The sequence below is a fragment of the Triticum urartu genome, chromosome 2 (genome assembly GCF_003073215.2).
Source record: "Triticum urartu cultivar G1812 chromosome 2, Tu2.1, whole genome shotgun sequence".
NCBI classification, from domain to species: domain Eukaryota; kingdom Viridiplantae; phylum Streptophyta; class Magnoliopsida; order Poales; family Poaceae; genus Triticum; species Triticum urartu.
Genome location: NC_053023.1, coordinates 647,780,614 through 647,852,269, shown reverse-complemented (window position 1 = coordinate 647,852,269; position 71,656 = coordinate 647,780,614). Strand labels below are relative to the sequence as shown.

The 71,656-nt window shown below is 45.8% G+C and overlaps 3 protein-coding genes across 6 annotated transcripts; 2 read left to right on the top strand and 1 right to left on the bottom strand.

The window, feature by feature from the left end:
- Nucleotides 1-26,914: 26,914 nt before the first annotated feature.
- LOC125539427 (acetylglutamate kinase-like) lies at nt 26,915-31,370 on the top strand. Of its 4 annotated transcripts, XR_007296859.1 has the most exons (3): nt 26,915-28,087; nt 30,485-30,594; nt 30,815-31,370. XR_007296859.1 is itself a non-coding variant. In XM_048702878.1 (2 exons), exon 1 carries the CDS (start codon nt 27,073-27,075, stop codon nt 28,084-28,086), a length of 1,014 nt encoding a protein of 337 aa, XP_048558835.1. In that variant the 5' UTR covers nt 26,915-27,072; the 3' UTR covers nt 28,087; nt 30,815-31,370. The 4 variants fall into 4 exon arrangements, 3 of the variants coding, with proteins under 3 accessions (XP_048558835.1, XP_048558834.1, XP_048558836.1); XM_048702878.1 differs by lacking the exon at nt 30,485-30,594; XM_048702877.1 differs by lacking the exon at nt 30,485-30,594 and having other exon boundaries at nt 26,915-28,105.
- Nucleotides 31,371-32,212: 842 nt separating this feature from the next.
- Nucleotides 32,213-34,962, top strand: LOC125539425 (carotenoid cleavage dioxygenase 7, chloroplastic). Its single transcript, XM_048702875.1, has 7 exons — nt 32,213-32,690; nt 32,815-33,182; nt 33,288-33,416; nt 33,489-33,893; nt 34,016-34,098; nt 34,249-34,572; nt 34,700-34,962. The coding sequence occupies exons 1-7, from the start codon at nt 32,308-32,310 to the stop codon at nt 34,841-34,843; spliced, it is 1,836 nt and encodes a 611-aa protein (XP_048558832.1). The 5' UTR covers nt 32,213-32,307; the 3' UTR covers nt 34,844-34,962.
- Nucleotides 34,963-35,087: 125 nt separating this feature from the next.
- Nucleotides 35,088-37,494, bottom strand: LOC125539426. Its single transcript, XM_048702876.1, has 4 exons — nt 36,944-37,494; nt 36,090-36,387; nt 35,861-35,954; nt 35,088-35,547 (listed from the first exon to the last, which is right to left on the bottom strand). Exons 1-4 carry the CDS (start codon nt 37,375-37,377, stop codon nt 35,315-35,317), a joined length of 1,059 nt encoding a protein of 352 aa, XP_048558833.1. The 5' UTR covers nt 37,378-37,494; the 3' UTR covers nt 35,088-35,314.
- Nucleotides 37,495-71,656: the final 34,162 nt, after the last annotated feature.

The following is a 71,656-nucleotide window of genomic DNA, read 5'->3' as shown; positions in this document are numbered from 1 at the left end:
AGAGGTAGCACTATCCAGCATGCTTCTAGAGTATTAAGTTAAAAACAGAGTAACGCCTTAAGCAAGATGACATGATGTAGAGGGATAGACTCATGCAATATGACGAAAACCCCATCTTGTTACCCTCGATGGAAATAATACAATACGTGCCTTGCTGTCCCTACTGTCACTGGGAAAGGACACCGCAAGATTGAACCCAAAGGTAAGCACTTCTCCCATTGCAAGAAAGATCAATCTAGTAGGCCAAACCAAACTGATAATTCGAAGTGACTTGCAAAGATAACCAATCATACATAAAAGAATTCAGAGAAGATTCAAATATTGTTCATAGATAGACTTGATCATAAACCCACAATTCATCGGTCTCAACAAACACACCGCAAAAAGAAGATTACATCGAATAGTTCTCCACAATAGAGGGGGAGAACGTTGTATTGAGATCCAAAAAGAGAGAAGAAGCCATCTAGCTACTAACTATGGACCCGTAGGTCTGAGGTAAACTACTCACACTTCATCGAAGAGGCTATGGTGTTGACGTAGAAGCCCTCCGTGATCGATGCCCCCTCCGGCGGAGCTCCGGAACAGGCCCCAAGATGGGATCTCGTGGATACAGAAAGTTACGGCGGTGGAATTAGGGTTTTGGCTCCGTATCTGATCGTTTGGGGGTACGTAGGTATATATAGGAGGAAGGAGTACATCGGTGGAGCAACAGGGGGCCCACGAGGGTGGAGGGCGCGCCTGGGGGGGTAGGCGTGCCCCCTACCTCGTGGCCTCCTGTTTCTTTTCTTGACGTAGGGTCCAAGTCTCCCGGATCATAATCTTCCTAAAAATCATGTTCCCAAAGGTTTCATTCCATTTGGACTCCGTTTGATATTCCTTTTCTTCGAAACCCTAAAACATGCAAAAAAACAGCAATTCTGTGCTGGGCCTCCGGTTAATAGGTTAGTCCCAAAAATAATATAAAAGTGGATAATAAAGCCCAATAATGTCCAAAACAGTAGATAATATAGCATGGAGCAATCAAAAATTATAGATACGTTGGAGACGTATCATTTAGCCTCTACGATCTCGTGGTAGATCAACTCTTGTAATATTCATATCATCAAGATCAATCAAGCAGGACGTAGGGTATTACCTCCATCGAGAGGGCCCGAACCTGGGTAAACATTGTGTCCCCTGCCTCCTGTTACCATCTGCTTTAGACGCACAGTTCGGGACCCCCTACCCGAGATCCGCCGGTTTTGACACCGGCATTGGTGCTTTCATTGAGAGTTCCACGGTGTCATCACCGTAAGGCTTGATGGCTCCTTCGATCATCGGCAATGATGCGGTCCAGGGTGAGGTTTTTCTCCCCGGACAGATCTTCATATTCGGCGGCTTCGTACTGCGGGCCAACTCGCTTGGCCATCTGGAGCAGATTGAGAGCTACGCCCCTGGCCATCAGGTTAAGTTTGGAAGCTTGAACTATACCGCCGACATCCGCGGAGACTTGATCTTCGACGGATTCGAGCCCATGTCAGGTGCGCCACACCGTCGTGATGAGCATGACTTAGCTCTGCCGTCGGACGGTGTTTGGGTGATCACCCCTGTGGCTACTCCGGCCTTTAATCCGGAGCAGATTGTGTCGTCCGAGGACGGGTGGATGGACCCCGCCACGGAGGCCACACACTCCACAGCGATAGAGTCGAATACTGACTTCACCCCTATGAGACCTGTGTTGCCGGACCCTTGGATTCGTCCCCGGCCACAGGCTCCGAACCGCCTACTTCCATGCGTATCGAATCCGATTGGGCACCGATCATGGAGTTTACCTCCACGGATATCTTTCAGCACTCGCCCTTGGGCGACATGCTAAATTCATGAGGTCTCTCTCCTTGTCAGGAGACCATTGGCCGAACTATGTCCGGCTCGAGTGGGAAGCGGACGACAAAGAAATTCGTCCCCCACCCACCACCCACTTAATAGCCACTGTCAACGACTTAACCGACATGCTTGATTTCGGCTCTGAAGACATCGAGGGTGTGGATGACGATGTAGGAGAAGAACAGGAACCACCGCCCACAGGGCACTGGACAGCCACCTCATCATACGATATATACATGGTGGACACCCCCAAAGAAAGCAATGGCAATAAGGCAACGGAGGATACTCCCTTCGAGAAGCAATTTAAGCACCAGCGTCATCGGTGCCGCTCTAAGTCCCGCCATAGCAAAAGCAGCAATACCGGCACAAGAGACAATAACGCTGTGGACAGTGCCGAAGACGAAGACAATCACCTCCAACCATACTTCGAGCGGGAGGATGGGCAAGCTAGCCCCAAGGAACAGGCGGCAGACGGAGAATCAGAGGATGGCAATTACATGCCCCTCTCCGATGACAAGGTGAGCCTCGGCGACGGAAAACTTATCATGCCTGAGGATCCTGTCGAACAGGAGCGCTTCAAGCGCCGGCTTATAGCCACAGCAAAAAGCCTGAAGAAAAAGCAACAGCAGCTTCAAGCTGACCAAGATTTGCTAGAGGATTGATGGACCGAGGTACTGGCAGCCGAGGAATATGGACTCGAGCGCCCAACCAAAAGTTACCCAAAGCGCAGGTTGCTACCCCAAGTTGAGGAGGAAGCATTAAAGCCTACACCACCAGTGTATGATGCGGCTGACCGGCCACCTTGTGGCCGAGACAAAGCGGCATATCAGCCCGAAGTCCAGACCGCACCCCGTCGCCAGTCAAACAAAAATACCAAGGCCCGGGGTAACACGCAGGACCTGCGAGAAGTATTGGAAAACAAATCAGAACATAAAAGATCGATCTACGGATCACAGGGGCACGCCCAACGCGTGACGACGACTGTCACGCCGGATACACTAAAAGCAAATCCGGCCGGGCCGAATACAGCAGACAAGACTCATATGAACTGCGTCGTGATATAGACCGGCACAGAGGCGCCGCTCACCCCCTATGCTTCACTGATGAAGTAATGGATCACGAGTTCCCAGAAGGTTTTAAACCCGTGAATATCGAATCATATGATGGCACAACAGACCCCGCGGTATGGATCGAAGATTTCCTCCTCCATATCCACATGACCCGCGGTGACGATCTACATGCCATCAAGTACCTCCCATTAAAACTCAAAGGGCCTGCTCGGCATTGGCTCAATAGCATGTCGGCAAACTCCATTGGTAGTTGGGAGAATTTGGAAGATGCATTCCTTGACAACTTCCAGGGCACTTATGTGCGACCACCATATGCCGATGACTTGAGTCACATAACCCAACAGCCAGGGGAATTAGCCAGGAAATTCTGGACTCGGTTCCTAACTAAAAAGAACCAAATTGTTGTCTGTCTGGATGTCGAGGCCTTAGTGTCATTTAAGCATAATATCCGCGACGAGTGGCTCGCCCGACATCTCGGCCAAGAAAAGCCAAAATCCATGGCAGCCCTCACGACACTCATGACCAGCTTTTGCGCGGGCGAAGATAGCTGGTTGGCTCGTAGCAACAACACAGCAAGCAACCCTGGCACATCAGAAGCCAGAGATAGCAATGGCAAACCCCGACGCAACAAACACAAGCGCCGCAAAAATGGTGAAAACGCCGAAGATACGGCAGTCAATGCCGGATTTAGGGGCTCTAAGTCCAGTCAGCAGAATGGGCCACTGAAAAATGACAATCCGGGTCCGTCCAGCCTGGACCGCATACTCGACCGCCCATGCCAAATTCACGGCACCCCAGGAATACCAGCCAATCATACTAACAGAGAATGCTGGGTCTTCAAACAAGCCGGCAGGTTAGGTGCCAAAAACAAAGATAAGGGGTCTCAAAGCGGCGATGGAGACGAGGAAACCAGCTCGCCGAGTACAGGAGGGCAAAAGAAATTTCCACCGCGAATCCAAACGGTGAACGTGGTAAACAACACCTACACTCCCAACCCGGACTGAATGCACACCCTCAGGGATGTCGACTTAACGGAACCAGTCGTCCCACAATATAAACTGGGGCCAATCCCCTTCAACCACATGGATCGTCTGATTAACACCACTTAGGGCAATCTAGCCTCACTAGTCCTCGACCCAATAATTAACGGGTTCCACCTCACACGAGTCCTTATGGACGGAGGTAGCAGTCTAAACCTGCTCTACCAGGACACAGTGCGCAAGATGGGCAACGATCATTCGGTGATCAAGCCCACTACAACCACCCTCAGAGGTATCATACCAGGTGTGGATGCCAGCTGTAGAGGCTCCATCGCCCTGGAGGCAGTCTTCGGATTACCAGACAATTACCGTGTCAAAGAGTTAATCTTCGATATTGTCCCCTTTCGCAGTGATTATCAGGCACTGCTCGGACAAATCGCGTTCGCTCGATTCAACGCGGTGCCACATTATGCCTACCGTAAGCTCAAGATGCCCGGTCCGTGCGGCATCATCACGGTTAATGGCAAGGCCAAACTTTCCCTTGGCACCGAGGAGTATACCGCTGCCTTAACAGCAGGAGCTACAAGTGGCACCTTCCAACCGAACCTCGAGTCGACGGCCCGATTCTCGGACACCGCCAAAGGACATCGAACTACTTCGCGGTAGGATAGCCTGGCTCGTCTAGAGCTCAATTAAACACTCCGGCGAGGGCCAGGACATGCCACATACCGCGGCTCAACCGCTCTGTGGCACACAAGCATTTCTTACATTTTGTTTGTAGGTTCAACTTTGCGCAAACCAGGACTGGCGATATGGAAGCAGCCCGAACGCACAAGGGAATCCTTATATATTCCCCGCGATGACCATCCGACTATACTCCGGATCCGCACACAGCTTCTTCCCCCCTGGTCTAAGCAGGTTCCACAGTCATATTTCTTTTCCATCACATTACATGTACTCACACGCATCGACGTACTACTCAAATACAACATGTGGATTTATATAACACTTATCTACTGTTATTTCTTGTTGAAACTCTTTTGTCAAGTGGCATCCGCACACCGCGATATGCCTTAAATATGCCAGGGGCTTCATTTTACCCATAATACGGCAATCAAGTCTGAACACCTTCATGGAAGTTCGACACCCCGAACTTATAGCATTATATGCATCAGCTCTGAATCATGTCTTGGGTCAATAGTTGGGTTTGCCTGGCTCCCACGTTTTGGTACCTTACGTTCCGCTATATCGGCTAAGGTAGCACTGGGAGAACTACTGCGATTGTGTCCCGGTTCTTCCGGACGAGCACCTCAGTAGAGAAAGCCGAAAACTGACTGTCATGATGCGGCGAGAGCTGGTCAGTTGTTCGAGAGGTTGTAAAATCTTTAAGGATTTTCCGCATAATGTCATAACCAATGCAGCGTGCAATGGATTGGCTTTCTTCCGATCAGGCGCTTATATAGCCCCTCTTGCGGTCTTCCGAACACCAGGGGCTGCGCCTACCTTACTTTTCTAAAGCTCCTATGGCTAAGTGAGAGTGATAAAGCCCTATAGTCTGATTGCCTGGTTCGTTGTGCTGAACACCTCCTTCGAAGGACCCAAAACTGGGATAAAGAGTGATCAGGTTTATCCCGAACACCCCCGTACTTCCTACGTGGGGGCAGAAGCCGACGACTGGCCAACTCTCAAGATTAATATATAAAACGGCCGGGCAGGAGGATAATTTTTTATATAACAGGCAATAAATAATATCAATGACCTTGTTCAACATTACAAAGGACAACATGATTGTATTCATGGAAATATAATGTCCTTGGTGCATTGCTCCGCCACAAGGCAGGATCCCTTTAGGACACTTTCATAACATAATTCGGGCTTGCGGTGCTCCTTACCCTCTGGCAGTCCCTCGGTCATCAGCTTTTCAGCATCCATCTTCCCCCAGTGCACCTTTGCGCGGGCGAAGGCCATTCGCGCACCCTCTATGCAGACCAACCGCTTGATGACGTCAAGTCAAGGGCAGGCACTCACAAGCCGCTTCACGAGCCTGAAGTACCTGCCTGGAATCGGCTCGGCAGGCCATAGCCGGATAATTAAATCCTTCATGGCTAGTTCGGCTGCCCTATGCAGTTCAATCAGCTGTTTCAGTTGGTCGGCAAAAGGCACCGGATAATTCGGTGCCAGATACTGCGACCAGAAGAGCTTATCTGCAGTGTTCCCTTCTTCGACTCGGTAGAATTGGGCGGCATCCGATATTCTGCGGGGCAGTCCCACAAATACCCCTGGAGAAATCCGAACTCAAAATTAGAAACATCATTTTCTCCTCTTATACTTGCTTTACATGGAAAAAGCCTTACCCGCCGCGATCGTCCTCGCCTCTTGGATCTCCAGCAGGGCGCCTTGGGTTTCCCCCTGGGCATCGCGCGTGGCCTGATGAGCCCTGGCGAGTTCGGATTCTTTCTTCGTTAAACTCTGCTCCAAGGTCTTGCATTTCTTCACGGAATCTTGAAGCTCCTGCTCAGCTTCAATAACCCTGGCCTCGTACTTCTCACAAAGAGCCTGCTCCGCGGCTGCCTTTTCCTCGGCCTCGGCAACAACCTTCCTCAGAACCTCGACTTCGGTCATCGCCCCTGGCGCAAATAATGAAACATATTTTATCATACTGAGAATTTGTTCGCACTAAACACGAACAAGGCTGGCGCATACCTTGTTTATCCTCCAACTGCCTTTTCAACCGGCCAAGTTCTTCTTCGGCCCGCTCCAGACTTTGATTCAGTCCGGAGACCTCCGCAGCATGAGAGGCAGCAGCTGCCACAGACGCCTGCTTATAAAAGAAGAGAGATAGATGTCATCAAGTGAGTCTTCCTGCGAAAATAAAATTGATCCTCTGTCTGGTCCTTCCTTGCACCGAATAGTGTATCAGGGGCTGCTATCCATACTATGACACTCTCTGAAACCTCATAAAACATACCTCAAAGCCTTTTATAAGGCTGATACAGGCTTCATTTAGTCCACTCTCAGCAGACTGAATCTCCTTAATCACCGCACCCATCAGGGCACGGTGCTCATCGACGATGGAGGCGCTCTTCAGCGCCGCCAACAAAACATCCGGCACCTCTGGTTGGACAGAGATTGCCAGTGGAACAGGCACGCCCCCTCCAGCCGAGGGAGGCCGCCTGCTTGATTCTGGAGCCGTATTGGTCTCCGAAATTGCGTCCGGCTGGGAGCCGAATTCAAGATGGCTCCCGCCGTCGACCCCCATGTCTCCGGCCCCTGAAGTTTGACCTCCAGGCGCCACTTCCACGATCCCTTCCCCCTCCTTGGCCGGGGTCCTTCTGGGACGAAGCCTCGGTATTATTCACATATTTGGGGGAAGGGGCCTTCGGGGGCGTCCCGCTCTCCATAGCATCCGAGCTCAGCAAATCCTATGATGAGGATCGTTCGGTGCGGACCTTGCCAGACTACAAAAAATATATAGCTCGGGTTAAAATATTATGCCATGATGAGTCCGGACGCCTAAACGTGTTCAGATTTTACACTCATGAGTTCACCAGGGGCTGGGCCCTGGGATCCCATGCAGGGTTGCTATCGGCGGCGAGAGTGGACTCTTCTGGAAGAGGAGCTTTTCCCCTTTTAGGCGACTCGGCCTCCAAGTGTATGGAGGCCGCCCTCTTCTTTCTTCCCCCTGCCGGGGATTCATCTTCCTCATCCTCCTCGTCCTCTTCGGAGGCAGAACGGATGTTGGAGCCTTCGGGTATTGTGCCCGAAGTGCCGCAGTGGCGAAGGCCGCCCCGGGTCTTTTTGGCCTCCTTCTCGGTCTTCTTCTTCTTCGGCGCCTTGTACGGCGCTGGGCCAACATCTTCGTCAGAAGTGGGCCGACCGGTTCTTCGGGCAACGGGGCTGGACAATGGATCCGCCCCGCCTTCTTCATCCAACACTAGGAGAGTTGAGGAAAACACATTAAGCATTTCCCTTGGGTTATGCGGATAAAACGCATAAAAACTTGTCGAGCTTGCAAGGCGGGACAGTTGATACCCGCGGTCCTCGGCCGAGTCCGACCATGACTTGTCGTACTTGAAAAGCACCTTCCAGATGTCTTCGTGCGAAGAGCCGTAGAGCTTTCGCATGGTCTGGTGCTTGGCCGGATCAAATTCCCATAGATTGCAAGTCCGGTGCTGACAAGGCAGGATCCGGCGAACTAACATCACCTGGATTACATTGACAAGTTCGATGTTCTTGTCTTCCATATCTTTAACTCGCGTCTGGAGCATAGACAGTTCGTCCGACGAAGACCATTTCAGGCCCTTATGGGGCCAGGACGTAAGCCGCAGAGGGGCTCCAGATCGGAACTCTGGAGCAGCGGCCCATTCCGTGCTACGCAGCTCAGTGATGTAAAACCACTGCTGTTGCCACTCTTTGACGAAATCATTAAAAGCACATGTTGGCCATGTAATGTTGGGCATCTTGCTCACCATAGCGCCTCCACACTCGGCGTGCTCGCCGCTCACCACCTTGGGCTTCACATTGAAAATCTTCAGCCACAAGCCGAAGTGTGGCGAGATGCGGAGAAAAGCCTCGCACACGATGATGAATGTCGAGATGTTGAGGAAGGAATTAGGGGATAGATCATGAAAATCGATCCCGTAGTAATACATGATGCCGCGAACAAATGGGTGGAGGGGAAACCCTAGCCCGCGGACAAAATGGGGGAGGAATACAACCCTCTCTTGGGGTTCCGGAGTGGGAACGGTCTGTCCTGCTGTCGGGAGACAGTGGCCGATTTTTTTGGCCAGATACCCGGCCTCCCGAAGCTTTTTGATATGCTTCTCCTGGACGGTAGAGGCCATCCACTTGCCTCCTGCTCCGGATCCGGACATTTTCGGAAGGCCTTTGTGGGCGTAGAAGACGAACGCTCGGGTGCTGGGGCTCGAGCGAGGGGGAATGGATCGGGAAGAATAAGGCGTGGGTGGAAAGGAGGAGTCCTTGTCCCTTTATAAGGGCAGAAGAAACTATGTGTCTCCCCACTTGCCTCGTAAACTCGCTTATTCCCCAAGCACCATAATTGATGGCGCGGTTGGGTTACCCACGCCCGTATTGATGAGAATCCCGTGATAAGGGGACACGATCTCTGCTTCGACAAGACGTGCCCAGAAAACCGCCTCGCAATACGCGTAGTAGCTGGTTGAGAAAAACAGTTCAAATAATGACCGGGCCATGGCGTGATGTCACATTATGAAAAGTTGTCAGCAGATTAGATTTGTGGGAATATTATACTCTCTATGATGGTATGTGGAATTTGTATTGCAGAGTCGGACACCATCCTTGTGTTCAAAATCTTCTATGGAGTATTCGGAGAAGGAACCCGCCTTGCAATGCCGAAGACAATCTGCGCGCCGGACTCATCGTCATTGAAGCCTGGTTCAGGGGCTACTGAGGGAGTCCTGGATTAGGGGGTCCTCGGACAGCCGGACTATATACTTTGGCCGGACTGTTGGACTATCAAGATACAAGATTGAAGACTTCGTCCCGTGTCCGGGTGGGACTCTCCTTTGCGTGGAAGGCAAGCTTGGCAATTCGGATATGTAGATCTCCTCCCTTGTAACCGACTCTGTGTAACCCTAGCATCCTCCAGTGTCTATATAAACTGGAGGGTTTAGTCCGTAGGACAACAACCATCATAATCATAGGCTAGCTTCTAGGGTTTGGCCTCTACGATCTCGTGATAGATCAACTCTTGTAATATTCATATCATCAAGATCAATCAAGCAGGACATAGGGTATTACCTCCATCGAGAGGGCCCGAACCTGGGTAAACATTGTGTCCCCTGCCTCCTACTACCATCCGCCTTAGACACATAGTTCGGGACCCCCTACCCGAGATCCGCCGGTTTTGACACCAACAGTGAGTTCCCAATTCCGCCTCCCAAAACTCCTTATCTGGAAAATACACAGCTTTTAGTATTCTTGCGCTGAGTGATCCCTGCTCCTGTAAAACGTGCCATGATGGTTTTGCCAACACGGCCAAATTAAACATTTGGGTATCTCTGAACCACAATCCTCCAAGATATTTTGGCATGGTCAAAATTTCCCATGAGACTCATGCGGTTTTTCTTGCCCCGTTTTTGTTGCCCCAAAAGATTGGGATTGCTTATGCCACGAACTTGATCAACACTTATTTTCCGGCGGCTGCCATGCACTTCTCCACCCACCCCTGAACTTTGAACCATATCTGGTCTTTTATGTACTTAAAGGATACGTTCTTTGATCTTCCAACATCAGACGGTAACCCCAAGTACCGTTTAACCAATGCTTCATTTGAAACATCAAGAACACCTTTAGTCAGATTCCTCCTGCTCTTAGGACACCCTTTGCCAAAAAAGATAATTGACTTCAATAAATTAACTCACTGCCCCAATGCATAACAGTAGTCTTGTATCGCATCTTTGATGATAGTTTCCCCTTCTGAATTTTCTTTAAACATCAAAAGGCATTCATCCGTGAACATGAGATGGTTGACCGTAGGCGCCGTTGGAGCCACCACCACTCCTCTCGCATTCTCTTTAATGCTTCTCGACTTCAGAACACTTGATAAACCCTCGACCGCAAGTAAAAATAGGTAGGGCGATATGGGGTCCCCCTGCTGTATCCCTCTAGTTTGCATGAAATCTTCCTTCTTCACACCATTCACTAACACAACGAACGAAACTATCGTGACACATTGCATCACTTTTGACACCCAGCCCCTATTGAAACCCATATTTAGCATGACAACCTCCAAATAACACCACTCCACCCTATCAAATGCTTTCATCATATCTAGCTTCAGCGCACAATGTGAATTATTTTTGCTTTGAGACCTCTTCATAAAATGTAAACACTCATAGGCAGCAATGATATTATCGGTCATCAATCACCCCAGTACAAATGCCGATTGCTCTGGTGAGATGATCTCTGGTAGCACTCTTTTCAACTGGTTCGCATGCACTTTTGAGATGATCTCATAGATCACATTGCATAAGCTAATTGGTCGAAATTGAGTTAGAGAGGTTGTATTCAATACCTTAGGAATTAACACAATGAACGTCCTATTTATCACCTCCGGAGATTCTTCCTCATTCAGCACTCGCAGCACAACCCGAGTAACTTCATCACCACACACGCTCCAGTTCTTCTGGAAAAAATGGACACAGAAACCGTCTGGACCGGGTGCTTTTTTTGGAAACATCTGAAAAAGTGCTTCCTTCACCTCTTTTTCCGTATAAGCCCCATTTAGCATTGCATTCATATCATCATTCACCTTTCGTGGTATGTGGGATAATACCTCATCCATCCCAATAGTAGGCTCACTATCGTATAAGTTTTCATAGAAATCAGTTGCCATCACACCTATTTCCTCTTCGTGAGAGCAGATTATTATTCCATCTTCTCTCCTAAGCTAAGTGATCTTGTTACGCCTTCTCATATGTGTAGCTTTTTGATGGAAAATTTTGGTATTCCCATCACCCTCCGCTAGCCATTGGATGTGTGATCTTTGGCGCCACATAATCCCTTCCCGAAAATTAAGTTCAATAATCCTCGCCTCAATTTTTATCTCCTCGTGCGTACTCTTCATGCTGCTCCACGAAGGATTTTAAGTTTACCCTTCAAACTTCTGAGTTTGGCACGGACATTATCAAATTCATGGGAACCCCAATCAGCTAAAGTTCTTGCAGGTCTTTTCAACTTCCCTTCCAGACCCATGGTTGTGTAGCACTGACCATCGGCTTGCCATTCAATTTGTAACGGTAACATCCCAAAATTCTAAATTTTGGAATGTTATATTATATAAATTACTATGATTGCTTGTTTGATTGTTGTGTGATTGATTGTGTGAAACTTAGTGGAAATTGAAACTTTTTGAAAGTTGAATGAGAGGGAATAAAAGGACTTTCCCAAAACTTTTCATCTTGCATTTTGATCTCCATGTATTCAAATTCATTTCATTACAAAACCCTAGAGTGAAGATAATATGACTTCTTCCATTTAAAGAAATGAAAAGGGGTTCGAAAATGATTTGAATTCCATTTGAAATATTTCAAATTTAGAAACTTTAAGCAACTCAATGAGTTCATGAGGGAAGATAAAATGACTTCTTCATATTTGAAGAAAGAGAGTTGGAAGTTTCAAAGAAATAAATTGGAAGTCACTTTGAAGTTATTTGAAACTCATTTTCCATTCGAAGTTGTTTGAAATTCCAAATTCAAATCCTCTTGGGAGTTATTTAGTTTTGTATTCAAATTATTTTTCTCCTAAAAATAAATAAATGGAAATAAGGGTAAAATGATTCCCTTCAATAGAAAATTAGGAGAAAATAAATTTGAAATCATTTTGCTATTTTAAAAATGATTTTTTATTGATTTTAAATGCAACAATAGCGCTCTTTGACTTTTAGGAATTTTTATGGGATTTAGTTGAACTTGAAAAATAGTTCATCTTATTGCTGCTATTTTTCTAAGCATTTTGGTATATAATATGCTTATATAGTTTTTTTATTATTACTCAGTTTGTTTGTTTTTCTGACTGTTAAAAAAAAGAGAAAAACCTTTTATTAAAAAAAACTCTGGCCGGCCAGGCCACCGGCCCAGCCAGCCAGACAAGCGCCAGGAGGCCTAGCGGCCGAGCCGGCAATTGGCTCATGGCCGACCTCCCGCGCCCGAGACCCCCAGCGCCCGCAGGCCTCCGCCTCGTCGCCCGCTCCTCGTCTCCCTCTCGCACGTACGCTGCTCCCGCTGCCAGGAGGGCCCCACCCAAGTCGCCCCCAACCTCCCGCTCGCCCTGCATGGGATCAGGAGGCCGCGCCGGCATGCCGAAACCGTCGGGAAAGCTCTCGCGGATAAGCTTATCCTCGCGACTCCGCAGCCTCTGCTCGCGCCTATAAATCCCCCAGGACCCCCTCTCTCCGTTCTGCCAGTCCGTTTCGCCCCACACCAACCATAGCCGAGCCCTACCGCCTTGGATCTCGCCGGAGCCGGAGCATCTCGCCGGAGTTTCCGTCGCCGTAGACTCCCTTACCTTCTTTTTCTTTCTGTCAACCTTTGTAACTCGCCGAGTCTCATCCAGTTGACATCGTTTTTGCCCCTAGGGACCACTGGAACCGCCGCCCCGACGACCTGCATCCTCGCCGGAGCACGGTGCCGTCCTTCCCGCGCAACACAACCCCGACGCCCTCGAGGACACCCGCCTCCACCACCGGACTGCCCACGCCGCGCTCGACCTCCCTGACTCCTTCCCTGCCGCTGAAAAGCACCGCAGGCGCCGCCCCGTCCATCGCCCGAGCCAGCGCCGCCGTCCCTGTTCGTCGTCGTCGCCACCGTAAGCGAACCTCCTGTTTGTTTCGTTTATTTTTTTTATTTAGTATTAGATCGGTTAACCGCGGTTCGTTTAAACCGAACGGTTTTGATTAAAATCGGTTGTTGGATTTCTTTAGTTTAGCCGCGGTAGTTGTTTTCCTTTATTTAGTGGCCGTTCGCCGTTTAGCCTAAGCTGCGAACGCTGCTCAGCTACCCAGAAGCCGCCACGTGGCTAGGGACCTTGGCGCGAATAAAATTTTCATAGTCAAGTCCCTGAGTTTTTAGATTAGTCCCTGAACTTCGGATAGCCATATCTTTTTAACCGTAGATCCAAATTCGATGAAACCAGCGGCAAATTCTTCGTCATGATTAGATCTATCTAGTAGCATCATGTTTGTAAACTTTTCCAGATTCAAATTTGAACTTTATTCAGATTTGAATTCAAACTTCAAATGGCCATATCTCCTAAACCGTAGCTCTGATTGATGTGATTCTTTTTGCACCGTGTCACCGTAGCCAAACCCTACCACCTGGACCATTGTCACTATACTTCTCATAGGATTAGTATCTGTCCATGATAGTTTTATTACTATACCAAGTATGCACGATAGATCACATCACGGTTTTGCACCTTATGTCACTTATTATTAGCACCTAGGATTATTTGCATGCAAGTTATGTGTGCTGGATTTCCATTTGGTTTTACGAGTCTTTTATGTTGCATGTTATTGCTCTCTGGAATGATTGCTTATTTATGTTATTTTACTTTGACGATAGATTGTCCGAAGTGCGAAGCCGAGTACTATCGATCTCTAGAATTCAACTGCCAGTATCAAGGCAAGTTCACATTTGATCATTCCTTCAATTACCTATGTTTTATATTATGCACTTAGTCCTTTTGTGGTAGGATTGCGTGGTAGGATTTATTGTTGCCAGATGGCTATGCCATTACCTAGTAGTACATTTGAGGTAGGTCTGATCTATACATCCTTGTCACCACCGTGTAAGTTTATTTTTGCCTTGCTAATTGTAGACATGGTTTAGGAAGCGAACATGGCGAGACATGAGTGACAAAGTAGTAATTAGGACCAAGACATGTAAATGAACTTACTAGGCGGTATTTGGTTAGAATGGTGGCGAAGTACAGTGGGAGCATGCATGGTTATTCCATGGTGGTGCACCACTAGTGGTCGGCCGCCCAGGCTCAAAGAGATCAATCGTATTCTCATGTCTAGAAGCTTACGTGTGCAGCCAGAAGCCAATATGGGCTCTGGCTTAGTTGAGTAGTTAGTGTGACCCCTTCCGAGATGGGCTAGCAGATGTAGAATGATGTAGGTGTACCATCCTATCCGTGGGTTAAGGGGGAACATTTCCGAAAGACTATGTCTCGGTCATCCTGTTCTCAAATGCCAGGCAGTGCGAGAACTTCAAGGGAGGTGATCGAGTCTTGTGGGGAAAAGTGCGCAAACCTCTACAGAGTGTTAAAACCTAATCAATTAGCCGTGTCCCCGGTTACGGACAACTTGAGCATCTAGTAGTGGAAATGCTGGGAGATCTCATCACTCTTAATTAAACAGTTGGGTTTTAAATGAAACTTTGGGAATGGATTGAGTTGGGTTTACCAACTCATCCTATGCTATACAATAGTGGTAGAATAATATCTTTTATTCTAGGGGGAAAAACTAGCTTTATGCAAAAAACTAAACTTTGAGCTTTCCACCAGCCAAATTGCATGTACAAATAGGTTTTTTATTCTTATGATGTGACTTGCCAGTACATTCAATGTACTGACCTACAGGGCTGCAACATCTCATGTTGCAGGAATTTCTACGACGAGTAAGAGTTACATTGTAGGGTTACGGTCTACACTCAACTTGCCGTTGGCGTTGATGGGACTCCACACCCGTTCGATTGTTTCCGCTAAGACTTATGAGGTATATATCAGTTTCACATTATTTATACATGTGATTGCACTTTGATATATACATTGATGTATTGTGTGTGCCAGCATACCGATCCAGGGATGGCATAGATACACAGAGGCTTGACCGTTTGAGGTCGGGTCGCTACAAAGATGGTATCAGAGCACATGTTGACTGTAGGACGTGACCCTAGAAACTAGAAAGCCCTTAGGAAAGGATTTCTCTTAAACTTTATTTTCAAAAAGGTCCTTTACCTCACTACTTTTCTAAACTTCATCAAATATCCACTCTTACCTCAAATAGTTAGAGAATACCCCTTTTCCCTTTGACCACACGGAGGATCAATTGATGAGACCACTCCGAGAAGGACAAGATATCAGACTTCACCATACACTAGAAGAGTTGAAGCTACAATAGTCAAAGCCTCTGAAGAATTAAAGAATTTGAAGACACTGACGAATTTCAAGATGTATATGACCTTTAGAAGACCAAACCCTTGTTGTATACTCACGTTAGATGCGATGATTTGTGAGCTGTCATATTTTGTGTGCGTTTTCTGACAGCAACAAATAAAAATTATTTTCAAAACTGTATTGTTTGTATTGTGTGTATCTCTTTCTATCCCTCTTATCTCATCCCCAAAACCCTTGGACCGATTAGATGATGAATGAAGATGGACTTGTATTCTCTGGGCCGACTATGGATTCAAAACATGGAGAATCACTTCAGGATCAATTTCGTTGCAAGGAAGTATGAGGTTCAATACGCTCTTCGGTACTTTACAAAAAGTGCTGCAACCTGGTGGAAAATGCATCAAGCCATACAAGTATGTAATGGAGCAAAAACATGGGAGGAATTGAAGAAGACTCTGTTGGGATCCCGTCTTATCCGGAAGCACGGTGATAACCCGATGAAGAAACCTTGTGCCTGCAAGATATGTGGAGAAATAGGACACACCCATGAAGAACACAAGGATGGATGCCCTCATTGTGAAGGAAATCACCAAGTTGAAGAATGTCCAACCATGAAGATCACTTGTTTCTTGTGTGAAGGAACTACGCACTACCCTGCCAAGTGTCATATTTATCCCAAGGTACAAGAAATTACCAAGCAGCAAAAGGAAGCAGTGAAAGAAGCCCTCAGGGAAAGTTTAAGAAAACCGGTGATGAAAGAAGATGTTGACGACCCTGATGGAGAAAGCGTAAACAGATTTTACTCCAATGCTTGCTATTCATGTGGAGAAGAAGGACATTTTCACAATATTGCATGAAGGAAAACCAAGAGTATCTGGGAGACTTCCCGATAGAAGAAGTGGAGTTTGATCCACATGAGATAGAAGAATTGGTCGGAACAAAGAAGTCTAGGAAGAGAAAGCACACGTGTCCCCAGAACAACCCAGTTTCTGCAGAAAAGGACCTGAAGTCATATCACTTGTTACAGGTGTAAGGATTTAGGCCATTATGCTAGCAAATTCCCAGCAAGGAAGCCAAGAACCCAAGGAGCCAAGATAACCACCAGGAAGCCCCTGGATTTGTCTGACGCCATTTGTTTACGCTGCAAAGGAGTAGGACATTTTGTCAGAGAATGCTCAGACCCGAGGAAAGCTTGAGCAGGGTAGTTGAGATCTTGATACTGGAATAAAGCATGTAATAAATGTGGAATACACTTTTATTTTTGGGGATGTTGAGTTGAGTTATGAAATGGGAATTGTAATAGTTCGTAAAGCAATAAAAGTTGAGGTGTTTGGAATATCATATGAAATGTTATGAGTTGTTTGTTGATTGTGAGTGCCTCCCTCACTATGTCACCCAGACTTAAACCTTGAACCCATGTACAAGCTGACCCAAACCTTTCCCCAAAAATAACCACATTTCACCCAAGGAAATAGATACATTATCCTGAGTACCCCTTCTATCTTATTCCTGCAGATGACAACCCTTTACGACTCTTTTCTCAAGGGCCCGGAAACGATCATGACCCTGACTAGTGATCTGGATTACCCAAAAATCCTGAAGGACATGATGAAGCATATTCATCTTGAAGGAGATGCAGTCTACAAGGGTTAGCCTTTCATGGAGAAGGGAGTTGAACTTTGGTGTGTGGAGGCACACCTTCACCACGTGAAGGGAGTTTGCCCAAAGACTATGGGTCAATACTTTGTCATTTCTCGAGTACCACGAGCAACATTCTTTGACTCTGTTTGTGAAGCTGCTATGGAAGCCATACGTCAGGTTGGGGAAATACTAGAAGCAAGACTCCGTCACACTCAGGAATACCCGAGGGAGGTGCATGCAGAGATGATGGAGATGAAGCTCATGGCCACCATGATGAAGCAAAAGGTCGATGATTTGAAGGACCACATAGCACAATTCTAGTGGGACTGAAGCATCTTCAAGAAGGGCAAATGAATAAAGATGGAAGTAATGCTTGACCATACCAAACTATGTGGATGGCAGCTTTTGTAATAGAGTGCTTTTGAAATTTGAGTTTTGAGTAGTGGTTAAGGATGTAATAAAGGATTTGATATGAAGAGAATATGAATTATGGATGAACAAGTGCATTTTTTGGCGATACTTGTCTGTGTGAACACTTGACCAATGGAAAAGAAAATGTATTCTATAGAGTGGAGTTTGGACAAATGAGTTGGAGTTTGGTTTTAGTTATGATGGTTACCCCAAGAGTATGAAGGAATGAAGTACTGTTGGATTTAAAGGAGATGTAGTGTTGGAATATGGAACAATAGTAACTCCAAGGATGAGTTAAAGATATACAAGTTTGAAGTGGGCCCATAACCCACAGGACCCAGGATTTGATCAGGAAACAAGCACAATCTTGTTGAAGAAAAGAATTCTAGAAGAAGCTATGATTTCATCAGCAGACGTTTCCTAGGAGGTTACGTAAACCCGAGAGTTGTGAAGAAACGATAGAGGTTTTGCTGGCTTGCAGGACCAATGGATTTATCCGAACCCAGTTCATGGAGAAGAGAAGTTCTGCAATGCTTGTGAGGATGACCAAGTGTTAGGAAACGTGATTCACTATCTGCGTATGTAGTAATGATTCAAGTACGAGATGGATTGGCCCCCATACCAGAGACTTCTATCATGAGCTATCAGATGTTGATGGAAAATCAGAGAGCTTTAAAACCCTAGAAGAGTGTCGACACGATAAGCCAAAAACCTTAGAATGGCAGGACGATGGAAACCCTGTACAGGCACCTATTGCCAATCGTAGGTTATGCGGTGAGGTTTAACCCAGACCCATTTCCTGCAAGAGAAACCAAAAATTGTCGACCACCATGAGGTTTTCGATAGTTGTTTAGCATTGGCGCTAGACCTATCAATTCTCAGAAGGATCCTATTTTGATGCAAGGACTCCTGATTTTGAGGAAAAGGCCATGCCCTTACCAGAAGAGCAAAAGTGAAGGAGTTATCTCGGAGAATATGAGAAGACCGACACCGTCAACGCAAAGGATGGAGTACATGAGTTTTGTTGGAACCGTGACCATGCTTCTAAGGGTGGTAGCACCCCATACCTTGTGTTGATGAATGGATTTTCAAGGAGACCCCCAAACCTAACCTTCTTTCTAGCCTCTCCGAATCTCGAGGACGAGATTCATTTAAAGGGTGGTAGTTTGTAACATCCAAATTTTGGAATGTTATATTATATAAAATATTATGATTGTTTGTTTGATTGTTGTGTGATTGATTGTGTGAAACTGAGTGGAAATTGAAACTTTTGAAAGTTGAATGAGAGGGAATAAAAGGACTTTCCCAAAACTTTTCATCTTGCATTTTGATCTCCATGTATTCAAATTCATTTCATTAGAAAACCCTAGAGTGAAGATAATATGACTTCTTCCATTTAAAGAAATGAAAAGGGGTTCAAAAATGATTTGAATTCCATTTGAAACATTTCAAATTTAGAAACTTTAAGCAACTCAATGAGTTCATGAGGGAAGATAAAATGACTTCTTCATATTTGAAGAAAGAGAGTTGGAAGTTTCAAAGAAATAAATTTGAAGTCACTTTGAAGTTATTTGAAACTCATTTTCCATTTGAAGTTGTTTGAAATTCCAAATTCAAATCCTCTTGGGAGTTATTTAGTTTTGTATTCAAATTATTTTTCTCCTAAAAATAAATAAATGGAAATAAGGGTAAAACGATTCCCTTCAATAGAAAATTAGGAGAAAATAAATTTGAAATCATTTTGCTATTTTAAAAATGATTTTTATTGATTTAAAATGCAACAGTAGCGCTCTTTGACTTTTAGGAATTTTTATGGGATTTAGTTGAACTTGAAAAATAGTTCATCTTATTGCTGCTATTTTTCTGAGCATTTTGGTATATAATATGCTTATATAGTTTTTTTATTATTACTCAGTTTGTTTGTTTTTCTGGCTGTTAAAAAAAAGAGAAAAACCTTTTATTTTAAAAAAACTCTGGCTGGCCAGGCCACCGGCCCAGCCAGCCAGACAAACGCCAGGAGGCCTAGCGGCCCAGCCAGCAATTGGCCCACGGCCGACCTCCCGCGCCCGAGACCCCCAGCGCCCGCAGGCCTCCGCCTCGTCACCCGCTCCTCGTCTCCCTCTCGCACGTACGCTGCTCCCGCTGCCAGGAGGGCCCCACCCAAGTCGCCCCCAACCTCTCGCTTGCCCTGCACGGGATCAGGACGCCGCGCCCGCATGCCGAAACCGCCGGGCAAAGCCCTCACGGATAAGCTTATCCTCGCGACTCCGCAGCCTCTGCTTGCGCCTATAAATCCCCCAAGACCCCCTCTCTCCGTTCTGCCAGTCCGTTTTGCCCCACACCAACCATAGACAACGCCCTACCGCGTTGGATCTCGCCGGAGCCGGAGCATCTCGCCGGAGTTTCCGTCGCCGTAGACTCCCTTACCTTCTTTTCTTTCTGTCAACCTTTGTAACTTGCCGAGTCTCATCCGGTTGACATCGTTTTTGCCCCTAGGGACCACCGGAACCGCCGCGCCGACGACATGCGTCCTCGCCAGAGCACGGAACCATCGTCCCCGCGTAGCACAACCCCGACGCCCTCGAGGACACCCGCCTCCACCACCGGACTGCCCACGCCGCGCCCGACCTCCCTGACTCCTTCCTCGCCACTGAAAAGCACCGCAGGCGCCGCCCCGTCCATCGCCCGAGCCAGCGCCGTCATCCCTGTTCGTCGTCGTTGCCACCATAAGCGAACCTCCTGTTTGTTTCGTATAGTTTTTTTATTTAGTATTAGATCGGTTAACCGCGGTTCATTTAAACCGAACGGTTTTGATTAAAACCGGTTGTTGGTTTTTTAGTTTAGCCACGATAGTTGTTTTCCTTTATTTAGTGGTCGTTCCCCGTTTAGCCTAAGCCGCGAACACTGCTCAGCCACCCGGAAGCCGCCACATGGCCAGGGACCTGGCCGCGAATAAAATTTTCACAGTCAAATATCTGAGTTTTCAGATTAGTCCCTGAACTTCGGATAGCCGTATCATTTTAACCGTAGATCCAAATTCGATGAAACCAGCGGCAAATTCTTCATCATGATTAGATCTATCTAGTAGCATCATGTTTTAAACGTTTCTAGATTCAAATTTGAACTTTATTCAGATTTGAATTCAAACTTCAAATGGCCATATCTCCTAAACCGTAGCTCCGATTGATGTGATTCTTTTTGCACCATGTCACCGTAGCCAAACCCTACCACCTGGACCATTGCCACTATACTTCTCACAGGGTTAGTATATGTCCATGATAGTTTTATTACTATGCCAAGTATGCACGATAGATCACATGACAGTTTTGCACCTTATGTCACTTATTGTTAGCACCTAGAATTATTTGCATGCAAGTTATGTGTGCTGGATTTCCATTTGGTTTTATGAGTCTTTTGTGTTGCATGTTATTGCTCTCTAGAATGATTGCTTATGTATGTTATTTTACGATGATAGACTGTCCGAAGTGCGAAGCCGAGTATTATCGATCTCTAGAATTCAACTACCAGTATCAAGGCAAGTTCACATTTGATCATTCCTTCAATTACCTATGTTTTATATTATGCACTTAGTCCTTTTGTGGTAGGATTGCATGGTAAGATTTATTGTTGCCAGATGGCTATGCCGTTACCTAGTAGTTCATTTGAGGTAGGTCTGATCTATACATCCTTGTCACCACCGTGTAAGTTTATTTTTGCCTCGCTAATTGTAGACATGGTTTGGGAAGCGAACATGGCGAGACATGAGTGACAAAGTAGTAATCAGGACCAAGACTTGTAAATGAACTTCCTGGGCGGTATTTGGTTTGAATGGTGGCGAAGTACAATGGGAGCATGCATGGTTAATCCATGGTGGTGCACCACTAGTGGTCGGCCACCCAGGCTCAAAGAGATCAATCTTATTCTCATGTCTAGAAGCTTACGTGTGCAGCCACAAGCCAATATGGGCTATGGCTTACTTGAGTAGTTAGTGTGACCCCTTCCGGGATGGGCTAGCAGATGTAGAATGATGTAGGTGTACCGGCCTATCCGTGGGTTAAGTGGGAACATTTTCGAAAGACTATGTCTCGGTCATCCTGTTCTCAAACGCCAGGCAGTGCGAGAACTTCAAGGGAGGCGATCGAGTCTTGTGGGGAAAAGTGCGCAAACCTCTGCAGAGTGTTAAAACCTAATCGATTAGCCGTGTCCCCGGTTACGGACAACTTGAGCATCTAGTAGTGGAAATGATGGGAGATCTCATGACTCTTAATTAAATAGTTGGGTTTTAAATGAAACTTTGGGAATGGATTGAGTTGGGTTTTCCAACTCATCCTATGATATACAATAGTGGTAGAATAATATCTTTTATTCTAGGGAAAAACTAGCTTTATGCAAAAAAACTAAAATTAGAGATTTCCACCAGCCAAATTGCATGTACAAATAGGTTCATTATTCTTATGATGTGACTTGCCAGTACATTCAATGTACTGACCTACAGGGCTGCAACGTCTTATGTTGCAGGAATTTCTACGACGAGTAAGAGTTACGTTGTAGGGTTACGGTCTACACTCAACTTGCCGTTGGCGTTGATGGGACTCCACACCCGTTCGATTGTTTCCGCTGAGACTTATGAGTTATATATCAGTTTCACGTTATTTATACATGTGATTGCACTTTGATATATACATTGATGTACTGTGTGTGCCAGCATACCGATCCAGGGATGGCACAGATACACAGAGGCTTGACTGTTTGAGGTCGGGTCGCTACAGTAACATTGGGAAAAGTTCACATGCTACTCCCACATTTGCTCATATCTAAATATTTTATCAAGTACAATTTTTCTGTTTGCATCTTGGAGATCATTGAACAACACAATTGGTGTGTGATCAGATTTGACAGGGCAAAGCCCTCGCGGATAAGCTTATCCTCGCGACTCCGCAGCCTCTGCTCGCGCCTATAAATCCCCCAAGACCCCCTCTCACTCCACTCTGTCGTTGCCAGAGCCCGATCTAATCGTACTCTACAGAACTGGTATGATTGATCTTTTTTTCGAACATCCAATCAAGGTCGATGTGGTCGAGATCATTCAGACTACACAAATCCATAGCTTCTCTGAACCCTGCCATTTGTGCTGCATCCCTTTCATTTGGTCCAAATTGTTCCTCACTTCGGAGTATCTCGTTGAAGTCACCGATACAAATCCATGGAAGTGTGGACTCACTTCGCAATCTGGCCATTGTCTCCCATGTGTTGTGCCTCAAGCTATGGTTTGCCTCTCCATAGAAGCAAGTCAACCTCCAATCTTCCTTAGCATGTTCTTGTACACACGTATCAATGTGATAACGTGAGTAATGCTTTACTCGAACATTCAGACCATGCCTCTAGAACAGCCCCAATCCACCACTACGACCAGTACTAGAAACAACAAAACCCCCTACAAAGCCTAATGTTGTTGTGCACACATTTTAAATTTGATTGTCCAAGCTGGTCTGAAACTTATTGATAAATCTATTGGGAATCGTTGCATGGAAAAACAAAAAAAATTCTACACACACGCAATGATCTATCCATGGAGATGCATAACAACGAGGGGGAGAGTGTGTCTATGTACCCTCGTAGACCGTAAGCGGAAGCGTTTCTCAACGCGGTTGATGTAGTCGAACTTCTTCGCTCTTCAACCAATCAAGTACCGAACGCACGACACCTTCGCGTTCTACACATGTTCAGCTCGATGACGTCCCTCGCCTTCTTGATCCAGCAAGATGTCGATGTAGTAGATGAGTTCTGTCAGTACGATGGCGTGGTGATGGTGATGGTGAAGTGATCCTTGCAGGGCTTCGCCTAAGCACTACGAAGATATGACCGTGGGAGTAAAAGGTGGAGGGGGGTGCCGCACACGGCTAACAATTGTATGGGGTGTGCTAGCCCCCCCCCCACATATATATAGGTGGGAGGGAGAGGGAAGGCAGCCAGGGCACGCCCCAAGTAGGATCTGAATCCTACTTGGGGTTTCCCCAAGTGGTGCCCCTCTTGCCTTATTTCATCGGAGAAGAAAGGGAAGGGGGAAGATAGAAAGGAAGGGGGGACCGAACCCCGTTTTTCTTTCTCCCAATTCGGCCTCCTGCCATAGGGGGGGCGCCACCCCTTGTGGGGTGGTGTGCTCCCCTCTCATGGCCCATATGGCCCATATATTCCCCCAGGGGTTCCGGTAACCCCTCCGGTACGGCGGTACTTCGATAAATACCCGATACACTCCGAAACACTTCCCGTGTCCGAATACTATCATCCTATATATCAATCTTTACCTCTCGACCATTTAGAGACTCCTTGTCATGTCCGTGATCTCATCCGGGACTCCGAACAACATTCGGTCACCAAATCACACAACTCATATAATACAATAGCGTCATCGAACGTTAAGCGTGCGGACCCTACGGGTTCGAGAACTATGTAGACATGACCGCGACACCTCTCCGGTCAATAACCAATAGCGGAACCTGGATGCCCATATTGGATCCTACATATTCTACGAAGATCTTTATCGGTCGAACCGTTATGACAACATACGTAATTCCCTTTGTCTATCGGTATGTTACCTGCCGCGATTCGATTGTTGGTATCTTCATACCTAGTTCAATCTCGTTACCGGCAAGTATCTTTACTCGTTCTATAATACATCACCTCGTGACTAACTCCTTAGACATTTGCTTGCAAGCTTATGATGTGTATTACCGAGAGGGCCAGAGATACCTCTCCGATACTCGGAGTGACAAATCCTAATCTCAATATATGTCAACTCAACAAACACCTTCGGAGATATCCTATAGATCATCTTTATAATCACCCAGTTACGTTGTGATGTTTGATAGCACACATGCATTCCTCCGGTATTCGGGAGTTGCATAATCTCATAGTCGAAGGAATATGTATTTGACATGAAGAAAACAATAGCAATAAAACTGAACGATCAATATGCTAAGCTAACAGATGGGTCTTGTCCATCACATCATTCTCCTAATGATGTGATCCCATTATCAAATGACAACTCATGTCCATGGTTAGGAAACCTTAACCATCTTTGATCAATGAGCTAGTCAAGTAGAGGCTCACTAGGGACACAGTGTTTGTCTATGTATTCACACATGTATTTAGGTTTCCGATCAATACAATTCTACCATGAACAATAAAAAATTATCGTGAATAAGGAAATATAAAATAACAACTTTATTATTGCCTATAGGGCATATTTCCTTCAAAATCTGTTGACAAGATTAGAGATGGCATTCGGTATATCAAAATTTCTTCCAATTGTATTCACAAGTTCTATGAAACTGGCCAGAACATTTACCATTCGAATGAAGATAGAAAGCTGGGAGTAGATATGCCCGTCCGTTGGAATTCAACATACATAATGCTTGAGAACTCTTTGTATTTCAAAGATGCATTACTGTGGTTTGGTAATAGGGATGGCACATTCAAGTCCAATTTTTCTCTAACTCATGATGAATGGGAAAAAGTTGCTATCATGCATGATTTCTTGAAAACTTTCTATGAAGTGACCAACATAATTTCCGGGACAAAGTATCCTGCATCCAATTTGTATTTCAAGTGTGTGTTCCTGGTGCAATCATGTCTCTTAAAAGCATCTAGTGAAAGAAAGAAGTTGATGGCACCAATGCTAACTCCAATGAAAGAGAAGTTTGATAAGTATTGGGCTGATTATAATGTATTTTTGTCTTGTGCTGCTGTCTTGATCCCCATTGCAAGCTTGCTTTTGTTAGCTACTGTTATGGAAAACTTTATGCCCCCGACGAGGCCGAACGCTGGGTGGATGAAGTTAAGAAAACTTGGTGAATTTGTTTGCCGAATATAGTGCTGCTGCTATTAGTGAAACACCATCAGATGGTGCTACAGACAGTAAGGGAAGTAGGGGAGATGATGCTGATATGTTCAATGACTATGAGAATTACATACAATCTCAACGCACAACTATAGAGAGGTCTCAATTGGATCTTTACTTGGAAGAAACACCTAGAAAATTGAATGACAAGTTGGATGTCTTGGAATTTTGGAGCAAATCATCTATGCGATATCCTCAGCTTGCTTCAATGGCTCGGGATGTTGTTGTTGTCCCCATTTCTAGTTTTGCTATGGAGCAGGACTTTAGCATGAGTCACACAGTTATAACGCCTAACCGAGCTTCACTTAAGCCTAAAACCATCGAGGCTTTAATGTTTCTGCAAGATTGGTATCGTTGGTAGATGTCTCGTAATGAAGGTACAATCGGGTGTGCTTTGTTGTTTCATATTTAACATCATGGTTACTCATGTTATCATTGTTTATTGTGTTGTTTGTTTTGTAGAAATGAGCACTGCGGGAGGTGGACCTTCAAGTTCTCATGCGGAGGAGTTATCTTTAGATTCAGTTTGTGTTCATTCTTTCTTCCTTACTATCTTGTGCACTGATATCATGTTACCATTGATTATATCTTGTTAGTTCATATCATTTCTCTCTTGCTTTGTTCCAGGAAAATGATTAAGTTATTATAGCTTGATGGAACAAGAAAGAGATGAAGTCAAAAGAGTCATCAACTTGTTTCTTCGTTATTTGATATGATGTTCTGTAATGAACTTGTCGGACTATGTTATGGAGTATGGACTTGCTATTATGTATTTTGTAACAGACTAGCTATTTGTTATCTTGTGAGACTATGTATTTATTATGTAGTATGGACTTGCTATTATGAACAAGAAATATGATGCTGTTATGTAATGATGTAACGGACTTGCCTTTTGCTATCTTGTGAAGAATTTATGTTGCTGTTATGTGAAGATTTCATATGTGTATATGCTGATGTTTGCTGGAAGCCTGGAATATATATGATGTTTTGTTCAGATAACATGTCTATAGTGTTGTTTGTTGGAATATACTATATAGTGTTGTGAAGAGTAGTTGTGTATATAGGCTGCTGTATATGTTGCTGACCTGCTGTTTGCTGGAATAGTGGAATGTATGTGCTGTTTTGTAAAGATCATATAGTATTGTTTGCTGAAATATATATGCTGCTGTGAAGATACCATATATATGCTGCTATTTTGTGACATATGATGTTATTATTCTGCTGTTTTGTAAAACGTTGATGTTCTAATGTGCTGTATACCAGGAGCAGCCGGGCTTTGGGCTTTTCATCCGGGCCGGGCTCGGGCTTATAAATCTAAAAAACTCTTGGGGGCTTTTTCCGGGCTCAGGTTGTAGCGTCGGGCTTTTAAGAGCCCGTCCCGAGAGATGCCCAGGTTACTCAACCCCAATTCACCACTTCCCCTGCCCGCCGCACGCACCTGCAGTCAACACCTACTACGCCGCTAACCTGTCCAGCGCCTCCACCTCCCTTCCGGCTAGGCATTCCGTCGAGCACCAGCCCCCGACCAACCGCCGCCGCCGCAGCCATGCTCCCCACGAAGCCCCAGCTATCTTCCTCTCTGCTCGCATCCACGCCGCTCTTTAACCCCGCATCCAATCCCAACCACGCCAAGCCAATCGCCGCCTCCCCCTCCCCCCGCCGCCGCCTCCGCATCTCCGCCGCATCCACGGCGGTTTCGCCGGGGGCGACGGCGCTCAGCCGCGTCGACGTGCTCTCGGAGGCGCTCCCCTTCATCCAGCGCTTCAAGGGCAAGACGGTGGTGGTCAAGTACGGCGGCGCCGCGATGAAGTCCCCCGAGCTGCAGTCCTCCGTGATCCGCGACCTCGTCCTCCTCTCCTGCGTCGGCCTCCGCCCCATCCTCGTCCACGGCGGCGGGCCAGAGATCAACTCCTGGCTGCTCCGCGTCGGCGTCGAGCCGCAGTTCCGCAACGGCCTCCGCGTCACCGACGCGCTCACCATGGAGGTCGTCGAGATGGTGCTCGTTGGCAAGGTCAACAAGAATCTCGTCTCCCTCATCAACCTCGCCGGAGGCACCGCCGTCGGCCTCTGCGGCAAGGACGCGCGCCTCATCACCGCGCGCCCCTCCCCCAACGCCGCAGCCCTTGGCTTCGTTGGCGAAGTCGCGCGGGTGGACGCCACTGTCCTCCACCCCATCATCGCCTCTGGTCACATCCCGGTCATTGCCACCGTTGCTGCCGACGAGACAGGGCAGGCCTACAACATCAACGCGGATACGGCGGCAGGTGAGATTGCCGCTGCGGTGGGCGCCGAGAAATTGCTACTGCTCACAGATGTGTCTGGGATACTGGCGGACCGTAATGACCCTGGCAGCCTGGTGAAGGAGATTGACATCGCTGGGGTGCGGCAGATGGTATCCGGTGGGCAGGTTGCTGGTGGAATGATCCCAAAGGTGGAGTGCTGCGTGAGAGCCCTCGCCCAGGGTGTGCACACTGCAAGCATCATCGATGGGCGTGTCCCGCACTCGCTGTTGCTTGAGATTCTCACAGATGAGGGCACTGGCACAATGATCACCGGCTAAGGTGTAAAATGCCTCCTTGGTACTTCCTTATGCCTTTCTGTTCATACTGCCAATCTGCCATGTAATTTATGCCAATGTAGCCTCACCTCATGATTGCAATAAGAGTACCTTCCTGACATTTGTGAACTGTAGGAGAGTAATGCTGACTGAGGTTGCATTTGATTTTGATAAAGCTTCTTTTGTTGGGCCGTGGTATGAGTTTTTGTCTAGCAAAGCAAGAATAGTAGCATCTGTGCCATTTCTTTTCTTAGTGATAAGCGTAGTTTTGCAATTCTGCATGACTGTAAATTCTTCCTTTTTTAAGCATAGTTCAAAATTTCCTATGGGATTCAGTTGCAAAGATTGTAAACTGATGTGTCACATATGTACTTGAATACATCTTGAAAATTCATGGGAAAGCTAGTATAGAAAATGGGTAGCTGGTGATTTCAGTAAGTTCCAATTTTTTGTTTTGTTTTTTTGCGGGAAGTAAGCTCCAATTAGCAATGTTGTTTCACAAAAATATTGCCTATGCTTTGAAGCCACTTAATGATAAAATCGTAAGCTTATAAATATTGTACACAAGTATTGTTTGGAACAGTAATATTGCTTGTGAGCCTTTTTACACATTCCTGGCTGTCAAACTGTGATGGCACAATAAAAGGAAAACTAGATATAAGGCCATCCATCACTAGGGCCTCTTGCAGTCTTACCGGAGCTAACCAAATTATAGTTTTCATGCCATGACATTCATGATCTCAACATGTTTAGTGTCAACATTTCTGTAGAAACAATGGTACCAACTGCAGTGTTTCACACAAGTCATTTCTTCATTCACATTTCACATATTTTTAGTGATCATTTTAGGTAATACAAGAGCTAAACTTTGCCTTTTCTTTTGCTCTTGACTTCACTACCCAATCATTCTAATTCCAATTAAAACAGTTACATTCTAGCATAGTATTAGCATTTATCTCAAGTTTACGTAGTATTCTGGCTTGGGTTGATCCTTTATATGTTGCTCAAAGGATATATAATCTTTCTCTTACTGAAGTAATTGAGTAAACGTTATTCCATGCTTGATTGAAGTCACCAAATGATATATTTCAGTTATGCACTTCTTTCCTTTTGATAGAGCTACTTGTCTGAGAGGCAGGTAAATTACATTCTTTACGATTTGATGAGTTCTGTCTCATCCTTCTCACTACAGTCGATGCTTGGTACACCCGTCTATGAAATTAAGAACACTCAAAAACATCTTTTCAGTACATAATTAACTACTCACTGCAATAGATAAAAATAGGTGGCGGGGGTGATTCACCATCTCTAAACCTTATTGAGAGCCAAAAAGAGTATGGCTGGAGTAGTCTTGTCAATAAGCATTGACTGACCTGCAACTGCATTTACCCACTGACCAGCTACAGGTTTTCATTCTGAAGGCCTCTTAACTTCAGCAGAAGGCCTTCCCTTTCCCTGGTCTTTGGCAAATACTGTATTAATCATGAAAGTTGCTAGTAATAAAAGATGCATGCACCAGCACTTTCTCCATATATCCCCCTTGTCGCTGCAGTAGTAAAATAATATAATCAGTGTGTTAAGCTATCTTAACATAGAGAACATTTAACATTCTTCTGTTAACTTTCTCCTGGGATGTCCACTGATCGGGCGTCGGGCCCTTGTAACTATCACCTCCTAAGTGGTTTGTACTCTCTCATCTTTTCAATGCAATGAAACGCAAAGATCCTTTTGCGTTTTCTTGAAAACAAACACATAGAGAACATTCAACATTCTTCTGTTAACACACTGCTGTTAAATTTCACATGTCCTGCCGAGGCTGCTCCTAGCATTGTATCCATGCACTGGTAGTCTTGGCAATTGCGGCGCCTACTTTTACTTTCTCTAGCATTCAGATTTACCTTACGTTTTGAACTTTCTTCATATACTTTAGAACTGTTGTTGAAAAGAAACTATGGATACAGAACCTGCTTTAACGTTGTGAAAATTGGAATGGAACAGTTTACAAGTGAACTGTGCTTTTGCTTATCACCAGACTAGTACATCTGCTATTTGTGTCCAGTATATACTGCTAAGTGTTTCTTTTTGGGAATATACTGGTTAGTGCTGTTCCATTATTCTATCCCTATGTTCAGTGGGCTGCTTGCTAGTGATACCTTTTGGTGGTAAGCATTGAATCTCACAAAAAAGATCCATCCCAATGGCCGACATTGGTTTTTGAGAATTCCTTCTGTGCCACCGAATAACACTACAATCCCTGATTTGCCACCGAATAATTTATTTTTTTTCCCGGAAGAAGAGCAACTCCTTATTCCTTCTGTGCAATCAAATTTTGAGTTTTCGTCCTTGCATACCATTAGTGCGACCATCTTGACAGTTTGGTATCTATTTGTCCATGCACTAGACAAGGGGACAATGATGGTGCTGATGCCATAGAAGGAAGAAAAATTCCAGACCTATTGACATGGAAGTATAGGGTTTTGTTGGTAAATCATGAAATGAAGCTATTCAGTGGTAAAATGATTTTTTCTTTCTGGCATTCACCTATTTCAGTCTGAACTTGCAGCCATGTACTATTGGTCAAGAATAAAAGAAGTTCATTTATTCGCAGCTTCCGCTTTATATTTTTTTTTCATGTGAACTGAAACCACGGATGCAATATCCATTCTACTTGGAACTCTTTCTAGGAATTTCTAAGCTAAAACCTTGACTTTACTCTTTTCTTTTCTTTCAGGTTTTCTTGTAAATTTTAAAGCGCCAGCCCAGGCGCAGAGCTAAGTGCAGCGTGATGGATAGAACTGCGGAAACCAAGTGGATGGGGAAAAGGACTTCGATTGAGCGCCGCTACGTCAAGGTCCAATTATGCTAGCCATGAGGATGCGGGAGACTGATATGGGTTTGATTCTTCTCGTCGGTTTCGACCACCATGTTGTCATGGGCATAGCATAGTGAACTCCACTCATAGCTAAAAAGGAACGGTGCCTGCCTTCTTTTCAGTATCTAATTACCGCATTCGTCGGAGCTCTTCCGCTGCTGCATCTCATTTGTTGGACGGGGATATGCTGAGAAAACGAAGGGCAAATCTGTGCCCACTGTGCTGGTCGCTGCAGAATCTATTCCCCATTATGTTGCCTGCTTGCTTTTCTTGTGTGATACTGAATAATACCGGTGTGCATCGTTTACCAGCATTGTTTATTAGTAAGTACGTGTTTAGGGTATTGTTTATTGCCTGTTGTAGTCTTTGTTACCGTCCGACCCGTGGAGCAATTTGAGCTTCCCTTGATTTTTCATCTCTGCATTGCATGTGGTCTGCTCAGTCTGGTCCGTCGACGTAAGTGGTAAAGTTGCATTTACTATGCACTCCCTCCGTTCCAAAATAGATGACCCAATTTTATACTAATTTAGTAAGTTAGTACAAAGTCGGGTCATCTATTTTGGAAGGGAGGGAGTAATCACTTGGGGCTATGTGCCTGTCTGTCCATGGCTGATACGTCGTTCGGTGCCGCAATGCCATCAGATTTGCAGTTCTCAAGTGTGCATCACGTTCTTCACAAATTAAACTTGGGTCTAACCATCTATTCAGAGGCCACGTGGCGCAGGGAATCGTCTCGTCGTATTGCCTGGTGCTAATGGTGTGTGTTCAGTTTGCTCAAGCGAAGATGCCAACACGCTCGAGACAGAACGGTGGGGAGGACCGGATCTTAAGCAGCCCATTGGAACTGATCGACGACAGCGAGTGGCGCTTTGTTTATAAGTAGACGTCGAAAAATTCTGTGCTTATCAGGGAGTATTGCGGCCTTAATTAGTCAGTCAGTACTGTGATGTCCCAATGTAGAATAAGCGAGGCACCACTGGCAAATTTGTTCGGCGCAAGCGGATAACCGCATTTGGTGACTGTGCGAACGAACATCCCTTGGATTCCACTCCGGAAATAACAACGATTCCCTGCCCAAACCCCTCCAAAACGCCTCACAAAACCGTTGGCGCTCGCTCCAAACCCCTACGTGTACCATCTGATGTTTATACAACCATTGAACGTCGATTCTTCCCATCAAGAAAGTGCGCTCCTGCGATTATACATATTGGACGAGACAAAAATGAAGTATTCCAAAGGCCAAAAGGCGCAACTTGTCACTCTTGCGAGCTGCGGAAGTACCAGCGGGCGTTATTATAGGCTACGAACCGCAAGGAACCTAACCAACGACCGAAAGAGACCAACGCCGAAGCATGGCGGTATGCACGATCGCGACCATGCACGCCGTCGTGCACCACGGCCACCACCCTCGCCTCCAGGTCCCGCCGCCGCGCCGGCTCGTCCGCGTCGCAGCCGGCGCCACCGCTGCCGCGGCGACGGAGCCAGACACGCTGTCGAAGGCGTTCTGGGACTACAACCTCCTCTTCCGGTCGCAGCGCGGCGAGACGTCCGCCCCCGTGCAGCTCCGCGTCACCGAGGGCGCCATCCCGCCCGACTTCCCGGCCGGCACCTACTACCTCGCCGGGCCCGGCATGTTCTCCGACGACCACGGCTCCATCGTCCACCCGCTCGACGGCCACGGCTACCTCCGCTCCTTCCGCTTCCACCCCGACGACGGCGTGCGCTACTCCGCAAGGTACGCCACGCACCACTTAGCAAGCAAGCCGGCCGCCGTGCCACCTTGGGAATTCGGCGGCGTGTACTGTAATGTCGTCCGTCGACGATCCCGGTGTGAGTTTACAGAGCACGCGTATACGCAGGTACGTGGAGACGGCGGCGAAGACGGAGGAGAAGGGGGACGGCGCGTCGTGGAGGTTCACGCACCGGGGCCCCTTCTCGGTGCTGCAGGGCGGGCACAGGGTGGGCAACGTGAAGGTGATGAAGAACGTGGCCAACACCAGCGTGCTCTGGTGGGGCGGCCGGCTGCTCTGCCTCTGGGAGGGCGGCATGCCGTACGAGCTCGACCCCAAGACGCTGGAGACCGTCGGCCCGTTCGACCTGCTCGCGCTCGGCGACCGCGCCGACGGGGCGGCCCCCGCACGGCGCCGCCTGGGGCACCGCCGGCGGCCGTGGCTGGCGGAGGCCGGGCTCGACGCGGCCACCCGCTTGCTGCGCCCCGTCCTCAGCGGTGCGTGCTGTTCACTTTGAGTAGAGTAGACTAGTCGTTGCGCACCGAGCTAGCGTGGATGATCTGACGTTTGTGCGCCGGCCCGGTCGCCATTATCCCGTGCAGGCGTGTTCAGCATGCCGCCCAAGCGGCTGCTGGCGCACTACAAGGTCGACCCCAAGCGCAACCGGCTGCTCATGGTGGCCTGCAACGCCGAGGACATGCTCCTCCCGCGCGCCAACTTCACTTTCTACGGTCTGCAGCACGCCCTCGTCCATCTCCATCCATATGCCCATTAAAATCAAATCACTGATGGTACGTATGCAGAGTTCGACGCCGGCTTCAGGCTGGTGCGGAAGCGGGAGTTCGTGCTGCCGGCGCACCTCATGATCCACGACTGGGCCTTCACCGACTCCCACTACGTCGTCCTCGGCAACAGGATCAGGCTCGACATCCCGGGGTCGATGCTGGCCATGACGGGCACGCACCCCATGATCGCGGCGCTGGCGCTGGACCCGAGCAGCCGGACCACGCCGGTCTACCTGCTGCCGCGCTCCACGGAGGCCGTGGCCAGCGGCCGCGACTGGACCGTGCCCGTCGAGGCGGCGTCGCAGATGTGGTCGCTGCACGTCGGCAACGCCTTCGAGGAGGACAACGCCCGCGGCGGCCTCGACCTGCACCTGCACATGTCGGGCTGCTCCTACGACTGGTTCCATTTCCACAGGATGTTCGGTAACGTCGTCGGCATGGCGCCAAACATTCAGTTGATCTTCGTCTGCACTTTTACTACTGCTCAAGTGCGACGATGATCCCAGTGACTGACATATCTGTGCTGGATGGTGCGATTCTCACAGGTTACAACTGGAAGAACAAGAAGCTGGACCCTTCGTTCATGAACGCGGTCAAGACCAAGGAAATGCTGCCTCGCCTTGTGAAGGTGAACGAATGCTTGTTTTAGTAAATCATAATTCAAACTTTTGTCAAATTTCAGCAGGTTTCAGTTAAATTTGAGTCCTGTTCGAACTGCTTGTTCGGGCCTATGACAATTTGACTGCTAATTTCAGAAATTTTATCTTGTAAAACGCAGGTGGCAATTGAGCTCGACAAGAGAGGAGGAGCATACCGGAGATGCACCGTGAAGAGATTGTCCGATCAGTGGAACAGACCGGCAGACTTCCCCGCGATAAATCCAGGCTACGCCAACGAGAGGAATAGGTTCATTTACGCGGGCGCTGCATCAGGCTCTCGCAAATTACTCCCATATTTTCCGTTTGACAGCGTTGTCAAGGTCGATGTCTCGAATGGGTCGGCGAGGCGGTGGTCTTCCGAGGGGCGCAAGTTCGTCGGGGAGCCGGTCTTCATCCCCACCGGCGGTGGGGAGGAGGATCACGGCTATGTTCTTCTTGTAGAGGTAAGTACATATGCCCTGTCACTATATACAAAACTCTACGAAGCTATTCTTGGAATTCAATAACCTTCAAAGATTCCAGGTGTTTCAAACATCTGCATCATTTGACGCCCCCCATCTCATTTTGCAGTATGCAGTATCCGAGGACAGATGTAACCTGGTGGTGTTGGATGCAAGGAAGATAGGGAAAAGAGGCGCACTTGTGGCAAAACTTGAAGTACCAAAGCACCTCACCTTCCCAATGGGATTCCATGGGTTTTGGGCTGATGAATGAATGGCAAAAATCGCAGGCAGCCACTCTGATAAGCAATTGTTAGGCTCGCAAAACTGGGCAAAATCTGATCGATTTTGATATGAGTGTAAAATGTATGTATATCCTGTGGGATCCCATATCCTGATCCGTTCTTATACAGCAACCATTCATAGGGAGCTTGTCAAATCTCGCATCACTGATGAACCGTTCGTACTGCATTTAGTATTTCACAGCAGGATAACAAGCATGACTGATGCAGTTGATATGAACTATGGATGATAAAAACAATTATTACCACAACCCACAGAGTAAACATATTGAATTTCCACTGAGAATTGTAACAGCACGGCAACTTTTAATGTTCTAGACCTGGAAACTAAGACGGACACTGTCCCTGATCACAACCATAAGAAACCCATACGAAATCACTAGGACTATAACTGATCCTGTACAATACTAACCACCAAGTGTGAAGTCGACGAATTGTTGTGCTCACTTTATGCGAGCTATTGTTACGACGATGAAGACGAACACCGAGAGCATGAAGGACATTCTCACTACATCGTCAGACAAATCGTAGTCCATGCTCTGGGCCTGGAAGAGCGTGTGCACGAGCTGAAGTATCTTCTCAAGGAACTCCTTGATCTTCGCCTGGGTGTTCTCCAGGACCCATTGCATCATTCCAGGAGGAGCACTAGAGCTCCCCTTATTATCAGTTTCCTTAGCTGAAAAGTAGGATAATTTGCATCAGATGCAGATCCACCCAACATAATACTGGAATTGGAAGAAATACACCTTACATTTTGGAATTTTATCAAAAAACAAATACACCTTATATAAAGGAACAGAGGGAGTAGATGCGACTTTGATGGAACAGCTAAATAAGGTAACTTGTACTAAATCAGAGACAATTAATATGGATCGGAGGGAGTACCAAAGTTCATAAAATTTGACGTTAACAATCAAAAGGTTATCTTTCATCCACGTCAAGTCAATATAAAGATGTACGCACAAAGATCATTAAGAAGGGTCACGTACCATCCTGGAAGGACTTCTTAAATTCTTGCACCACCTCATTGTTCATGACAGCGTCCCATACAGCCTTATCAGTTGACAAGGCCATAACCATTTTCTGCATCGAGGAAGAAAAATGTCACAGCAAAGAAGAAAAAATAGTGATTTTTGGTCAATATTTCGTGGCACTGAGAAATTTGAGATTCTTCTATGCATAAATACCATACAATGACTCAAATCAAGCAGTATTCACCTGAACAGAGGCATCTTCTTTCAACAGCTGGAATGCGTCCAGTACATTTTGATGTTCCCTTGTCATAAGAGCAGTCGAGTTAAGTGCAAGTGTGCCAGGTCCAGTGCACTCGTCTAATCCGATGTTGGATGGAGAACTCCCTAAGTTGGCTATTTGGACAGTTTGCTTCTCGGATGCATCAGAATCGGCAGCAAAATAGTTAACAAACATCCCAGATGAAGAGAGTCCTGCGATGGGCAGTGCGAGCGCTTGTAACTCGAGTGCATCAGAATCCACACCCGAAGGATTCTCAAATACCCTGCATACGACAGAGTTTTGTTTAATTTGTTCAGATGGAACATGTAAAAACCAGATACCATCAATTAAACTACTAAGGAGCGGACAAGCTTTAAGTAATGATAACAAAGGAGAGTGTGCGCCCTACAACAGGGTAGCAGGCTAATTAAGCAATGATGGAGTGTGTAAACTGCAATTGGTGCATGATCATGGAAGTGGGATCCAACTGAACTTTGTAGCATATGACAACAATTGGCGCACACCCCTGAACCTGAACAGTTTCAAAAATACAAGCAAGAGTAATCTGCAAGGAAAGTAGCATGGTTGGAGCTGTGTCCATGACATAAACGTGATAAATCACGGGAAAATATCCATCTAAATTCCAGAACAATCACATGATTAAAATAGTCACTAAGTAATAATTGTTCAAGACAGTTCCGATCTTCCAATCATCCGGAGATGACGAACTGATCATCAGCAGCATAACGTACAAAAAAATAATACTCGATCAATCTAAGTGGATGCTTTTTAAGATTCTTCTTTGGAAAACAAGTTGATAGATTAAGCATAAATCTTACTGCTGGATGCTGGCGACGGCGGCATGGACCTCCTCATCTGTAGGGGGGGCGTCGAACGTCACCTCGTCCCCGCCCGCCGGCCACTCGCTCGCGTAAACCGCCGCCTCCTCCTCTGCCCCCACGGCCTTATCCCCGACGGCCAAGAACTCCTTCAGCCCCTCCTCGCCGTCGAGCCGCAGCTTGATGGAATCCCAGCCAGCGACGGAGGCGATGGAGACGGTCGGCGGCGGCGGAGAGGTGGCGCGCAGAGAGAGGCCACCGTTGCGCGCGCCGGCGGGGGAGGCGGGGGCGTGCCCGAGGCCGCCGCGGCCGGCGAGGCGGACCTGGTGCTTGCTCGGCGGGTTGCTGCTCATGGCGGCGCCCAGGAACCGCACGGACGAGTCGGCCCCCCTCCAGCTGTTCTCCCGCCTCCTGTACACGACGTGGACCACCATGGCTGGACCTCACCGCCGCCGCCGCCGCTCGCCGCGCTTTCCCCTCGCCCGAGGTTTGTTTAGGAGGAGGCCGAGTTGGTTAGCCGCGATGGTTGAAGCAACCGGTTTGTTTGGGTATTTACGCGGCGTCGTCGGTTAATTTATTATCTCCTTGGCGTTCCTTGTGGAACTTTGGAAGGAGATTCCGCGATAAATATTTGTTGTTAAGATGTCCTTTCAACCATAAATATTTTATCTGATGCCGTGAGGTGTTTTCATTTGCGTGGAGTGTAATATGCGAGCAAATCCACGTCGGATGTTCTTTTCGATGGGTTAATGCGCTCTGTGATTACGACCCCTGCGTGCCGCCCAAGATTTTCTGCCACCTTGTTTAATGTGCTCCTACTACTTTTTATATTTAAAGGAAAATCGGGGGTACAAGACCATCTCCAATAGCCTCACTGAAAAGTTTACGGGCCTCTCTTCAAAATCCCAATAATCTCTTTCTAGTATTATTATAATACTTGCCGCTTTAATGGATGTATCTAAATATATTTTAGTATTAGATATATCCGTTTGAGCGACGAGTGGTATGGATCGGAGAGGGTACAAAATCTTACCTTGAGGTCCTAATGTGATGGCCTTCTCTTTCTCCGGTGGTGGTGTGACGGCGGCAACGAGCAGTGGCGGCGGACGAGGGGGCAGCAATAGTCGGTGGCAATGCATGGTCTTTGGCGGCCGACGGTGATGGTTGACGATGGCGGTGTGGTGGTCTTCGGTAGCGATCGACGGCGATAGCGGCACGGTAGCCTCTGTCGGCGGGAGGTGGCAACAATGGGGTGGCAAACGACGGCGGCACAATTCTTCTGCGACGGACTCTAACGCATGCATGCTGATGTGACATTTATTAGAAGTTTTGGGAGGATCAAAATTTTCGAAAGAGATGATGGTTTGATTATTGTAACATCTCAAGAATTTATTTGGAAAGAGGCCCGCTGGAACAATTTTCTTCTCAACTCTTTCTATGCAGAATATTATGAGGGAAAAGTAGCCTCTCATATGTTTTTTTAGGAGAAAATTTTCAATCTATTCATTTTCAATCATGACAGTACAACGAATATTAGAAATGAAAAAAATTACATCTAGATCCGTAAACCACCTAGTGACGACTACGAGCACTGAAGCGAGCCGAAGACGTGCCGCCATCATCGCCCCTCCATCGCCGGAGTCGGGCACAACTTGTTGTAGCAGACAGTCGGGAAGTCATCATGTTAAGGCCCCGTAGGACCAGCGCACCAGAACAACAGCCGCCGAAGATGAAGAATAACATAGATCAGAAGAATCCAACTCAAAGACACACGAACGTAGATGAACAACGACGAGATCCGAGCAAATCCGCCGGAGACACACCTCCACACGCTCACCAACGGTGCTAGACGCATCGTCAGAACGGTGTCTAGACGAGGAGACCTTTATTCCATCTTCAGGGAGCCGCTGCCGCTCGTCTTTCTGAGCAGGACACAAACCCTAACAAAACTGAAAGAAACGACTAAAGACGGAGCCCTCCCGCTGGCCCTTGCCGAGATCCACTGCGCCCCATGGTCCTAGGGCCACCGGAGAGGAGTGTATCTGCGGCGGCGCCGGCGGGAGGCAGAAACCCTAGCTCTTTTTGTGGAGGAGGAGGAGGAGGCATGCTTTATTTTTTAACATGGTATAAACATAGAGAAGGTATTCGAGATGATGAGCCAGCACAACATTTTAAGATCAAGATATGTGTCTTCGCAGTGTCTTTATAGTTGACGAAAATGTCTCCTCCTACTGAATATACACGTCAAAAAAGTTGAAATAAATCCAAAAAAAATATAAACACGTGTCAAGTCCATAAATTAAAGCCTAATGGGCTGGTTGTATTTTACATATCTAGTGTTTATCATACACATTTTTTTTTGCATGGTTTTATCATACACATTTGCTCGTGCCAACAACAGACTCCAAAACCGTAAGGCAATACCACACCAAAGCAACAAAGCGTGCATGCGCGCAGTCACGGTAGAAAAAAAAACAAAAATGGTGGAATCAACTACTGCCTCCGTTTTAGTTTATTGGCCCTGTAATATTTTATGCCAAATTTTGATCATAAATTTAATTAAAATAATAATAATAATGCATGTCACCAAAAATTGTATAGTTGGATTCGTATTTAAACATAATTTCTAGTGATATTATTTGTGGTTACATGCATTAATATTTTGTTCGCTAAATCTAATGTCAAAATTTAGCACAAAATATGAAGGGACCAATATTAAGTACTCCCTCCGTTTTTAAATATTTGTTTTTTTAGAGATTTTAAATGGACTACCACATACCGATGTATATAGATATATTTTAAAGTTTAGATTCACTCATTTTACTTCGTATGTAGCTATTTATTGAAATCTCTAAAAAGATAAATATTTCGAAACGGAGGGAGTAGGTACGAACGGGTCGACCATTTTCCCTCCTTGCATTGAAGATGGTGGTTTAAATTACGATGTGGACTTGATGGAAAATTGACACTCGTCAGCGAGTGCATGAAGTGCAGAATAGTTTAGTTTGACAGTACATAAGGATAGCGTGCACTCCTTCATGATCGACATGGCAATGTCGTTGCTAGATCGGGGCCATCAGAACAAAGTCTAATGTTATCCAGTTAGAAGCCGACTTTTTTTTAAATACAGTATAGATGTAGGCGCTTATATATCGTGCATCTTCAATACATAAATTATCTTTATCTTTATTTTTACCTACTAATAAAGCACACATTGTTTCTATCGGGTTCACTGTAATGACGTTTTTGCCAAAAGGCCCCTGACTTTTTGTAGCATCAACCTACACTCCCTTTTTTAAGTGGCTAAACAAAAAAGCGATTCGTTCTTCAACCCACAATCCTTTGTGTTGCGCTCGGGTGTCGCATCAGGCGGCGACAGCAGTGATGCGGTGGCAGCGAGGCGGGTGGCACGCGCGGAGATGGAGGAGAACATGGAGAGTCGTCCGGGGGCGAGTAGTTCGCCGGCGTCGACGCCACAGACCATGGCAGCGCAGGCTTGCAGGGGGCAGTAGGAAGACGAGCAGAGGGGAGCGTCGGGGAAGGGGGATGTGATACGTCTCCAACGTATCTATAATTTTTGATTGCTCCATGCTATATTATCTACTGTTTTGGACTATATTGGGCTTTATTTTCCACTTTTATATTATTTTTGGGACTAACCTATTAACCGGAGGCCCAGCCCAGAATTGTTGTTTTTTTGCCTATTTCAGTGTTTCGAAGAAACGGAATATCAAACGGAGTCCAAACGGAATAAACCTTTCTGGAACGTGATTTTCTTCCCGAATATAACCCATGAGACTTGGACCCTACACCAAGGAAGCTTCAAGGTGGGCACGAGGTAGGGGGGCGCGCCCTATACCCCCAGGCGCGCCCCCACAGTCGTGGGCCCACCGAAGCTCCACCGACGTACTTCTTCCTCCTATATATACCTACGTACCCCCGAACGAACAGAGACGGAGCCAAAAACCTAATTCCACCGCCGGATACCCATTCACCAACATGAGCTTGATGTCTTCGTTTTGTGTAGCTCCTTGACGATTTTTCCTTCCTTTCCGAATCCTTGCTTCTCCGTGAGTATCTTCGTTCATAACGATCATCTCTACTCCTTCTCTCTCTTGGTGGTGATTCTTTGCTTCTTCTTTTTGGAGAATCTTCTCTTCTCTTGTAGGGAGCCGTACACTCATTAGAATAGTGTCCGGGTCTTCCACAACTGTAGCAGTTTCGCTCTCGACTAGAAGATCTTTTGTCATTGTAGGACCTTGACTTGAAGCTTCTATCTTTGCTTCTACTCTTGTAGAACTTGTTGAAGTTCTTCACCATTAAGCTCAATTCTTCATTGAAGTTTTGTTTCTCACTTGATGATGTAGGGGCTTCACATGAGACTTTGTAGGCACCACTTGATTTGTTGTGAAGTTCCTCTTTATCCTTAAGTGACATCTCATAAGCAACAATTCTTTCAATCACCTCCGTTGGCTTGAGATCTTTGTAATTGGGCATCATTTGGATCAATGTGCACACGGTATCATATTTTCCATCCAAGGCTCTTAGAATCTTCTTGATGATGAATCTATCGGTCATCTCTTCACTTCCTAAGCCGGCAATCTCATTTGTGATGAGAGCAAGCCTAGAGTACATTTCAGCGACACCTTCACCATCCTTCATTTTGAACTTGTCAAGTTGACTTTGAAGCACATCCAACTTGGATTCCTTTACGGAGTCGGTACCTTCGTGCATATCAATCAAAGTGTCCCAAATTTCCTTTGCATTCTCAAGACGGCTGATTTTGTTGAATTCTTCGGGCACAATCCATTGAAGAGAATATCACAAGCTTGAGCATTGTATTGCAACATCTTCAACTCATCCGCGGTAGCTTCACGGTTTGGTTCTTTCCCATCAAAGAAGTCACCTTGCAAACCAACACACACAATAGCCCAAACGACGGGGTTATGTCCAAGAATATGCATTTTCATTTTATGCTTCCAACTAGCAAAATTAGTACCATCAAAGTAAGGACCTCTACGGTGATAATTTCCCTCGCTAGACGCCATACTCTCCTAGGTTGTGAAACCAAGGCTATGACCACCAAAAGCTATGGAGATCAAAGCAAATGGAGACCAAAGCTCTGATACCACTTGTAGGATCGAAAGTATGTCTAAGGGGGGGGGGTGATTAGACTACTTGACCAAATAAAAACTTAACCTTTTCCCAATTTTAGTTCTTGGCAGATTTTAGCTATTGTAGGACAAGTCAAGCAATCATCACACAATTCAAGCAAGCATGCAAAGAGTATATTGGCAGCGGAAAGTAAAGCATGCAACTTGCAAGAATGTAAAGGGAAGGGTTTGGAGAATTCAAACGCAATTGGAGACACGGATGTTTTTCCCGTGGTTCGGATAGGTGGTGCTATCCTACATCCACGTTGATGGAGACTTCAACCCACGAAGGGTAACGGTTGCGCGAGTCCACGGAGGGCTCCACCCACGAAGGGTAATGGTTGCGCGAGTCCACGGAGGGCTCCACCCATGAAGGGTCCACGAAGAAGCAACCACCCACGAAGGGTCCACGAAGAAGCAACCTTGTCTATCCCACCATGGCCATCGCCCACGAAGGACTTGCCTCACTAGCGGTAGATCTTCACGAAGTAGGCGATCTCCTTGCCCTTACAAACTCCTTGGTTCAACTCCACAATCTTTGTCGGAGGCTCCCAAGTAACACCTAGCCAATCTAGGAGACACCACTCTCCAAGAAGTAACAAATGGTGTGTTGATAATGAACTCCTTGCTCTTGTGCTTGAAATGATAGTCTCCCCAACACTCAACTCTCTCTCATAGGATTTGGATTTTGTGGAAAGAAGATTTGAGTGGAAAGCAACTTGGGGAAGGCTAGAGATCAAGATTCATATGGTAGGAATGGAATATCTTGGTCTCAACACATGAGTAGGTGGTTCTCTCTCAGAACATATGAGTTGGAATTGTGTATGTGTTCTGATGGCTCTCTCCACGAATGAAGAGGAGGTGGAGGGGTATATATAGCCTCCACACAAAATCCAACCGTTACACACAGTTTTCCAATCTCGGTGGGACCGAATCAACAAACTCGGTCGGACCAAAAAGGTAAACCTAGTGACCGTTAGAGATTTTCGGTGGGACTGACATGCAACTCGGTAGGACCGATATGGTTAGGGTTTGGGCATAAAGTAATCTCGGTGAGACCGATTACACAAACTCGGTGAGACCGAGTTTGGTAATAAGCTAACCAGAGAGTTGGTCAGGTAAACTCGGTGGGACCGATTTGCTCTTTCGATGAGACCGAAAAGTTACAAAAAGGAAACAAAGAGTTTACACTGCAATCTCGGTGGGACCGATTCGCTCTTTCGGTGAGACTGAAAAGTTACGGAAGGGAAACAGAGAGTTTGCAATCCCATCTCAGTGAGACCGAGATCACTATCGGTAGAACCGAATTGCTAGGGTTTGGCAGTGGCTTATGACAAGTGAAACTCGGTGGCGTCGGATAGAAAGAATCGGTAGGACCGAGTTTGGCTTAGGGTTTAGGTCATATGTGGATATGGGAAAGTAGTTGAGGGTTTTGGAGCATATCACTAAGCACATGAAGCAAGAGGCTCATTAAGCAACACCTCATCCCTCAAAAACTCAATGTGATCTTGGATCACTAAAATATAAAATGAAGAGTCTTGAGCTTTTGAGCTTGATCCAATCCTTTGTCCTTAGCATTTTGAGGGTTCCACTTTCACATCCATGCCATGCCAATCATTGAGCTTTCCTGAAATAGTCATCTTGGAATAGCATTAGCTCAATGAGCTATATGTTGTTATGAATTACCAAAACCACCTAGGGATAGTTGCACTTTGAATCTCCCCCTTTTTGGTAATTGATGACAACATATAGATCAAAGCTTCGACAAATGATAATAAGCATGAAATATATCGTCGCTTTGAGAAGTATGTGATAAGTAAGAGCTCCCCCTAAATTTGTGCATATTTAAAATTTTCTTTGGACTGCAAATGCACAAGGAGTTAGAGTCATGGGTTACTCTTCCATGTCACATACATCTTGGTGGAGCGCTTAAAATGATAAGAATGGAATACATGCACTCATCACCAAGAAAGTGAATGATCACATAAGATAGATAAGATAATAGCATTCACCAAGCATTAAGTGTAGCTTATGATCAAACACATGATCATCAATGTCTCACAGATAACGGCATAGTATCTCAAGCACTCAAAAGCAAACAAAGTTCGAAAAACCACCAAATAAAGCAAGAGAGAAAAAAGCAACACTCTCTCTCTCTCGAAGCCTATGATCTATACATTTTTCTCCCCCTTTGGCAACAAGTTACCAAAAAGTTCCTAGAAAATGCATAGTGCTAGATCGACGCTCAGGCTTGATCTTCTGGTGGTGGTGGAGTCCGGAGCACTCCAAGAACGAAGGCTTCCGTAGACGCTGAAGTAGACGCTGGAGTTGGAGCTGAAGTAGATGCTGGAGCAGGTTGGGCTGGTGCTACGGCTGGAGCTGAGGCAGTTGCTCTTGTGTCAGGAACTGGCACTGCAGACGACCTCGGACCTCGTGGCACTCTGGCAAAGGCATCAGTGGTTGTCTTCCCTTTCCTTTCCTGCATGTCATCTTGGAGCTGCTCCACTGCAGTCTGAATCTCTGTCACTTTGACATCCAAGGCATAGAACTTTTGTTCCATGATCCTCTCTAAGCTCTGCTGATTCTGAGTGAGGGTGGCCAGTCCTTGCTCAATCCTCAGTGTGGATGCAATCAAGTAACCAAGCTGCTCTTGTTTGGTTTTCAAGAAATACTCAGATGCCTCCTCTTGAGTTGGCATCTTGGCAGCTTTCTCCTTCATTGCCTTCTCCTTCTTTGCTTGTGCTTGTGCAGATGATGGTTCATTCTCATTCATGACAACTTGATTATCTTCAAAATCTGGACGGATGGGCAGGTGTTCCTTGTCCAATAAGTATATGCCTGTGCCCATCTTGGAGTTGATTAACTCCTGAATTTGTGGGGCATATCCACACCTCCTCTTCTGATCAACTGTTGTCCTCTTAATGGTCTCTACCATGAGGCTCATCACTTTGAACTTCTGTGGCACATCAAATATATGAAGCAAATTGATCGCATGGCCTCTGATCATCTTGTGATCACCTGACTTGGGAAACAAGGTGTGCCTCAGTATCCAATTGATGGTTGGCAGCCCTGACAGAAGATAGTGTACTGAGCCAAACTTGAAAGTGTCAAGTGCTTCATTTGGAATTTCCTTGTACATGTTTGACATTGAGTTATGATCCATCTTCTTCTTGGCATATACATCCAAGTCATCTTCCTGCTCTTCTGGGGCATTAATCAGCTGAGCCCATTCAGCAACTGTAGATTGGTACCTCATACCTTCAGACATCCATGTTATCCTACCATCTGGATAAAAATGTGCTATGGAGTAGAACTGCATGATAAGCTCCTCATTCCACTTTGTGAGCTTCTGCCCAACAAAGTCCTCTACTCCACATGCCTTGAAGCTGTCCTGCACTCCAGGGTAGTGCTCTTCGTTTTCCTTGATGTATTCCCAGTCGACCCATCTCATATCACATACAATTGGCTTCTTGTCCAACAAAACTGTCTCATAGAAGTCCTGTTGTTCCTTAGTGTGGAACCTGTAGTCAACAGCAGTCCTTCTCCTTGAAGCATACGGATTTGCTTCTCTCCACTTCCTGAGCCCTGAGTCTCTCCTGAGCTTCATGTCCTCAGCCACAGGATGAGCATCATTGTGGTCTGGGATCTTGGGCTTGAGCTTTCTAAGAACTTGCTTTTCATCATCTTCTGCAGTGTCAGGCACTGGGGCCTTGTTCTTCTCAGCAGCTGGGATGCTTCTTGTATTTCTCTTTGGAGCTGTCTTGACCTTTGATGCAGCCTTGGGTGCTTCCTTGGGCTTAGATGCAGTAGCCCCTGATTTGATAGCATCACCCATTAGCTTGGGTGCCTTAGGTGCTGGTGCAGCAACCTCTTCTTCTTCCTCTTCATCTTCCATGATGGAAGCCTTGCCAAGCACTTTGGCTATAGTTTTCTTCACCCTTTCTTTCCTCTTCTTGCCTTCAGCAGCAACTGGCTCAATGGGAGTGGGCTTCTCAGTTGAAGCTCTGGCCTTTGACATAGGCTGCCTGCCTGCTGGCCTTTTGATCTTCATCCCTGGTTTTATGCCCTGTGCTGGCTCAACTCTCTTGGAAGTTGCTTCCTCTTCTGCCACATAATCCTCATCTTCTGAGTCTGAGGTTCTCTTCTTTCTCTGTCTTGTGGCAGCTTTAGGCAGATTGCTAGGGGTGCTCCTGCTGCCATCATCTGAGGAACTTGAGGGACTAGTGCCCTCACTCATCTGCACTTGCTGCTCTGACAAGTTCTGGCTATCACTTTGGTCTGACATGATGCAAACTCTGACTGCTGACCCTGTGAATAGGTTATAGATGAGATAGAGTGGATGAGCATCACAAAATGCAGAGATTTTTGCAAAAAGAATAATTCAAAAACTTAGTTTTAGTTTCCCACTGAAAGCATCTCGGATCTACCGATTTCTAAACTCGGTGATATCGAAGCAATTTTGGCACCTAAACTAGTGAACTCGGTCAGACCGAGTCACAGTTCGGTGGCACCGAGACTGCTAGGGTTTCACAGAGTTCCAAAATCGGTCACACCGATAAGTAATTCTCGGTCAGACCGAGTCTCACTTGTGCAATGGCATAAGCCAAATCGGTGGGACCGAGTTTTTCAACTCAGTGGGTCCGAGATGGTTTCGGCGGAAACCTAACCCTAAAATTTTTGAATTAAACCTAATCTACGAGTTCATTGACTGGATAGAAGTTTAACAAACGTGGCAAGAATCATGATGATCACAATGTGCTAAGAATCGGATTGGGGAATAGCACAAAGATCGAGTCCATACCCTAGTTTGGCGGAGACTCGCTACGGCGGCAACGGCGGGGTTGAATTTCCATTGACGGCGACGGAGACCAGCGACTGGAGGCGGCTGGCGGCGAGGAGACGATCCGGAGACCAAGTTGGCAGAGCAGGCTATCGCGCGGGCGAAGGGGTTCGGAGAAATTTCCAAATTTTTGCCCGTGACTATATATAGCCCGACCCTGTCGGTGTGACCGAGTGGAACAACTCGGTGGCACCGAGATGCAAAACTGTATACAGTTGTTGCAACTCGGTGTGACCGAATGGTTCAAATCGGTTGCACCGAGATCGAAAACCTAGATCAACTTAATGATCTCGGTAGGACCGAAAGTAGGGTATCGGTCAGACCGAGAATCATAAAGAGGTTTTGGAAGTTTAAGTCTATGACGAATCGGGGAATCTGAGCGCTCCTCACACAGAGTGGTTCGAATCCGACTTGATCAAATTTTGTGATGTAGCATGAATAGAGTTTGAGACGAGAAAAGCATAGATAGCTAGAGGAGGTTCTTAGGCATTCTTGTCCATCCACTTGGCAAAAGGAAATAAAACCAAATAATCAAAACAACAACTGGATGTCCTCGAATGAGTAAAATATGCAACCAGCATGCTCACACAATAAGATGGCAAATGAAATATGTGACAAGGCATGCACAACCAATTCTAGCATCTATCAAGCAATTTGCGATGACAAGGTCATCTATATATGAGTATATTGACTTAGGAGTCAAGTGAGAACACTTGATCATAGGTCATACTCATCGTTTAAGCTCAAGTGGGGTTACCACTTTTACATAAAGCATTGTTGTGTTCACATCTTTAGAGTTGCTTTAGCTCAAGTCTTAGAGTAAAGCTCCCCCTAGATGTGATATCCCCCCTTAGAGGGATGAACTAACCTCGGGTTTTGTCGATGATGACTTCATGTAGATGTTGAAGATGTGGATGCTCAATGTTGATGTAGATCACTTGGAGCTATCCATTTGAGTGAATTGCACTTTCAATACCTACATGGGTTAGTCCCACAAGGAACAAACAAGGATATCCATAGACATAGAGTGATGCACACACAAGATGATGTCCATGAAAACTTTTAGGTTACCTTGTCCCTTGTCTTACCAACAAGAGGGTTTGTGACTCCTTGAACTAGTGCAAGATGTGGAAGTTGATTGCACTTGTTCTTGCCAAAATGATAAGAGTGAAGTATGTTGGCGGAGTCACCCTCAAGAACTCTCTAGTTCTTCTTCTTTTGGATCCACACCATCTTGATGGGAATCCTTAAAGTTGTAGTCGTACTTGATGAAGTGGAACTTGAAGTAGTCCTGGGAATCCACTTGACTAAGGTCTTAGGAGCTTCTTCAAATGCATCAATTTCCTCTTGAAGCTTGTCCTTGTCTTTTTGCTTGTAGTCTTGTGGTGGAAGATCATCTTGAGCTTGTGTCCCCTTGAAAGAAGTATCATACTTCTCTTGTTGAGGAACAAACTTTGTCTTGGGGTATTGATCTTCTTCCCACTCAACTCCATTGGCATTGAACTTTCGTTCAAAACCAACACCTTGATTCTTCCGGTGCATTCCTTGCTTGCGCGCAATTTCCTCGAATTGCTTACTCCCGGCAAGGCTTTTGTACACTCCTTTCTCTATAATTCCCTTCAATAAGCTATTTTCTTGCTCAAGTGTAACTTGGCTAAGAGAATCATTAGTGGAATCAAGAGAACTACTAGAAGCAACAATATTGGATTTAGCATGATCATTGTTACTGCTAGAGGAAGAATCTTTCTTGTTCTTGATACTAGACTTGACTTGAGGCATGTAAGTGGATAAGAGTAAACGCTTGGCAATGTAAGAAGAAATTTTCTTGCGGAGATCATCATTGATTGCTTTTAAGAACTCATGCTCTTGCTCAAGATTGAGCTTGTCAAAGCGTAATTTCTCATGAGCTCTTAAAAGTTCTTGATGATCTTCGAAGATAGTTTCATGAGCTAACTTAAGAGTGTTTAGTTCTTTAGTTAGAGCCTCAATCTTCTCCTTATCATTGTCACTTCGTTTTATCTTGATTAGCATGATTAATTGATGTTTCATCATAGTATTCATCACTAGAGTTGTCAACAAGCAAATCATCACCTAACAAGTCATCTTCATCACTATTGAAATCAACATACTCGGAGTGTGTTACCTTAGGACCTTTGGCCATGAAGCATCTTCCAATTCCTTCATTTGGTGAGTCAAATATGTCGTAGGAGTTGGTTGACACAAGTGCTAGACCGGCAACACCTTCATCTTGAGTATCTTCGGAGTCGGAGTGATAACTTCTCTCGGAGTGGCTGTCGGAGTCGGAGCCGGATACCCATTCACCAACATGAGCTTGATGTCTTCGTTTTGTGTAGCTCCTTGACGATTTTTCCTTCCTTTCCGAATCCTTGCTTCTCCGTGAGTATCTTCGTTCATAACGATCATCTCTACTCCTTCTCTCTCTTGGTGGTGATTCTTTGCTTCTTCTTTTTGGAGAATCTTCTCTTCTCTTGTAGGGAGCCGTACACTCATTGTAATAGTGTCCGGGTCTTCCACAACTGTAGCAGTTTCGCTCTCGACTAGAAGATCTTTTGTCATTGTAGGACCTTGACTTGAAGCTTCTATCTTTGCTTCTACTCTTGTAGAACTTGTTGAAGTTCTTCACCATTAAGCTCAATTCTTCATTGAAGTTTTGTTTCTCACTTGATGATGTAGGGGCTTTACATGAGGCTTTGTAGGCACCACTTGATTTGTTGTGAAGTTCCTCTTTATCCTTAAGTGACATCTCATGAGCAACAATTCTTCCAATCACCTCCGCTGGCTTGAGATCTTTGTAATTGGGCATCATTTGGATCAATGTGCACACGGTATCATATTTTCCATCCAAGGCTCTTAGAATCTTCTTGATGATGAATCTATCGGTCATCCCTTCACTTCCTAAGCCGGCAATCTCATTTGTGATGAGAGCAAGCCTAGAGTACATTTCAGCGACACCTTCACCATCCTTCATTTTGAACTTGTCAAGTTGACTTTGAAGCACATCCAACTTGGATTCCTTGACGGATTCGGTACCTTCATGCATATCAATCAAAGTGTCCCAAATTTCCTTTGCATTCTCAAGACGGCTGATTTTGTTGAATTCTTCGGGGCACAATCCGTTGAAGAGAATATCACAAGCTTGAGCATTGTATTGCAACATCTTCAACTCATCCGCGGTAGCTTCATGGTTTGGTTCTTTCCCATCAAAGAAGTCACCTTGCAACCAACACACACAATAGCCCAAACGGCGGGGTTATGTCCAAGAATATGCATTTTCATTTTATGCTTCCAACTAGCAAAATTAGTACCATCAAAGTAAGGACCTCTACGGTGATAATTTCCCTCGCTAGACGACATACTCTCCTAGGTTGTGAAACCAAGGCTATGACCACCAAAAGCTATGGAGATCAAAGCAAATGGAGACCAAAGCTCTAATACCACTTGTAGGATCGAAAGTATGTCTAGAGGGGGGGGGGTGATTAGACTACTTGACCAAATAAAAACTTAACCTTTTCCCAATTTTAGTTCTTGGCAGATTTTAGCTATTGTAGGACAAGTCAAGCAATCATCACACAATTCAAGCAAGCATGCAAAGAGTATATTGGCAGTGGAAAGTAAAGCATGCAACTTGCAAGAATGTAAAGGAAAGGGTTTGGAGAATTCAAACGCAATTGGAGACATGGATGTTTTTCCCGTGGTTCGGATAGGTGGTGCTATCCTACATCCACGTTGATGGAGACTTCAACCCACGAAGGGTAACGGTTGCGCGAGTCCACGGAGGGCTCCACCCACGAAGGGTAATGGTTGCGCGAGTCCACGGAGGGCTCCACCCATGAAGGGTCCACGAAGAAGCAACCACCCACGAAGGGTCCACGAAGAAGCAACCTTGTCTATCCCACCATGGCCATCGCCCACGAAGGACTTGCCTCACTAGCGGTAGATCTTCACGAAGTAGGCGATCTCCTTGCCCTTACAAACTCCTTGGTTCAACTCCACAATCTTGTCGGAGGCTCCCAAGTAACACCTAGCCAATCTAGGAGACACCACTCTCCAAGAAGTAACAAATGGTGTGTTGATAATGAACTCCTTGCTCTTGTGCTTGAAATGATAGTCTCCCCAACACTCAACTCTCTCTCATAGGATTTGGATTTTGTGGAAAGAAGATTTGAGTGGAAAGCAACTTGGGGAAGGCTAGAGATCAAGATTCATATGGTAGGAATGGAATATCTTGGTCTCAACACATGAGTAGGTGGTTCTCTCTCAGAACATATGAGTTGGAATTGTGTATGTGTTCTGATGGCTCTCTCCACGAATGAAGAGGAGGTGGAGGGGTATATATAGCCTCCACACAAAATCCAACCGTTACACACAGTTTTCCAATCTCGGCGGTGGGACCGAATCAACAAACTCGGTCGGACCGAAAAGGTAAACCTAGTGACCGTTAGAGATTTTCGGTGGGACTGACATGCAACTCGGTAGGACTGATATGGTTAGGGTTTGGGCATAACGTAATCTCGGTGAGACCGATTACACAAACTCGGTGAGACCGAGTTTGGTAATAAGCTAACCAGAGAGTTGGTCAGGTAAACTCGGTGGGACCGATTTGCTCTTTCGGTGAGACCGAAAAGTTACAAAGAAACAAGAGTTTACATTGCAATCTCGGTGGGACCGATTCGCTCTTTCGGTGAGACCGAAAAGTTACGAAAGGGAAACAGAGAGTTTGCAATCCCATCTCGGTGAGAGAGACCGAGATCCCTATCGGTAGAACCGAATTGCTAGGGTTTGGCAGTGGCTTATGACAAGTGAAACTCGGTGGCGCCAGATAGAAAGAATCGGTAGGACCGAGTTTGGCTTAGGGTTTAGGTCATATGTGGATATGGGAAAGTAGTTGAGGGTTTTGGAGCATATCACTAAGCACATGAAGCAAGAGGCTCATTAAGCAACACCTCATCCCTCCTTGATAGTATTGGCTTTTCCTAAAGACTCAATGTGATCTTGGATCACTAAAATATAAAATGAAGAGTCTTGAGCTTTTGAGCTTGAGCCAATCCTTTGTCCTTAGCATTTTGAGGGTTCCACTTTCACATCCATGCCATGCCAATCATTGAGCTTTCCTAAAATAGTCATCTTGGAATAGCATTAGCTCAATGAGCTATATGTTGTTATGAATTACCAAAACCACCTAGGGATAGTTGCACTTTCAATACATGATCATGCCTGGATATTCTCATAACTATGCTCAATTATTTTAATTGCTCAACAGTAATTTGTTCACCCACCGTAGAATACTTATACTCTTGAGAGAAGCCACTAGTGAAACCTATGGCCCCCGGGTCTATTCTCATCATATCAATCTCCATCACTTTAATCTTGCTTTGCTTTTTTACTTCGCCTTTTACTTTTCACTTTGCATCTCTATACCAAAAATACCAAAAAATATTATATCTATCAGATCTCACTCTTGTAAGTGACCGTGAAGGGATTGACAACCCCTAATCGCGTTGGTTGCGAGTAGCTATCGTTTTGTGCAGGTACGAGGGACTTGAGCGTGGCCTCCTACTGGATTGATACCTTGGTTCTCAAAAACCGAGGGAAATACTTACGCTACTCTGCTGCATCATCCTTTCCTCTTTGGGGAAATCCAACACAAGCTCAAGAGGTAGCAAGAAGAATTTCTGGCGCCGTTGCCAGGGAGTCTACGCAAAAAGTCAACATACCAAGTACCCATCACAATCCCTATCTCTCACATTACATTAGTTGCCATTTGCCTCTCGTTTTCCTCTCCCCCACTTCACCCTTGCCGTTTTATTCGCCCTCTCTTTCCCAATCTCCTTCTCCTTCTCCGCCTCTCTTTTCCGTTTGCCTTTTTCTCGCTTGCCTTTTTGTTTGCTCGTGTGTTGGATTGCTTGTTTGTCGCGATGGCTCAAGATACTACCAAATTGCGTGACTTCACCAATACCAATAATAATGATTTCCTTAGCACTCCGATTGCTCCTCTTTCCAATACTGAATCTTGTGAAATCAATACTGCTTTGTTGAATCTTGTTATGAAAGAACAATTCGCCGGCCTTCCTAGTGAAGATGCCGCTACTCATCTGAATAGCTTCGTTGATTTATGTGATATGCAAAATAAAAAAGATGTCGATAATGATGTCGTTAAATTGAAGCTATTTCCTTTTTCGCTTAGAGATCGTGCTAAAGCTTGGTTTTCGTCTTTGCCTAAAAATAGTATTGATTCTTGGAACAAGTGCAAAGATGCTTTTATCTCTAAGTATTTCCCTCCCGCTAAGATCATCTCTCTTAGAAACGATATTATGAACTTTAAGCAACTTGATCATGAACATGTTGCACAAGTTTGGGAGAGAATGAAATTAATGATACGTAATTGCCCTACTCATGGTTTGAATTTGTGGATGATTATACAAAATTTTTATGCCGGATTGAATTTTGCTTCTAGAAATCTTTTAGATTCGGCCGCGGGAGGCACTTTTATGGAAATCACCTTAGGAGATGCTACTAAACTCCTAGATAATATTATGGTTAATTATTCTCAATGGCATACTGAAAGATCTTCTAATAAAAAAGTGCATGCGATAGAAGAAATCAATGTTTTGAGTGGAAAGATGGATGAACTTATGAAATTATTTGCAACTAAGAGTGTTTCTTCTGATCCTAATGATATGCCTTTGTCTACTTTGATTAAGAATAACAATGAATCTATGGATGTGAATTTTGTTGGTAGGAATAATTTTGGTAACAACGCTTATAGAGGGAATTTTAATCCTAGGCCATATCCTAGTAATCCTTCTAATAATTATGGGAATTCCTACAACAACTCTTATGGAAATTATAATAAGATGCCCTCTGAATTTGAGAATAGTGTTAAAGATTTTATGAATTCACAAAAGAATTTTAATGCTTTGCTTGAAGAGAAATTGCTTAAAGTTGATGACTTGGCTAGGAACGTTGATAGAATTTCTCTTGAGGTTGATTCTTTAAAGCTTAGATCTATTCCTCCTAAGCATGATATCAATGAGTCTCTCAAAGCCATGAGAATTTCCATTGATGAGTGCAAGGAAAGAACCGCTAGGATGCGTGCTTCCAAAGATGCCTTTATTAAAGCGTGTTCTTCCAATTCCTATGAAAATCAAGATGAAGATCTAAAAGTTATTGATGTGTCTCCTATTAAATCTTTGTTTTGCAATATGAATCTTGATGAAACTGAATATGATCTTCCTTTACCTAGAAGGCGTTCTAAAAATTCGGAGTATTTAGATCTTTATGATGAAATTGATGAACGTGGGATTGAAAGAAATAAAAATCTAGATGTTGCTAAACCCACTATATTGGATTTCAAGGAATTTAATTATGAAAGTTGCTCTTTAATTGATTGTATTTCCTTGTTGCAATCTGTGCTAAATTCTCCACATGCTTATAGTCAAAAGAAAGCCTTCACCGAACATATTGTTGATGCCTTGATGCAATCTTATGAAGAAAAACTTAAGTTGAAAGTTTATATCCCTAGAAAACTCTATGATGAGTGGGAACCAACTATTAAAATTAAAATTAAAGATCATGATTTTTATGCTTTGTGTGATTTGGGTGCTAGTGTCTCCACTACCCCCAAAACTTTGTGTGATTTGCTAGATTTCCGCGATTTCGATGATTGCTCTCTAAACTTGCATCTTGCGGATTCTACTATTAAGAAACCTATGGGAAGGATTAATGATGTTCTTATTGTTGCAAATAGAAATTATGTGCCCGTAGATTTCATTTTTCTTGATATAGATTGCAATCCTTCTTGCCCTATTATTCTTGGTAGGCCTTTCCTTAGAACGGTTGGTGCGATTATTGATATGAAGGAAGGGAATATTTGATTTCAATTTCCATTACAAAAGGGCATGGAACACTTTCCAAGAAAGAAAATAAAATTGCCATATGAAACTATCATGAGAGCCACTTATGGATTGCCTACCAAAGATGGCAATACCTAGTTCTATCCTCGCTTTTATGCCTAGCTAGGGGCGTTAAACGATAGCGCTTGTTGGGAGGCAACCCAATTTTATTTTTATTCCTTGCTTTTTGCTCCTGTTTAGTAATAAATAATTTATTTAGCATTTGTTTTGGTTGTGTTTTTTGTGTTTAATTAGTGTTTGTGCCAAGTAGAACCGTTGGGAAGACTTGGGGAAAGTCTTGTTGAACTTGCTGTAAAAAACAGAAACTTTAGCGCTCACGAGAACTGCTGTCATTTTTATTTGGAGAGTGATATTGTAACGCCCCGAGACCGTTGTGCCAGGTGTCTTCCTGTTATTCGCTGTTGTTGCCATGTCATTTGCTTGTGTGTTGGATCTTGTCATGTCAGCATATGCATTGCATCATCATGTTTTCAAAACTTGCATTCGTCCGGGGTATCCCAGTTCTTTCCGTTGTCCGTTCTGAGCCCGGACACACTCGCACGCGCCCGCGGCATGTCCGAAATAGTATTTTTATAAGTGGCTGGAAAACGTTCTCGGAATGGGTTGAAAGTTGGCGTGTGGTCTTATTATAGTGTAGATAGACCGCCTGTCAAGTTTCATCGCATTCGGAGTTCGTTTGATAGCCCAACCGTTAAACTATAGCGGCATTATAGCCGGTCTAACGTCGGACGTTTTCGGTCTCCGGAAATAGTCGCCGGGCCTCCCTCTCTTCTCTTCTCTTAGCTTGAGACCGTCTACACAGCCCATGACCTACACCCAGGTCCAACCTAACCTCTCTCGTCAGCCCGCGGCCCTCCTCGCGCGCGCGCCCGAAAGCTGTCCAGGAACCGACCCGGGGAGTCGTCACTGTTGTCACGACCGGTTTTTTTTCGGGTTTTAAATTCCAGAAAAAGACCGTCGTGCTCATCAGTCCCAGGATTACTGTTAGCTGATGAGGCTCCAACTTGATACAGAAATTCCAAGCAAAATACAAAATATGTAGTACAAGACCATTCTGGCCTGTGAGTACAACAATTGGGTTTCTAGTGGTCGATGGCGGAAGCGGTTTGTGAGACATCAGTGTCTATGGGACTCCATTTCCCACAGGAACAGCTGACCAGGTTAACTCCTATCTTCGCGAGGCTGCTATCACCGTTGCTTAGGTCCCGAGGCTGTCATCGCCACGCTCCTCTCCAAGCAAGCAATCTGACCAAGACAATAGCCAGGGACAAGCCAGTGAGTACTTTGAATGTACTCGCAAACATTAAGAACACAGGTATAAAATAATTGATAAACATGCACTGAAAAATTCTATGATCACATCGCCAGTCATAAATAAAACATCTTTTATGCATGCAAGCAGGTTATTATCATGCGACATGAATAAGCAGTAATAGAGTGGGAATAAAATGCCGCAGTCGGGCATCTGAGCGACACCACATAAAGGGCTTTAAAAGAAATGCCACAGTCGGGCGTCTGAGCGACACCACAAAAAGGGCTTTAAAAGAAATGCCACAGTCGGGCGTCTGAGCGACACCACAAAAAGGGCTTTAAAAGAAATGCCACAGTCGGGCGTCTGAGCGACACCACAAAAAGGGCTTTAAAAGAAATGCCACAGTCGGGCGTCTGAGCGACACCACAAAAAGGGCTTTAAAAGAAATGCCACAGTCGGGCGTCTGAGCGACACCACAAAAAGGGCTTTAAAAGAAATGCCACAGTCGGGCGTCTGAGCGACACCACAAAAAGGGCTTTAAAAGAAATGCCACAGTCGGGCGTCTGAGGCGGAACTCCGGCGATCGCCGCCGGTGATTGGCGGCTCCGTTCGAGAAACCGAAGCCATCCACGGGCTCAGGGGGTCGAGGCGGTCCCGCCGGTGGGTGTTACGGTCTCGGGGGTGGACGGGGTCATCGGCGGTGAGTCTCGCGGCGGAGGGAGCTTCGGGAGCAGAGTGTGATTGGGGCTATGGTGGTTCCTGATCAAAATCGAGTAGGGGGATGGGTTCACGGAGGGAAGGGGGAGTTCTTGGTGGAGAGGACGGATAGGGAGAGGCACTGGTGGCGACGGAATCGGCCGGAACTTGGCGGCGGCCGAACCGGCCGGACTCGGGGAAGAAGGCCTTCCCTGGTCGATTGGCTGCCACTGGGGGCTTCCTGGAGACCGCTTGAGGCTACCTTCGTGCGGAGACGAGCTCGGGGCTCCTTAAATAGGCGAGGCAAGGCGGTTCCGCGGCGGCCGTGGATAAGCTCTCCGGTGAACCGCCTCTCTGTAGCTAGGGCGACGTGGCGGCGACGAGGGCTAGCAGACACGCTTGCGGATGAGCTCGCACTGCTCCAGGGGCCAGGTGGCGAGCGGGAGAGGCTTGGGCGGCGCTGCCCGTGGCAGAGGCGCACTGCCTACGCCGGCGTGCCGCCAAAAGTGCTCTGGCGGTGGCGCTGTAGGGCGCCAGGGCGGGCTGTCGTGTTGTGGCGAGGCGGGGAGTGCGTGGCGAGGTTCTGCCGTGTGGGCCAAGACAGGGGCGCGACGCGGCGGCTCGTGTGCGCGGCTGCAATTTGCGCGCTCTGGGCGCGCCCAGCGCACGCCCACCAGATGCTCGGCGAAATGCCATGGCATGCTAGGTGGCTCGGTTGGATCTGGGGGTTAGCAGGTCTAGGTTTGGGCTTGCAAGGGGATCAGTGGACAAGCTGGTTTGGTCAGGAGATCAGGTTCACAGTGCAAACCAAAAATTCATGCCAAAACAAATCATGCCCATAAGGTGTTTGACAAAATGCCAAGGGCACTTAGGCAAGTCTTGGAGTGGTCAAAAACTCCAGATCAGTGTCTCCTTAGATGCAAGAGAGAGTGGTAGGGTAGTTTGGCAAAAGGAGAAACTTGTTAGTGCAAGTTTTAACAAAACTTTAATTCTGGACAGGAATAAATGCATCATTTCATGAACAAAATGACCAAGGTGCATGCTCCTGACTTAAGGGTTTACATGGGGACTATAAGTAGGAGAAAAATTAAGGGCTAAGAGCAAGCAAAAATATGGTTTCTGTACAAATCCATCATGTGGACCAGAATGAAGATGAGGTGAATTCACTTAAAATTTGCAAGAACAACAACCAGGTTTTTGCCATAAAGTGGAATCATAGGCTATTACCATCATCCCATAATTTTGGTGGAGGCTAGAAAGAATTATTTAAATGAGTTGTAGTGCAAAATTGCCCACTGGACCAGAGAACAAAATTGGTTGTAGAGCTCAAAATATTTCATAAAATAAAGATGTTTTTGCACAAAAGTTATTGAATAACAACACATGACATCTCCAAAATTTTGTGGGAATTTTAAGTGAATCTATCAAATGGTTGTAGTTCAAATATGGCCATTTAACCTTGAAAAACCATTTTCAAGAAAGTAAAGATCAAGCAACTTAATTATTTAATTAGTTATATTAAATAAGGGAAAGTTTCTCTTGAGAGATTAAATATGTCCAATGACATATTTGAAAAGTTTTCTCTTTGGGAAAAACTCATCATAACAGGGAAGGAAATGATTTAAAAATCAAAATGGAGCTCAGAAATTCAAAGTTTTAATTCCTGGCAAAATTTTAATATAATAAAACAAGGCCAAAAAATTTGGGGTGTCACAACTGTTGTGTCCGGATCATCCCCAAACATCTACAAAATATCACCGTTTCCATATTTGGGCTACCTAAGCTATTTTTCCCGTCCGTCCGATTACGATCGGAGGGACCTTATACCCCTTAAACCTATCCGGCTTACTATATATAGATCAACCACTAGACTATTTTGCCAAACCCTAAATTCTAGGACTTTTGTCCCTGTCGCCGCCGCCACCCGGTGTCAATCCCCCTCGGGATCCACCTATCCCCAACCATCGCTCGCCACCTATCGCCTCCAAATCCTCCTCCCTGCCTCGATCTGGACCGAGCGCCCGCGCCCCTGTTCGTCTGCAACTTCTAGTCCCGCACCAGCCTCTGCATCGAGCAGAGACGGACCATGCCGCCCCGATCCCCTTCGGCAGCAGTCCGCCGCCGCGCCACCTTCAAGCCTTCGGGCGCCTGGTCCCCTTCTTGGCCCGCTCGTTCTCCGCACGAAGGAGGCGCAACGCCAGCGCCTCGTCTGCCTCCCCTGCTAACGCCTCGTCGCCGGGAGCCCCGCTTCAAGTCCCTGCCATGGCTGCTGCCCTTCTGCAGAACCTCGTCGCCAGGGAGCCGTCGTCCCCACCTGCCTCCGCCAGTTTCCCCGCCCCCGGCGCCATCTGCAGCTGTACGAAGACACCAGGGAGTCTTTGCCCCTCCAAGTACCTCTGTTCGACCCGCATCGATCGCCGGCGTGCGTCCCACCGAGTCCCTTCGCCATCCCACGCCGAGACTCGCTGCCGCCTCCATCGCCTGCTCGCCGCGGTTCTACTTCACGCCGCGCCGCCGTCCCGTTCGTCCATGACGAACTGCAGCTGCCGCTTGGGTCAACGGTCGTGCGCACTTGACTGCACGCGCCTGATCTACCTCCAAGCCAGGCCTTGGGCCACCTTCCCACGCCGGCCTGCTCCACGCCTCTGGCCCGCGTGGGCTATTTCCCCTCCAACGGCCCGTTTTGGCCCATGGTGAGCGCCCCAGCGCCTAGCAGTTTCGGCCCGAGCACCTGTTTTTTTTCCCGCGACCAGATTTGCTAATTAACCAGGGTTTGGCAGATTTTCAGAAAACCCTCCATGTTCACGCATTTTATAACTCTCCAACCGTGCATTGGATTAAAACAAACTTAATATGAAACTTGCTTAGAATTTCATCTAGTTTCATAATATGTCTTTTTCATCTATGTTTAAAATATTTAAAATGATGTTTGGTTAAATTTACTCCTATGCCATGTTAAAATGCTTTAATTCGTAACTAAATAACCGTAGCTCCAAACCTAATAAACTTGATATGTAAATGGGGTAGAATTTTGCCTAGTTTAACATGGTGGCATCATCTTGCATGTTTAACAACTCTAAAATATGGCTTAGGGCAGAACTGTACCAAATCTATAATATGCTCATGGGGTTTTACCGGAATTGTTGTTCGTTACTTCTGGCCTCATTTAAACTTGACTAGATAGGTAGTTTTACTTTGCTTCACCCTCTTGCCATGCTAACAACAATTAATCTTGTTGGGTACATAAACGAGATCGAACTAAATAACTTGAATGTGGTGTTTCGTCAATATGCAACTCGTTGCATATTAAGCTCCACTTAATTTGTAGGATTGCTTGTGCACTTTGCCATGCCATGCCCTCTTTAAACCGGACATGCATCATTCTTGTTTGCGCATCATGCCATGTCTATGTGGTGGTTGTTTACTAGGTTGTTTGCTCTTTTCCGGTGTTGTTTCTTCGGGTTGGTTCCGGTAACGTCGCGTTGTGAGGAACCGTTCGACTACGTCCGTTTATCTTCTTCATGGACTCGTTCTTCTTCCTTGTGAGATTTCAGGCAAGATGACCATACCCTCGAAATCACTTCTATCTTTGCTTGCTAGTTGCTCGCTCTTTTGTTATGCCTATGCTACGATACCTACCACTTGCTTATCATGCCTCCCATATTGTTGAACCAAGCCTCTAACCCACCTTGTCCTAGCAAACTGTTGTTTGGCTATGTTACTGCTTTGCTCAGCCCCTCTTATAGCGTTGTTAGTTGCAGGTGAAGATTGAAGTTTGTCCTTGTTGGAACATGGAGATGTTGTTCCTTGTTGGAACATGTTTACTTGTTGGGATATCACAATATATCTTATTTAATTAATGCATCTATATACTTGGTAAAGGGTGGAAGTCTCGGTCTTATGCCTAGTGTTTTGTTCCACTCTTGCCGCCCTAGTTTCCATCATATTGGTGTTATGTTCCCGGATTTTGCGTTCCTTACGCGGTTGGGCTATTATGGGAACCCCTTGACAGTTTGCCTTGAAGAAAACTCCTCCAGAAATGCCCAACATTGGTTTTACCATTTTCCACCTAGCCTTTTCTTTTCCCTTGGGAGTCGCGCTCCTGAGGGTCATCATTATTTTACCCCCGGGCCAGTGCTCCTCTGATTGTTGGTCCAAACTAGAGTCCTGTGCAGCGCCCCCTCGGGGAAACTCGAGGTTTGGTTTTAGTTGTATGGAGCGCTCATCTGAGTGTGCCCTGAGAATGAGATATGTGCAGCTCCTATCGGGATTTGTCGGCACATTCGGGCGGTGTTGCTGGATTTGTTTTAACTTGTCGAAGTTATCTTGTAGAACCGGGACACCGAGTCTGATCGGAATGTCTCGGGAGAAGGTATATCCTTCATTGACCATGAGACATTGTCATGGGCTAAGTTGGGACACCCCTGCAGGGATTTGAACTTCGAAAGCCATGCCCGCGGTTATGGGCAGATGGGAATTTGTTAACGTCCGGTTGTAGAAAACCTGAAGTTGACCTTAATTAAAATGCATCAACCGCGTGTGTAACCGTGATGGTCTCTTTCCGGCGGAGTCCGGGAAGTGAACACGGTGTTGGAGTTATGCTTGACGTAGGTTGTTCTAGGATCACTTCTTGATCATAGTTTCTCGATCGTGCTTTGCCTTCTCTTCTCGCTCTCATTTGCGTATGTTAGCCACCATATATGCTAGTCGCTTGCTGCAGCTCCACCTCATACCTTTACCTTACCCGTAAGCTTAAATAGTCTTGATCGCAAGGGTGCGAGATTGATGAGTCCCCCTGACTCACAGATACTTCCAAAACCAGTTTGCAGGTGCCGATGTTACCGAGCAGGTGATGCAACCAAGCTCAAGGAGGAGCTCGATGAAGATCTTGTCCTTTGTGTCACTTCGTTCTAGTTGATCAGTAGTGGAGCTCAGTCGGGACGATCGGGGATCTGTGTAGCATTTGGGGTAGTCTTCTTTTATTTTGGCTCCGTAGTCGGGCCTTGTTTGTATTTGGTTGATGTAATGCTTTATTCATGTAATTGTGTGAAGTGGCGATTGTAAGCCAACTATGTATCTCTTTCTCTTATGTATTACATGGGTTGTGTGAAGATTACCTCACTTGCGACATTGCTTTCAATGCGGTTATGCCTCTAAGTCGTGCTTCGACACGTGGGAGATATAGCCGCATCGAGGGCGTTACAAGTTGGTATCAGAGCCTTCCCCGACCTTAGGAGCCCCCACTGCTTGATCAAATTAGCTGACGAGTTGAGTCTAGAAAAATGTTTTGAGTCATTAGGAATTATATATCGGAGAGTTTAGGAATTCTTTTTACTCCCCAGTCCCTTCATCGCTTTGGTAAGGCATCCTGACGTAGAGTTTTGACTCTTCTCTTCTCAGATTTCACTAAAAAAAATTTAGGATCATGCGGGTATCTTGGAATCGTGCCGATGGGTTTGTGATGAGAACATTGTTCTTGGTGCCTCCTGTCATTTAGGGGTTGTGGCAGTGTCCCGGGGAGTTGAGCTCCGAGGTGTTGTCGTCACAATTTTATCGTTGCAGTTCTAGAATACCTGAGATTAGTTTCGCCGACATCGAAAATCTCTTTTATGCAGTTGTTGGTGAGATAACCTCGACGCCACCTAGTACTGGGGCGGGAGTTCGGGAGTATTGCCATAACTCGTATAACGGATGCTTTTCGAAGGTTGAGGTAGATGATTTCCGAAGGTTTCTTGGTTATGTGTTGAAGGATGGATACAGCTGGATGTAGGATTTGTTAGTTTGGGTGAGATATTATGCTTCCCCTGTATCCCCAACACCTGATTGCATAACCGAAAAGTTTCGGGAGTTTATAAGTGGGAAATCAAGTAGCTCTTAGGATATCTTTCCGACAGATGTATGATATGAAATTGGGGTTCGACGTCTAGTGGTCCGCCTATTCACGGTTGGTTTTACAGTGGTCTCGTTGTATCTAAAAGAGTCCTTGGCTATGCCGACTCGGGGATGCTTCATATGTCATGTGCACTGCCTTGTACATGATGGTGCTGTATGACTGAGCCAGTGTAGGCCCCACCACAAAAACTTCGAATGAAATCTCTATCATATGTTTGTTCCGACTTATTCTACAAGCCAACCCTTTGTTTTTGTTTTGAGTTGTGGTATTCGAGTTGCTTCGAAGTCAAATGTTGATTCCATACCTTTTCCAAGCGGTGTTCTCATAATTCTATGTGAATACAAATCCTTCTTGATCATCGAGATTGTCATCTAAATTTCTTCTCTACCGGCATGTTTCTCTTCAAGTGAATCTGATGACTTCAACATTTTCAAGATCCAATCTTAGTTCTTCTCAACGGTGTTCATTTCATTCGTCCCAAGCTGCCTTTGTTTTCCCTCCCTCCCACCCTTTTTCTTCGAGGACTCAGATTTCTTAATCAAGTATCCTTTTATTATTGTGAAGTCTCTCCATTCCTTTTTCCGTCAATGTTCTTACCCGGTGTTTTCCATGAAGATGCTCTACTAGCTCATATTTCATCATTCTTTTTCTTCTCCGGTGGATTTCAATTCAAGCCTTGTTGATCATATCCTTTTCCTCGTTTCAAATACCTTCTCATGCCGGTACTGAAGGAAATATGCCCTAGAGGCAATAATAAAGTTATTATTTATTTCCTTATTTCATGATAAATGTTTATTATTCATGCTATAATTGTATTAACCGGAAACATAATACATGTGTGAATACATAGACAAACAGAGTGTCACTAGTATGCCTCTACTTGACTAGCTCGTTAATCAAAGATGGTTATGTTTCCTAACCATGGACAAAGAGTTGTTATTTGATTAACGAGGTCACATCATTAGTTGAATGATCTGATTGACATGACCCATTCCATTAGCTTAGCACCAGATCGTTTAGTATGTTGCTATTGCTTTTCTTCATGACTTATACATGTTCCTATGACTATGAGATTATGCAACTCCCGTTTGCCGGAGGAACACTTTGGGTGCTACCAAACATCACAACGTAACTGGGTGATTATAAAGGAGCATTACAGGTGTCTCCAAAGGTAGATGTTGAGTTGGCGTATTTCGAGATTAGGATTTGTCACTCCGATTGTCGGAGAGGTATCTCTGGGCCCTCTCGGTAATACACATCAAATAAGCCTTGCAAGCATTACAACTAATATGTTAGTTGTGAGATGATGTATTACGGAACGAGTAAAGAGACTTGCCGGTAACGAGATTGAACTAGGTATTGGATACCGACGATCGAATCTCGGGCAAGTAACATACCGATGACAAAGGGAACAACGTATGTTGTTATGCGGTCTGACCGATAAAGATCTTCGTAGAATATGTAGGAGCCAATATGGGGGCATCCAGGTCCCGCTATTGGTTATTGACCGGAGACATGTCTCGGTCATGTCTACATTGTTCTCGAACCCGTAGGGTCCGCACGCTTAAGGTTTCGATGACAGTTATATTATGAGTTTATGAGTTTTGATGTACCGAAGGAGTTCGGAGTCCCGGATGAGATTGGGGACATGACGAGGAGTCTCGAAATGGTCAAGACGTAAAGATTGATATATTGGAAGCCTATGTTTGAACATCGGAAGCGTTCCGGGTGAAATCAGGATTTTACCGGGTTACCGGGAGGTTACCGGAACCCCCCGGGAGCCATATGGGCCTTCATGGGCCTTAGTGGAAAGGTGAAAGGGCTGCCCACAAGGGCTGCGCGCCTCCCCCCTTCCCCTAGTCCTATTAGGACTAGGAGAGGTGGCCGGCCACCCTTCTCCCTCTTTCCCCCTTTGGGGAATCCTAGTTGGAATAGGATTGGAGGGGAGTCCTACTCCCGGAAGGAGTAGGACTCCTCCTGCGCCTCTCTCTCTTGGCCGGCGCCCCCTCCCCCGTTGGCTCCTTTATATACTGAGGTAGAGACACCCCAAAGACACACAAGTTGATCTTGAGATCTATTCCTTAGCCGTGTGCGGTGCCCCCTGCCACCATATACCTCGATAATACTGTAGCGGAGTTTAGGCGAAGCCCTGCTGCTGTAGTACATCAAGATCGTCACCACGCCGTCGTGCTGACGGAACTCTTCCCCGACACTTTGCTGGATCGGAGTCCGGGGATCGTCATCGAGCTGAACGTGTGCTCGAACTCGGAGGTGCCGTAGTTTCGGTGCTTGATCGGTTGGATCGTGAAGACGTACGACTACTTCCTCTACGTCGTGTCATCGCTTCCGCAGTCGGTCTGCGTTGGGTACGTAGACAACACTCTCCCCCTCGTTGCTATGCATCACATGATCTTGCGTGTGCGTAGGAAATTTTTTGAAATTTACTACGAAACCAACAGGTACACCTCTTAATCATCCACTTCTCCCTATTCAATTGTTCCGAAGTGTTCAAGATATCTCGAAGATTCGTGGTTCCACTCTACATTCATTCAAGATCTTTCGAGGACGTTACCTCATTCAAGCCATTTATTTCAACCGGCGCAATCTATCTTTTAAATCATTCAATGGTGTTTCTTTTGAGTGGGCCCTAACCCACATGTCTTTTCCCAGGATCTTACCTGACTCTTCTTATTTTCCCGGAGCTATCCCCAAATTTTCTTTTCGAAGTTTGGCGTAAGAATGATTTATCATCAGTCAAATGTCTTTCTCCAAGATTTTTCAAATTCTTTTCATCATTGGCTCAACCTCTTTGTTTTGATTCTTCCGGAGTATCTCAACAATACATGGTGGTGTTTCTCGTCGTAATTCTTAGATTTGGAAGGCCGAAGAAGAATTTTCCCTCCATATCTTGCTCCATTCTCTTCAAGATTCGTGATTCTAGCTTGTTCCACCCTCTCATAATTATTTTCGATTGTGGAAATTCTTTTCACCTATCCGGAGCAATTCAAGAGTCTGCTCAGTTTGTTTATCCGGAACCCATCATCTAAGATTTATTCATTCCAGTTTTCAGTTATCATTCTCCAATCTTACCGGTGTATCATTCAAACATTCTCTATTTAGCTCATGATCTCTTCATTCTCAGGGATCTAAATTCCCTCAAGCATCTTCATACATTCGTTAATTCTTCCCGGTGATTTGTGCCTTTTTCCAATTCCATTTTGCAAATTCTTATGGTGGTTCGTTCAAGATTTCTCTTCCTTGTTTATCATATCAATTCATTCGTTGTTTCAGTTCTACTGGTGGTTCATGGAACACCTTTCCAAGTTGACGCTATATCTATCTTAATCCTTTCTACGAGAATAAGTAGTATGGAAAATCCGTTGTTTGTCATCAATTTAATTGGTGAAGGATAAGCATAATGTAATTCTTATTCTTGTTTCATCAAGTGAACTCAATTCCCTATTCCGGAGGCTTATCAAATTCTCGGTTTCAATTGTTTCATCTTCTCGTTTTCCTGGAGTTCCAACATTTTACAACTATTTCACCACATAGATTCATGTAAATCGGTACAAGGATTCACCTTGTGTTTTCAACTTCTTTTCCTTTCCATTTGATTGTCCTTTTGTTTAACGGAGTTCTTCATGAAGGTTCTACATGATGGTTCATAAAGGATTTAATTTCTTCTCGAAGTGTTCGTCAAGATTCTTTTCAGAGGAGCTCAAGCATTCTTCATCTTGCAATCCGGAGTGCAATTCTTTCTTCCGTATCATTGGAGGTGGTATTATGTCATTCTTGATAATTTGAGTTCATGTTTCATGTTCCACATGTTGTTAAGAATGAGGTATTTTAAATCCATCAACCTCTTCTTTGGATTTATCTTTGGGTATATTTCACCTAAAGCCTTCCCTGAGGATTGTTGCTATCCATGGTTCTTATAAAGGACCCAAGTTCTTCTTTATCCTCCCGGTGAAATAAGTTTCTCGTCTCCTCGTTCATATCAATCCAATTCTTTTCCCGTAAGTGGCTGGTTGTCACCTCAAAATTTGAGATGTATTCCATAAGACCATATCAAGCGTATTCTTTTCGTTGTTGGTGTTCCAACAATTCCGTTCGACCCTTCTCCTAAAGATGCCTTTTCAAACACTTTTGTGACAGAAGTTGGCATTTTCTTCTCCATTCTTTTATTTCAATTATCTATCTTCTATTTCTTTCTCCCGGAGGCATTGTGTTGCTGCTCTCTTCAAACCTTCTTCTTGTTCTTGTCAAGATCATGTTCTTTTCGTGCTTATCCATTTAACCGGAGGTGTGCCTTTTGGCTCAAGTTCTTTTCATCTTATCAAGCCTTGCATCCCTTCTCAACCGGAGTGCTGCCCAAAGTTGTTCTTCCTTGTTTTCTCTTTGCTAACGGAGTGCTTTCAACTTCATTTATCTCCGTTGTATTCTTTTCTCGGTATGGCTTAACCTTTTCAAGGTTCTTTGGTTTCACTCGTTTGTCAAAGGAGCAACTTAGTTTTACCTATTCTCTTTCTCTTCCGTTTTTCCCTCCGGTGCCATTCTAGATCTCGGGACGAGATCCTCTCGTAGTTGTGGAGTGTTGTAACGCCCCGAGACCGTTGTGCCAGGTGTCTTCCTGTTATTCGCTGTTGTTGCCATGTCATTTTCTTGCGTGTTGCATCTTGTCATGTTATCATATGCATTGCATCATCATGTTTTCAAAACTTGCATTCGTCCGGGGTATCCCAGTTCTTTCCGTTGTCCGTTCTGAGCCCGGACACACTCGCACGCGCCCGTGGCATGTCCGAAATAGTATTTTTATAAGTGTCCAGAAAACGTTCTCGGAATGGGTTGAAAGTTGGCGTGTGGTCTTATTATAGTGTAGATAGACCGCCTGTCAAGTTTCATCGCATTCGGAGTTCGTTTGATAGCCCAACCGTTAAACTATAGCGGCATTATAGCCGGTCTAACGTCGGACGTTTTCGGTCTCCGGAAATAGTCGCCGGGCCTCCCTCTCTTCTCTTCTCTTAGCTCGAGACCGTCTACACAGCCCATGACCTACCTCCAGGTCCAACCTAACCTCTCTCGTCAGCCCGCGGCCCTCCTCGCGCGCGCGCCCAAAAGCTGTCCCGGAACCGACCCGGGGAGTCGTCACCGTTGTGTCCAAATCGTCCCCAAACATCTACAAAATATCACCGTTTCCATATTTGGGCTACCTAAGCTATTTTCCCCGTCTGTCCGATTACGATCGGAGGGACCTTATACCCCCTAAACCTATCCGGCTTACTATATATAGATCAACCACTAGACTATTTTGCCAAACCCTAAATTCTAGGACTTTTGTCCCTGTCGCCGCCGCCACCCGGTGTCAATCCCCCTCGGGATCCACCCATCCCCAACCATCGCTCGCCACCTATCGCCTCCAAATCCTCCTCCCTGCCTTGATCTGGACCGAGCGCCCGCGCCCCTGTTCGTCTGTAACTTCTAGTCCCGCACCAGCCTCTACATCGAGCAGAGACGGACCACGCCGCCCCGATCCCCTTCGGCAGCAGTCCGACGCCGCGCCACCTTCAAGCCTTCGGGCGCCTGGTCCCCTGCCTGGCCCGCTCGTTCTCCGCATGAAGGAGGCGCAACGCCAGCGCCTCGTCTGCCTCCCCTGCTAATGCCTCGTCGCCGGGAGCCCCGCTTCAAGTCCCTGCCATGGCTGCTGCCCTTCTGCAGAACCTCGTCGCCAGGGAGCCGTCGTCCCCACCTGCCTCCGCCCGTTTCCCCGCCCCCTGCGCCATCTACAGCTGTACGAAGACACCAGGGAGTCTTCGCCCCGCCAAGTCCCTCTGTTCGACCCACATCGATCGCCGGCGTGCGTCCCGCCGAGTCCCTTCGCCATCCCACGCCGAGACCCGCTGCCGCCTCCATCGCCTGCTCGCCGCCGTTCTGCTTCACGCCGCGCCGCCGTCCCGTTCGTCCCTGAAGAACTGCAGCTGCCGCTCGGGTCAATGGTCGTGCGCACTCGACCGCATGCGCCCAATCTACCTCCAAGCCAGGCCTTGGGCCGCCTTCCCACGCCGGCCTGCTCCACGCCTCTAGCTCGCGTGGGCTATTTCCCCTCCAACAACCCGTTTTGGCCCATGGTGAGCGCCCCAGCGCCTAGCAGTTTCGGCCCGAGCGCCTGTTTTTTTCGCGACCGAATTTGCTAATTAACCAGGATTTGGCAGATTTGCAGAAAAACCCTCCATGTTCATGCATTTTATAACTCTCCAACCGTGCATCGGATTAAAACAAACTTAAGATGAAACTTGCTTAGAATTTCATCTAGCTTCATAATATGTCTTTTTCATCTATGTTTAAAATATTTAAAATGATGTTTGGTTAAATTTACTCCTATGCCATGTTAAAATGCTTTAATTCATAACTAAATAACCGTAGCTCCAAACCTAATAAACTTGATATGTAAATGGGGTAGAATTTTGCCTAGTTTAACATGGTGGCATCATCTTGCATGTTTAACAACTCTAAAATATGGCTTAGGGCAGAAAAGTACCAAATCTATAATATGCTCATGGGGTTTTACCGGAATTGTTGTTCGTTACTTCCGGCCTCATTTAAACTTGACTAGATAGGTAGTTTTACTTTGCTTCACCCTCTTGCCATGCTAACAACAATTAATCTTGTTGGGTACATAAACGGGATCGAACTAAATAACTTGAATGTGGTGTTTTGTCAATATGCAACTCGTTGCATATTGAGCTCCACTTAATTTGTAGGATTGCTTGTGCACTTTGCCATGCCATGCCCTCTTTAAACCGGACATGCATCATTCTTGTTTGCGCATCATGCCATGTCTATGTGGTGGTTGTTTACTAGGTTGTTTGCTCTTTTCCGGTGTTGCTTCTTCGGGTTGGTTCCGATAACGTCGCGTTGTGAGGAACCGTTCGACTACGTCCGTTTATCTTCTTCATGGAATCGTTCTTCTTCCTTGCGAGATTTCAGGCAAGATGACCATACCCTCGAAATCACTTCTATCTTTGCTTGCTAGTTGCTCGCTCTTTTGCTATGCCTATGCTACGATACCTACCACTTGCTTATCATGCCTCCCATATTGTTGAACCAAGCCTCTAACCCACCTTGTCTTAGCAAACCGTTGTTTGGCTATGTTACCGCTTTGCTCAGCCCCTCTTATAGCGTTGTTAGTTGCAGGTGAAGATTGAAGTTTGTCCCTTGTTGGAACATGGAGATGTTGTTCCTTGTTGGGATATCACAATATATCTTATTTAATTAACGCATCTATATACTTGGTAAAGGGTGGAAGTCTCGGCCTTATGCCTGGTGTTTTGTTCCACTCTTGCCGCCCTAGTTTCCGTCATATCAGTGTTATGTTCCTGGATTTTGCGTTCCTTACACGGTTGGGCTATTATGGGAACCCCTTGACAGTTCGCCTTGAATAAAACTCCTCCAGCAATGCCCAACATTGGTTTTACCATTTTCCACCTAGCCTTTTCTTTTCCCTTGGGAGTCACGCTCCTGAGGGTCATCATTATTTTACCCCCCGGGGCCAGTGCTCCTCTGAGTGTTGGTCCAAACTAGAGTCTTGTGTAGCGCCCCCTCGGGGAAACTCGAGGTTTGGTTTTAGTTGTATGGAGCGCTCATCTGAGTGTGCCCTGAGAATGAGATATGTGCAGCTCCTCTCGGGATTTGTCGGCACATTCAGGTGGTGTTGCTAGATTTGTTTTAACTTGTCGAAGTTGTCTTGTAGAACTGGGATATCGAGTCTGATCGGAATGTCTCGGGAGAAGGTATATCCTTTGTTGACCGTGAGAGCTTGTCATGGGCTAAGTTGGGACACCCCTGCAGGGATTTGAACTTTCGAAAGCCGTGCCCACGGTTATGGGCAGATGGGAATTTGTTAACGTCTGGTTGTAGAAAACCTAAAGTTGACCTTAATTAAAATGCATCAACCGCGTGTGTAACTGTGATGGTCTCTTTCCGGCGGAGTCCGGGAAGTGAACACGGTGTTGGAGTTATGCTTGACGTAGGTTGTTCTAGGATCACTTCTTGATCATAGTTTCTTGATCGTGCTTTTCCTTCTCTTCTCGCTCTCATTTGCGTATGTTAGCCACCATATATGCTAGTCGCTTGCTGCAGCTCCACCTCATACCTTTACCTTACCCATAAGCTTAAATAGTCTTGATCGCGAGGGTGCGAGATTGCTGAGTCCACCTGACTCACAGATACTTCCAAAACCAGTTTGCAGGTGCTGATGTTACCGAGAAGGTGATGCAACCAAGCTCAAGGAGGAGCTCGATGAAGATCTTGTCTTTTGTGTCGCTTCGTTCTAGTTGATCAGTAGTGGAGCCCAGTCGGGACGATCGGGGATCTGTGTAGCATTTGGGGTAGTCTTCTTTTATTTTGGCTCCGTAGTCGGGCCTTGTTTGTATTTGGTTGATGTAATGCTTTATTCATGTAATTGTGTGAAGTGGCGATTGTAAGCCAACTATGCATCTCTTTCTCTTATGTATTACATGGGTTGTGTGAAGATTACCTCACTTGCGACATTGCTTTCAATGCGGTTATGCCTCTAAGTCGTGCTTCGACACGTGGGAGATATAGCCGCATCGAGGGCGTTACAAATATTTAGTTAATTCTTTTTGCAGATGATTAATAGATAAATTCCTCACGTCCAGCAATTTATTTTAGAATTTTTGGGGTTCCAGATCTTGCGCTAGCTACAGATTACTACAGACTGTTCTATTTTTGACAGATTCTGTTTTTCATGTGTTGTTTGCTTATTTTGATGAATCTATGGCTAGTAAAATAGTTTATAATCCATAGATAAGTTGGAATAAAGTAGGTTTAACACAAATATAAATAAAGAATGAGTTCATTACAGTATCTTGAAGTGGTCTTTTGTTTTCTTTCTCTAACAGAGCTCACGAGATTTCTATTGAGTTTTG

Excerpts from the sequence above, each read along its gene's own strand:
- LOC125539427 (XM_048702878.1), top strand. The coding sequence starts at position 27,073 with ATGCTCCCCACGAAGCCCCAGCTATCTTCCTCTCTGCTCGCATCCACG.
- LOC125539425 (XM_048702875.1), top strand. The coding sequence starts at position 32,308 with ATGGCGGTATGCACGATCGCGACCATGCACGCCGTCGTGCACCACGGC. Across the intron at positions 34,099-34,248 it reads TGCTGCCTCGCCTTGTGAAG|GTGGCAATTGAGCTCGACAA; the intron begins GTGAACGAATGC and ends TGTAAAACGCAG. Across the intron at positions 34,573-34,699 it reads GCTATGTTCTTCTTGTAGAG|TATGCAGTATCCGAGGACAG; the intron begins GTAAGTACATAT and ends CTCATTTTGCAG.
- LOC125539426 (XM_048702876.1), bottom strand. The coding sequence starts at position 37,377 with ATGGTGGTCCACGTCGTGTACAGGAGGCGGGAGAACAGCTGGAGGGGG. Across the intron at positions 35,955-36,089 it reads AAGAAGATGCCTCTGTTCAG|AAAATGGTTATGGCCTTGTC; the intron begins GTGAATACTGCT and ends TCCTCGATGCAG. Across the intron at positions 35,548-35,860 it reads TAAGAAGTCCTTCCAGGATG|CTAAGGAAACTGATAATAAG; the intron begins GTACGTGACCCT and ends CCTACTTTTCAG.